The sequence below is a fragment of the Vigna unguiculata genome, chromosome 5 (genome assembly GCF_037176805.1).
Source record: "Vigna unguiculata cultivar grain cowpea cultivar isolate G323 ecotype 2 chromosome 5, ASM3717680v1, whole genome shotgun sequence".
Taxonomy (NCBI): domain Eukaryota; kingdom Viridiplantae; phylum Streptophyta; class Magnoliopsida; order Fabales; family Fabaceae; genus Vigna; species Vigna unguiculata.
Window position 1 is genome coordinate 761,814 of NC_140796.1, and position 70,816 is coordinate 832,629.

Below are 70,816 nucleotides of genomic sequence, written 5' to 3' on the forward strand. Positions count from 1 at the left end.
AAAGGTTCTTGAGAGAATATCTGGAGATCAATTTCGTCGTAGGAAGAGAATTAGGGAAGAAGATGAATAGTGATTGGGGTTTGCGATTTGAGGATTTTAACAGGCTTTATGGCCTCGGTTATTCAAAAAACCGAGGCCTAAAGTGGCTCAATGGCCTCGGTCGTAGGGGACCCGAAGCCAAAGGGGGCGGCGCTGATGAAATTTTTAAATTAGGGTTTCTGGACAGGGTTATAGGCTTCGGTTCTATTTCAACCGAGGCCCAAAGTGGCTCAATGACCTCGGTCGTAGGGGACCCGAAGCCAAAGGGGGCGGCGCTGATGAAATTTTTAAATTAGGGTTTCTGGACAGGGTTATAGGCTTCGGTTCTATTTCAACCGAGGCCTAAAACTGTCCAATATTGCCTCGGTCGAAAAGCAACCGAGACTAAATGTGTTCTCGCTGGCGCCAATTTTAAAATTTTCATTTCTGAGCTGCCTAATAGGCTTCGGTTCTTAAGGAACCGAGGCCTAAAGCTGCTTACGGCACCGATTGTTTGTAGAACCGAAGCAATATAGGTTGCTAAAATTGTAAAATTGTCACCGCTTTCTTATAGGCTTCGATTCCGCCATAACCGAAGCCTATAAGGCGAGATAAAATATCATTATTATTAGCTTTACTTTTTATGAATTATAACTTTCATCGACAAATAGTTGAATATCATTTAAGAAAAAATATTATTTTTAGATTTTAAGTTAAAAATAATGTTAATTCTTTAAGTGTTTCCGGCGCAGTGTTATTTACTACTGTATTAACAAAAGTTCAGGATAATTAATGTGTCCTGTTACACACGGCCGTATTATTTGAGTATAATTTTTACAACTTTTACATTGTTTTTTAAAATTAGTTTATTAACCATTTTATTAATGCTCAATTAAAATCATTATACAAGAAAAGAAATGTATGTTGAGTATTTACAATAATATATAAAGAAATTTTTTTTTGTCTACATTTTAAAGTACTAATTTTATCCTTTGAAATTAATTATTTATTAAATTTTTGAAAATTAACTGTTACTTTTACAAATTTTGTATGACATTGTCTATATCTGCTTCTTTCTTTTTTTTCTGTTTATCAATAGTTATTCTCTCATATTTTCTGATATATTTCACTTTATTTTTAATAAATATAATTTTATTTATATATTAACTTAATAACATTACATTATCATCACTTACTAATATAATATCATATATATTTAAAAAATACGTAAATACATATATGATAGTGCCCACGTTTACCATAGTTTTAAAATAACTAAAATCAAAATATGTTTTAATACCAAATAAAGTCATGTTATGACGTAATTATGAACTTTTGACAAAACACCTACCCTAGTACCCTAAAATCCATCAATAATTTGTCATCACATATTATGAATTACTAAGTAAAAGGGGAGAAAGAAATCTTAATTTCCTTATCATGTCTCAAAACCAATATATTAAATAAAGCATAATAAAAGTTTATATTAATTCATCACAGATGATATAAATTACATCCATTATCAATAGATGTTAATATTTCATTACATCATATTCTTCAAATCGTGGAAGAATATTTCTTTTAATATTCTCCAAAGTAAAATAACAAAAACTTGCATACATGACCAGTAATCAATTGCTAAACAAAAATACCAAAGAAAAATAAATTACTATCGAGGTAAAAATTCACTTACAGAAATTTTATTAATAGACAATGGAGTGGAGTTGTTGATAGGTTGATTAATATTTGATTCCCGAGCAAATGTTGCAGGATTCGTCCTTTCATTTAAGAAAAATGCTGGTTCTTGTGGACTTGGTAAATCATTGAAATAACTACTAAGGTATGATAGAACATTGGTCATTGTAGGTCTAATTTCAGGATTTTGTTGAACGCATAACAAACCAATTTGAATACATTTAGTAACTTCAATTTCTGAATAAGTTTCTTTAATATTAGGATCTAATATGTCTAACCATGTTTGATCTCTCCATTGCCTCCATACCTATAAAATTTTGTCAAATGAAAAATCCAATGACATAACTATTAATGAACATTGAAATATATATATATAATTTAATTGTAAATGAATAATTGATTGAATTATTATACTCACATAACTTAAGAGGCCTTTAGCAACAAGATGTGGTTCGTGAGAACTCAAATTCTTTTTCCCAGTAATAATCTCTAAAACCATGACTCCAAAACTAAAAACATCTGATTTTTCTGAAAATTGTCCAAGCATTGCATATTCTGGAGGCATATATCCACTGTAAAAAAAAATGATTAATTAGAACAAAACATACTCTAAGAGTAAGAAGGTAACAAATAGATTAATCAGAAAAAAATATTTTCACTTACAATGTCCCAACAATTCTATTAGTACCGACTTGGTCTTGATTTATTTCAACAATTCTAGCTAGTCCAAAATCTGAAATTTTTGGAACCATATTTTCATCTAATAAAACATTACTTGGTTTGAGATCGCGATGTATAACTTTGAACCGAGAAAGCTCATGTAAATAAAAAATTCCTCGAGCAATCCCTCTAATAATATCATATCGTTCCATCCAACTTAACAATTTTGATCGCTGAGAATCTACATGTTAAATTCAAAGAAAAATATAAGATTTTGAAATATATTTTGTAGTTTGAGAAAACACAAATATATATATATATATATATATATATATATATATTAATAGTTTAAGGTTGACGAAAATCATACCAAATAAAAAGTAGTCAAGACTCTTGTTCGGTACATATTCATATATAAGAATCTTATTTTGCTCTTCGAGACAAAAACCAACGAATGTCACAAGATTTCTATGTTGAAGTTTAGCTATCACCGAAACTTCGTTTTTAAACTCCTTTGCACCTTGAGAGGAATTTTTTGAGAGCCTTTTTACTGCTATGTGTTGTCCATCAAGAAGAATTCCCTGGAAATTAAATTACTACTTATAAGTAAAATAAAAACTAGAAAGTGATTATACAACATTTTTTCACCTTATAAACTTCTCCAAATCCTCCTTTGCCAATCCTATTCTCATCTGAAAAGTTGTTGGTTGCTGCCTTAAGTGTAGCCAAGTTGAATTGTAGGGGCTCTAAAGTAACACTTTCATTACCAACTGGTTGACACAAACGTTATTGAATTGTAAACGGGTTAAGTTGTTAAACATCTTGAAACCTAAAAACTACATATAATACTTACAATTTTCTCTTAGAAGACTCTTAATGCTCTTTTTCGATTTTCTCTTTATCAGATAGGAGCACAAAAAGATCTTTTTTGGTTTTCTTTTTATGAGATAGTAGCACAAAAAGATGAATGTCATAGAAACAGTTGTAGATACAACAATCAAGATCCATTTTCGCAATGATACTTTTCCTTTTCCTGCAAGATAACAGTCAATAAATCATGACAAGTTATAATATATTAATTATAAAACTAATAAAAAAAATACATTTTTATACGATTTTATTTTGAAAATATTTTCTTAAAAAATATTTAAAAATTTTGTTATGAATAATAATTTGTAAAAAATTATTATCAATTTTTTTATGAAATATTTTTATGAATAATAATAAATAAATATCTCTGTCTCTCGTCTCTTTTCTCTCTCAATATAAAAACAGTGAAGAAATAAATGGACTTTAAACATAAATTACATCTAAAAATATAATTAAGTTGCTATTGACGGGTTTCCCAAATAATACATTAACTATTTAAACCAACCGTTTGAGAAGGAAGATAAGCGATAAGTGTAGTCAAAGAAGGCAACACATATTTTAAAGAGTGGAAAAAGTATACGGGCACCATTTTATTACAAATATTTTATTAATATTTATTATATTTGTTTTTCTCTTTTTTGAAGTCTCAATGGTACTGTGAAATAACATATATGATGACACCTTTAAGAAGAAAATGAGTGAAGTGTAAGAAGTTGATGAAGTAATGGTTGAGGAAGTCACTGAAAAAGCAAAGAATGATGATTTACAGCATAGACCTTGCTCCCTTTCAACCCTATCTTAACAAGAGAAAAGAAAAAACATATAGGTAACACGCTTCTTCAATCAGAAGAAGCCATGCAAGCTATTTTTTTACGAACTAAACTAGAAATGGAAATACATACATACCTGGGCATGTAGCAGAATGGGGTCCATCCTTGCAGAAACATTGGAATCCTCCATCTCCATCAACCCCACACTCACCACCAGAATCACTGCATTTGTTGCAGTCATCGTAATTTCCCACCCAATTCAACTCAAAACCATTCTGTAACGCTTCACTTATTTTGTTGTCAATCACAAGTGAAGCGTTGGTTTCAAATATCGGAATCACCACAACCGTGCAACTCCCCGTGTAGGAAAGTTCAGACTGGGAAGTGTAGTAGACATATCTATCAGCAGCACCACAAATAAGAGGACCAAGTGGATTCGTCGATATAGAGGGGGGTGAATTGGAAGGGCAATAAAAGAGCGTGAGGTTGGCAAGATCATTATATTGATGATCATATCGAAAGTGAGTGTTATCAAAGGTGTTGTTCTTGTACTCACTCACACAGATACCATCCCAATAATCATCTCTGGCAATTGTTACTGTCTGTGTTGTATTATGCCAATCCAGAATACGGTACTTGGCATCGTTGAGGGTTATCTTGGGGACTCCCCTTTCGCATGCGAGCCTCTCTTCACCGCAATAACTATCTCTGTTTTCTCCGAAGAAGGGGTACCTGAGATCCAGATTCGTATTTCCGCATGTAAAAGCGTTACTACAGTTGCTGTATTGAGCATCGTCCTCACAAAGATAGGTTGGAACATTGGTTGAGATGAGCAACAGAAGGAAGATGAAACAAGGCTTAGGTTTCATTGTTGGAGGAGGAGAAGGTGCATGGAAGGAGAGCAAAAGGAAGACCAGGATTGAGTTATGTTATATTGGGAAGTCTCTAACCAGTGGGCATTTCACTTTCAATGCATGTTAAATTTCTAACACTGCTGTTTCTAGGAAGCCCCAGCTAAAGTGAAAGTTTGAATTTTTGAAAAAAGTTGTGGAAGCTAATGGGTCAACGTGACGAAATCATAATCGACATACACAGTTGTTTGAATGTGATGTCCAGTGAGAAATTGTATGTGTAGCTTCTGGGTCTTTTGCCAAAACTTAACGTCAAAATTCACTCTCTTCCTCTGTCGCTGGATTTAAATTTGTCATTTTCGATGTAAAACTTTAAAACTTTTAAGATAATGAATTTATAAATTTTTATCTTTATATAATACTATACTTTTTCATTATTATTCGACGTGACTGATATTCGAATTCCTAACAAAACCAGAGATACATCATACCCTACTCCACAGTCCCTCAAAAAATTAATACTTTAATTACAAACATCAATTTTGGCTTAACTCATTTTAAATTAAAAATAAAATATATAAATTTTAAAAAAGGTTAAATGATATTTTTTATTAATATATATATATATATATATATATATATATTACACATTTGTATATCAAATTGTTAGATTGTGTAATTAAATATTTGATTCACTTTTAAATTTAGAATTATTTATAATTTTGTATTTATTTTAAATTGAACCGAAAAGTTTCGTTTGTAGTCGAACGATTTTTTTTTTTACATAGCGTATAGTTAAACACGGTGATCCATAATTCAGGTACGAGCTAAAACTATTTTAAGTAATTTGTATTTTTTTTATATGCAAAATGTAAATAAGGCCCTTTAATTGCATGCTAGAAACTAAAAATCTCACCTACAGGTTGGATGAAAATTAAAAACATGTTAGGCGTGATAAGTTTTAATTTTCGATGCACTTTTATTTGTTGAAAAATCAATTTCAATTAAATTATTTACAGATTAAAAATTAAATAAAATTTTATACTTGATACCATTAATAAACATAAATAATGTCTTTGGTATCCCGTTATAGTCAAATTAATTTTGCGACTAGTTCATGCACACGCAACGTCTCTTTTTCTACCAAATAATAATAATAATAATAATAATAATAATAATAATAATAATAATAATAATAAAACAGGTGCTCTGCAGGTAATTCCGAAAATGCTTGTGCTCACCAACTTTATGGCTTAGGCATTTTTTTCAACCTGAAAAGGTAAGTTTAAGGCTTACATTTTGTAAAATGTGAGGAGATAATATAAAATTAACTATTCACGTAACAATTTTAGAGACAAATATTATTAAGGATTTTATAAACTTTTAAATAGAAGTAAAAAATTATTATAAAGTATTAATAATAATATAATGTAATAATGTATCTATAAAAAAATAAATTAACATTTCACGGTAACATTGTAATATATATTGTGAGTTACACAAAGTGACTTAAGCAGGAGAAGGATTAGGGTTTGAGTTGTCAAAGATTCATCATTACAGGTTTTATTCGAATAAAAAAAAACTCAAAAACTTTATAATTGAACTAAAGTCAATTCCGTCCACTTAATCACATTTTTAAATGAGTTTCAATAGGGTTAGTTTATTTTACTAATTTAAACACAAAAATATATAAGTAATTTGACATTTTAATGTTTGTGTATCAATTATTTTTTAATGGTTAATTAGTTTTTTTTAATGACGATCTTAAATTATTAAATGATATAATTTAGACCACATTATATAAATTGTGTTCTGTTTTCTATTTGTAACATTTGAATGGCGAATTGTTTAAACTTTTTGAACCAAACGGCGTAATACTTTTTAACTATTACTTATTTGTATTTGAAGGGTTTGAATTATTGAAGACCTGAGAGAAAAATTCCATGCATTGTTGATTTATTTATTTTAATTTTGTTTTAAATTTAGTAAATCATCTCTCTAAAGCTATCAATTAGATTGATTTGGTTTATCTAAAAGTGTATTTTAAAGAAATCAATGAAAAACTAATAAAATATTTATAAAAGGTATTTTATTTTGTTAACTTTCATCTTAAAAGCATTTCAGACAAAAAAAAAAGGTGCATGAGTTGAGTTTTATGGAATTTTAAATATTTTGTTACGACTTCAGAATATGAATATCCAATTTATTCACAGTTAAAGGAAAATTAAGAGAGAAAATCCTTGTCTCTATTTTCATATCCTCGGCAAAGAAACAAATGTTCTCGACACGAGATCACGCGAATTCAACCCCGAAATAAAAAGAGTATTGATAAAGTAGTTATGTTACTTTTCTAACGAAGACACAAAATCAATGAGAAGTAACTTCTATTCTAACAATTTTTTATCTAAATAATCTTTTTATGTTCCTTTACGTGAATATTTATCGGACACGAATATTTTAAGTTACGAGTCCTCTTTATTTGTATTATATTTTACTAATTTTGATATTATTGATACATTTTTTAATAAAAAATCATCTAAAAAATTCAACAGTAATAAAATGTGAAAATGTGAGTTCAATTCACATATAAAAAATTAATACAATTTTTAATATATCATTTCACCTCAAAACTTTATTAAAATAAATTTATATAAAGCGGAGGGTTCAACTTCATCCTTTGAAACTAAAATTAATTTGAAAAGATTGTAATTTCAAAAAATAAATGAGACGATAACCACTAATCTATATTCTTAGGATATATATATATATATATATATATATATATATATATATATATATATATATATATATATATATATATATATATATATATATCAGAAGTTGAAATTAAAAGAAGGGAGAACCATAGTTTCAGAGAGTTTTTCTTGATAAATTTTAACAAACTTTTCTTTTCAAATCACACCAAACTTTTTTTTTTAATTACACCACATCAAATCACATATACATTCTCTAAACTTTGTAAAAAATCCTAGTTAAAATATAATTTTCTTAAAAAGAGATACAGAATAGTAGCTTATAATTTTCTTAAAAGGAGATACAGAATAGTAGGTTTTTATATAAAGAATGAACTTTTATTTCCTCAATCCTGCTCTTGAAATTTTCCCCAAAGCTAGTAGTGGCTTTACAGAAGTGATTGACATTTGACGTATCATCCAAAATACAAGAATTTAACATCAGAATCAAACAAAGGAATAAAAAGACAAGCCTCAATTTCCCATAACAATCATTGGATTTAAAGGACCACATCATCGAACTTGACAGGCAACATAGAAAGAAACAAAAGTTGGTTGAGTTGCATGATCAATTAACGAAAAGGAACAAATTCCTGAAGTGAAACTCATTGAGGAGTGACAAGGCCATGTATCTTTAAGTCCAACACTTCTGAACAAATTTGTCCCATTGTGTGATAGAAAGACAAAAGCTCTGACAACTGTTCCACTGACATTTTCCTCATCACACCTCTTGCCATCTTCTCCCTTTCCTCATTCAGCTTCACTCTCTCTTTGTATGATCTTGCATTCCTAACCGTTGCACCCATTTGCTTTAATCTGTTTTCTTGCTGCACACTCAAGGCCGTGTTCGACTGCAAAATTTATCATCAATCAATACACACAACAAAAACTGATAACTTTCACATTCCTTACACAGACAAACATGATTCACGAATAACAGAGGAAAACAAAATGTATGCATATAATAGGTACTTTGTAATACCTCAAGAAACTCTGCTCCAATTTCAAGTTCGGAGTCTCTGGGGGAAGTGGTTCCACGACCAGCGTTGTAGAGGTTTTTGGCATGTGAGAAACTACGCACTATAATCTTCCTTTTGTTTTCCATTTCCTTGTTAAGCTTAACAGGCTTTTGCACTGTTGTTAAGTTGTTCAACTTCTTCTGATAAGCAACAACGGCCTTTACAAATTCCTGCACTTTCAATGAAATTGCAAATCTTAACTCAACTGTAACCAATATGGACCAATGAAATTAAACAGATATCCCAAAAAAAATTGATATATTTTCAAACCTTATAAGCAAAAGGACATCCTGGGTAATCAAACTCCTCCGAATCAGGCTTCCTCATACGCTCAGGGTGAAATTGCAATCCCATAATGAACTTACCCTCTTCTGGATTATAAGCATCAGGGTCATAAAACCCTTCAATCAAACCATCAGGTGCAAAAGCCATTGGAACAAAACGCTGTGCCAATCTCTTCACCCCTTGATGGTGATAGCTGTTAACCCAAATATCCATTTTTCCATCTTCCAAAGAATCCTTAAACCAGTGATGCAGAGGGGTGTTCTCAACCACTTCCACATCGTGTCTATGCCCATCATAATTGTCATAGTTTATGTGCGTCACCCTTTTATTCTCGGCACACTTCACTGAAAGCTCTTTCCCTATGTCCTGGTAAAGGGTACCCCCACATGCTACATTAAGAATCTGTGAGCCCCTGCAGATTCCCAAATAGGGAATGTTCCTCTCCAGGCATAGCTTCGCGAGGCTCAACTCAATCGAGTCTTTTTCTTTATCAATGGCAGTGTCACTCACATGGAGCCTTCTAATCTCGTCCAATTCCTCTTGTGAAAGACCCGAGGTATCTTCTTCGTACCAAGAGGGATCAATGTCTTCCCCTTCGCACAGAAGCACGCCATGGATTGGCTCAAAGCTATCCAACAACATGTGCACCCCAGAAACACGAGGAACAATCACGGGCACAGCGCCATACCCTACTATAAGATCCAGGTGATATTCACCTGAAAAAGAAAAAAAAAATCATATAAGAACACGTTTTATCAAAAAGGGTTACGTTAATTTCCTTGTGATTGAAAAATAATTAAGGAATTGCACTGAAGTAGTAGATTTAATTGAAAATTAAAGAAAAAGGAGGAAACATATAACATACCGACGAAATCGACGAACTTGTTCTTGCGAACGCTTCGTCTAGAGACAATGAGAACACGAGGGAGAATGACGGAGAGATCGGTGGACATTGGTGTGAGATGGAGATTTGATAAGGGCTACGATGCGTATATTCTGTACGAAAAGGTGAGACTTTTTTGGGCAGAATATTTATAAACGATGGTATAGAGAATGAGAATGGATAAGGATGAGGATTAGGATTAGGGATTGAAATTGATAATTAATGAGCGTTGATGAAACCGTGGATTTCGTGAGATATAGCTGACAGGGCCTGCTGCAAGAGATATATACTGAGAGAAACAACGTTAGAGCGCAGAAAAACAAGCAAACTTTTTCGTGCCTCCGCGTATGATCGACGTTTTAACAGCTTTCGATTTCGTTTTGTTCTTTTCATGTCTTATAAATAGGTCGCTCGCCACCAATTAGGTTTTACACACGTTTTTTTTTAAATAAAAATTCTATCTGTTGACCGTTGACTTAAATTTGGAGGCTGTGCATATAATAGGTTAGAATATATTATTTTAAATGATATTTTTATTAGCTGATAAATGGTTATGGATTGATATGGTAGAATAAAATAATATATCATACTCTGCTTAATGATTTCTTATTTTTTTAACCCTTATATTATCTGTACGTTATATAAAAATATTATTTGTAATCTTGTACAGATGGTGCCTAAATAGATATTACTATAGATATAAGAAAATTTTCTTTCATATTATCAATAAAAGTGTATATTATTCGGTACTCAAGATAATGTGGACCAACAAAAAATAATATCATCTTGGATCAATTGTGTAATTTATATATTTTACATCCTAATTATCAAATCAAACATTAATTAGGAAATAGGAGAAGTTAGACAACTAATTTAAGTCCCATTAAGATAGAATACCCGTTAAAATATTATATATATGTACATTATTCATATTTATTACCTTATTGATAATATTCCTTAAAACATGAAATTGTTTTTGCAGATACACTAGGTCAAATTATCTTTGCAAATATACTTATGATCCTTCAAAGGGGATAACAAGAAGGATACACCTTAAATTATTAAAGTATGAAGGATAAAGTTATTAATATTAATATTAATATCATGGTAAAATAAAGAAGTTGAGGGGCATAACATGCAAGACACTTGGCTACTATTTTAGTAAAAGAAGAGGAACGTGGCACTTTGGTGGGTCAACACATTAAATTGGGGTTATAAGTTATATATAAATAGCATGAGGTGATTATTAATATTAATATTAATATTATGGAGAGATAGATGAGAATTTGTAGAACTTATCAAGTTTGGGTACATTAATTGGAATAAAATGCTCTTTGTAGTCTTTGATTTATTCATAATTATATGCCATTTGAGTGATGTTTTAAGTTCACAGCGTAACAATGTTGACCGTGATGCGTACGTTAGCAATTAGAAGTGCAACTGGGGATACGATACAACTTGCTTCGTCACTGCCTACGCAATAACTTCATCCAATTAGTAATTAATAGCATAATTAAAGACTGTAATTGTTGACAATCATAGTATCGAATAATAAATTTAGATGCTCAAAATAGGATAAGATGATATTTTGAAATGATTTTTAAGTAAAAATTATGAATTATTGATTGATTGACGTAATAGTTAATTTCTCTCGTCATTACTGATCTTAATATTTAGAAAGTATAATTCATTTCTAAATTATTTGTAAATTTAAATATTTTTTATTAATTTCTGATTAAAAAATTGATTATATTAAGTGATGTGAGTTAGAAATATCAGGTAATGTTTAAATATTTGTAATTAATTTTTAATAAAAAAAATCTATTTATGTTTACTTATTGTAATCTTAACTACTATTCAAATCCTTTAGTTAGAAACTAGACTCTTTTTTATCTAATACTTTGTTTCAAATATTAAATAAAATAATATGACTGTTGGTTATTTATTACTATTATTATGTGTGGATGTGTACCCTTCTTAATTACAAAGAAGTTATACTCAATTTTTAATTATTGTTTATTTCTATTTTATTCGGAAATATTCACAATATACTAATTCATTATACTACTATATGACATTTCTCTCTAGAAAAAAGAAAGTCTAATAAAAGAAATAGAAGTAGCATACTAACATTTGATATCTCATACTACAAATTATTTATATTAGTATACATTTTGTTTCATAGAAATAAAACCATTAATATAAACATCGTGAGTTATAATTACAATGTTATATATTAAAATAACATTTAATACAGACCCAAATATATTATTTTCTCATACTTGTTTCATGACAATTTAATAGTTGATATAAATTATTTCAATTAAAAAACGACTAATATTTTATGATTTTTTTTTTTGCGTTTACACTACACGTGATTTTAATCTAAATATGCTAAGTATTTCTAAATATATAAGACAACTAAATTCATGACATAAATTGTTCAAGTTAAAATGTTTTTATGACACAATATTGACATCTGAAAAACATAATAAGTAAATTGTACTCATTATTTTTAAGAAAATAATGATTGCAGAGTAAGGGACACTAAATTTTTTAAATATAATTATAAACTAATTATGAATATAACAAAACAATCAACTCAAGACTTTAAGTCATTTTAGATGAAATCTTAGCTAAAAGAGTGTCAAATGATAACTCTATTGACCAGGAATTAATAGAGTATGAAGCGTGGAAAATCGTTTATCTTGAAATAGAATGAAAGATATGGAAAAAAAAAAAGGCAAAAAGAAATTTAAATAAAACTCTAAAACTAAATAATAAGAAAGATGAATTTTATATATATATATATATATATATATATATATATATATATATATATATATATTGCTTAAAAAGTATAAAGAGATTGATGATAGCAAGTATATAATTACTTTTCCTTATTTATCCTTTCCAACGGGTAGAAAATATTACTATAAATGATTTTTTACTGACTTTAAACAAAAATTACATAAAATTCTGTATATAATAATTTTCTATAATTATTCTTCCACGTAACACTTATTTTATATATTTACAACCCATGTTTAATATGACATTTTTTTTTTCAAATTTGAACTATAATCTTTATATTGATTATAATCTTTATATTGATGCTTTCCTTATGATAGATTGTTTTCAAGTATTCAACTACTATCTCGATCTTTTAAATATTTTTTTTCTGTTTTATTTCTCCCCGTAATAAAATACAAATCTTCTTTCCATTTATCTTATATTATCATATTTTGGCATTTGATATCAATACACTTATGGAATAATGTAATCCTACCAGTCTTTTTCGAATTGAGTTAATTTTCATATATTCTTTATTTTTAATGTTTATTGCTAAAAATATTCAATACACTGTTTTTTTAAATAAAAAATTATAAAAATTTGATCTAAATTGCTAAAATATATTTATTTGTATTATGTCTTCTCTATTTTTATTTTTTTCAAAACATGTCTTTTAATCTTTATGTTTTTAAACTAATGTATTTCTTTTATATTTTTTAAGGATTATATATATATATTTGAACTGAAATCAATTTTATCTTAAATTTTGATATTTTTGTTTTCAAAATAACATTTTTTTTGTCAAAAAGAAATTTATCTCCTAAACGCGATGTGGATTAATATTTAAGTTTAAACATGTTAAATAATGTAAATAAATACAAAAAATTTACATAATTAGATTAAAAAACTATATTTATAATTTGTAAAATTTGAAAACTAAACTACGATATTTTGGATATAAAAATATATTTAACATCTTTTATGAATATGTAAATTTAGTAATTTTCTTTGTACTTATACTTAATGATATTTTTTACCGTCATTATGAGATAATAACTAAAATTTGTATAGTTTTATAAAGTCATAATTCATCAATTTGAAATTATAAAAAACAAACAAAGTTTTGACGAAAAAGATAGGAATTATAAACATATTTTTCTCATAAGAAATCAACTTCGCAATATTTTCTCAGATAATTAAGAAACATTTAGGCATTGTAATAAATAAAAGAAAGAAAAATCTCAAATTATACGAAAGTGGAACGAAATTTCATTCTATTAATTTTTCAGCATACATAAATATCTTATATATTATAATCAATTATACGCTACATCCACGAGAAAATATTTGTTTATTTTATCTTTTTTCGTAGACTGTAATTTTTTTATTTAGGAGAAAAAACTGATTGAAAAATTAGATGAAACTGTCTCTTTCATGATCAAATGCACTATCATCATCATCATTTCTATGCAATCATCACATTTTACATTGTTCATTAATATTTCCATTTTTTTGTTATCATATATTATTAGCATTCTTATTTTTATTAATTATCAGTGTAATAGGTTTTATTAATATTATTTTATCATTTATCATTATTACCATCATTCTTATTTTTTATCATCTACCATTATTCTATTAATATTATTAATGTCATACTAATTATTGTTATTTTCACCGTTGATATAATTACCACCACTACTAATATTAACATTATCTTCATTATAAATAGGTCCACCATGATCTGTTTTTAATCATAATTTTATCATTCTATATATCTCGCTATAACGTTTATTATGCTTTTATAATTGCCACCATAATTAAAAACGTCAAAGTAGAATGTAAAGTTAACAAATATTTATATGTAATAAAGCTAAAGGAAACGAATAATAAAAGTTGAATTTAGGGAGATGGGTTAGTAGTCTAGAAAATGGTAAAACACAGTTTGGATTTCTATCGAAAATTTGTGTTTATGTTTGTTATCTGATTATCTTTAGAGTAAATTATTTCACATAAATGATAAAAATAATCAATACTTTTTTTTTTTTTTATATCAGCAATAGATGACAGTACAAGGTAAAATTCATGATGAATTTCAAATGTTGCATGAAAATGATAATATTAAAAAAAAAATAGTGATTACGATGGTGCAAGTAAAAATTATTTTATTTTATTTATTAAAAGAAAAAATTAAAAACTAATGTCTGAGCCCGGGTTCGAACCGGAGACCTTTAGTGTGTGAGACTAATGTGATAACCAACTACACCACCCAGACAATTTCAAGTTCATGTCTGATAGCCCCATACATTTTTAAACTTTTGTTTTAATCATTGTTTAAATTTTTTAAACAGATATTTTAATCCCATGTTGAAGCTAAAAAAGTTATATCTCTAGTATTAGTTTTTGAAGACTTAAAATTGCTAAAACCTAATTATTTATAACAGTTTTATATCCAGAGACATAACTAAAAAAAAAAACTGAAAAGATCAAATATTGTAAGAGTAATTTGTGAAAATATTATAGGATCAGTTATGAATATGATTTGCTGTTACATAACATTTAATTTCCAACTCCACTCTTCTCCAGAACGCTCGAACAGAAAAATCATCAACAAAGCATCAATTAATTTAACAAACAAAAATATCATTCTGTCGTTTACTGTTTTTAGTATATGAAAACCTTAACCATGAATTTGCTGCTTTATTTATCCGAGTTTTCTCTTTGGTGCATGATGATCGAAAACGATGAAGAAGGAGAGAAGAGAAGAGAAGAGAGCATGAGTATCTCTTTATTTATAGGTGTGAACAGAGACAGACATAGATATGATGATTCCCTGGTGAATACAGGATGTGTATACACCGTACGTACGTATTCAGCTCTAGAAACTCTTACAACACATCCAAAGACACAGCAAAGTATATAATACGATAGAAACGTATTGAAGCTTAATTTATACGCAGTATAAATTAAACTGTGTTATTGAATTTGTTTGTATATGTATTTAGCATTTTGGTTTGGTAACGCCGCAACTACTAAGGACCTTTATGGCACCAGGAGAATTGACGTACTGCCTAAGGGACGGGTTTTTTATGTAACCGCATAAGCATGGCTTTTGCTCCTTCAGCTTGGTACAGCAAGCCCCTGAGGGTGGAGAGCTGCTGCTGATTGCTGCAGCACATGGCGATAATTCGGTTGGGGTGCAAGTTACAGCCTCAGCCACAGGTCCCACATCGATCAGAAACAGTGCCAGAACCACCACTGCACACACAACCGACATCTTCATCTTCATCGTCATCTTCCTAAAACAACAACACAGAGAACAAAGCCTGGTTTCTTAATGCTCAACTCACTAACACTCACACTCATACAATGTGGCAGTGGAAGAGTTATATATATATAAGAAGCGAAGTGAAAAGAGAGTGGGTGTGGTTTCAATTAATAATGATGGAGTGTATCGGTGGGAAGTGAATGGGAATGACCCCACCACATTAATGGGAGGGGCGTTGGGATGATATTATTACTTACAATTATTTTGCATTAACACCACCGAAAATTTCGTGGCATTCACTAGTGGTTTCTGTGTAATCGCACCACTAACATCACCTTAATTTCAATGCAATGGACCCTACGTGTTTCGTAAGTACTATGAAATTCTCGCACCCAGATATCTCTATACTTAATGTAATTCCGAGGTGGGCTTCCTAGGTAATTCTCTTTTGGGGTTATTTATTTCATATGGAAAAAAATTGTTTCACGTCAAAAATAACCATATTACAACTTTTCTTTATGGGTAAACTCATTATAAAAAGAGTGAAATTTTGTATTTGTAAACATATATATATATATATATATATATATATATATATATATATATAAGAACAGAAAATGCTAATGCCAGATAGATGTGAAATGTTGATCGTTGAATTATCTAGAATCGTTAAAGTAGATCAAAATCCGTGGACTAACTCGGTCCACTACAGGTTTGGATTGAGTTGAATTAAAATTCTTTTACAAATTTTAATACAGATTAATACCCGACCTACCAAGAATCCAGCTCATTTGAATTGAATCTGTGGTAAGCTGGGTTGGCCTACCAACTCATATAGTCACACACACTATGTTGGATTTTATAATGTTGAACTATTTTTTTAACCAAACAAGTTGGCAAATGAATTATCATTGTTTGGTATAAAGTTTGATATGTTTCCATTATAGTTTTAATCTTTTAAAAAACGTTTTAGTGGATTTAGTACTTTTATATGATTCAAACTTTGATACTAATTATTAGATTAAGTGTTCATTATTAAATTAAAAAATATAATTGATAATAGATGTTTTTTTTTGTCTTTACTTATTAATATTTTGTTGGTGGGAAAAATTGAATTTATAAATTCTTTTGTTCTCTCTTCTAAACGTACCAAATTAACCTTATAATTTCTAAGTGTTACTAAGATCGTCAAATCCATAATCTTTCATACTCTTTTTTTCAACTTTTATCGCTAACTATTTTGTAACTTTTTATAATTGATAATAATAACTCGAGTTACCTTTTTTTTCCTCTGTGACAAAATAAGTGATGTACTTTACACCATTTTTATCATCGTTTTATAATATTACTCAAAATATAATACTATATTTAGAAACTATAGAAGAAACTTCTCTTTTAGTTTTTAAAGCCACACCTTTAAGACACTAGTCAAATAAAAATGTGTTTATTAAATTACTGGCGATACGAAGAGGAAAAACAATAACTTGTTCAGAAAAGATAAATGATAGCTCTATTAGTTCATTTATTCCTTATTTGAAGATGACACACTAGGAATTTTTTTAGTGAAGAATTTTTCTTAGTTAAACATGCATTGCTATTGAATTTACTTCTCCGAAGTTTAATTATTGATGATAAAAGTAATAATTAATATTATGTATAAAATGAATTTTGAATTTATTAAAAAGGTTATATAATAACATATCCAACATATAGTCGTTTTACTAACTTCAGTTTCTTGAATAAAATATCAAGTGTGTCGTCCGAGTAGAAAAATGTCGGCATCTCATTAAAAAGAAGTGAACATAAATTACCAAAAAAAAAATAGTTATTAATAAAGTTGTGAACATTTTGTTGCTTATAATATATATTATCATATTTCAGAAGTTAAATATATTCTCATTCATTCAGCTGTTGCAGCGATATAATTAAAAACTTGAAAAATAAGCTCGTTTATTGACTTAATTAATACATATTTCTGTTATAAAATAGATTCAATGGAATAAAATAAATATATAAATCAAAAGACCCAGTTTACTAAATTAGCCAAAATAAAATAGGTGTCCATGTTATAGTTTAATAAATATGTGTATTTATGAAGAAGACAGGGAAGTTGTTAGCGGTTAGTTGTTGCTGTTAGTATTAGTTACAGATAACTGTGCTTCCTACTAAGCTATTCAATTTTAATAACCCATAATAATGTATACATGAATACGTGTGCCATGCCATGGGCCTGGTCTGGGCCCCCGGAATTTTTCTAAAAAATTATAAAAATAGGTTATATATTTAATATTCGTTTTCAAGTTGGTATAAATAAATAAGCTAGTAAATTATAAATACACCTAATTATTATAAGACAAAAAACTATATAAAAAATGACTTGTGAATAAATTATAAAATTTTAGAAGTGAATAAAAAGTAAAATAATAATGTGATACAAGTAATTTCCCTTATCTTTTGTTCTTTGTGTTTCTCAGGAAAGTAAAATTGGAAGCATGAGAGAATGTATGAAAGGGATAAAGAATCTTACCCTGCAAAAGGAAAGTTTCAGAGTGAAGAACACTTCTGGAAAAGAAGGAACATAAAGAGTTTTTGAGAAGGAAAGAAGAATGGAAGACACAATTAAATACTTATTTCCAAAGATTCCTTCAGTAATGTTGATGGAGGACACTGTGGAAGAGTTAAGAACAAAAAGCCAAAGACACAATAAAGGGAATGAGAAGAAAAAAAGTTAGAAAAAATGCATTATTTAATAACAATAATATGTGTTGTCGGTGACGGGTGAAAATGAATAATCTGAGGAGAAAAATATTACATGAGGATGAAATTAATTTAATAACCAAAAAGATATGTTGTTTGGTATTCCTCACACTTTAGTGTACAAACTACCTGTGTTTTAAAATTTGTTTTAATATGAATTTTACTTGAATCACTTTTAAATAACTTATATATTCGAATATGTTTTAATAATTAAAAAATATAACAATGATAAAAGTGTTATTTTGGTTTTACTTCTATTATTTTCAAACGGTTTTTTTATTTATAATTACTATGGTAAGATTAAAGCTAAAAAAGAAAAGAAAAATAATAACTAATAATTAAAGTAAAAAGGATTTCAAATTAAAATAATTATAATATAAACACATGATATCATTAAGTAATATATCTTTTATTTGATATAAATAAGGTGATCATATGTATTTTTAAGTCTTTCATATAATTTTCTTTTAATATTGTATTTGTATAAACTAAACTCTTTTTTAATTAGAGCTTATAATTTATTTATTTTTATCTTAATTTTTGATATTATAATATTTAATAATTATAAAATAAATGTTCCATATATCATAAACAAAGATTTTATCTGTAAAGATAAAAATAATAAATGTTTAACTTTTTCAATTAATAATTATCATATATTAAAATTGTATATAATTAAAAAAATACTAGTCTTTCTTTTTATCATTACACAATTCAAAAGTAACACAAAATATTTGATTTGTACATACTATAAATCCTTGTAAGTATTATCCAATCTAAAAACAATACTTATCTTAATTTATAGGCTTATTTTTGTCCCATTTGAAATGCTAAACGTTATTTTCATCTTGTCTTCCTTCTTGGCTGTTTTGGAGGCTAAACCGACACCAAATCCAAACCTAAACGCAATTATCATTAGGATCACATTCGCAATGAGTCACAAGTTCTTCTAACCACAATGTCGTTCAACAAAAAGAAACTAAAGTGAAATTGTTTCTAACCTTGTGTATTAACATCAAACAATAAGGCAAGGGAACCTCTCAAAATGTTCTTTCTCTATCCATATAAGAAATTTAGAGTTCTCTCCCAATCCATAAAATATCAGTAAAAAATCCAACACAAGTCATACGATAATTCATTGAATAATTACAAATCTACCGTGCTCATTCAAATATCTCCTCTCCCTGACACATGGCCTAATAAATTCATAATAGATCATTACACAGCAAAAATACGACAAACCTGCAGTAAAATATTTATCTATATTTTCCTCTTCTATCTAAAGAAAAATCACTGCAAAATTTTTGTTTTGTTCTTTTATATAAAATGACTATAATATTTGGGAAACAACAGTGGCCAATCTTACCTATTGAGACAAATCTTCGTTGTGTTTGTAAATATGGGAAACCACAGTGAACTTCACCAGATGTACCTGAACCAGCAAAAATATTACCATGCAGAAATACATCTTATTGATTGTGACCTTCCTCTGGGGCTTTTGCCTTGCCACGAAGCATCTCGCTGAAATTTCCCATCATGATCCGCCTGAATCTAGTGTCTTCTACTGGCGATGGTGAAGCTGCTTTGGGGGACACGGTAGCTTCTGATGATTGCTCGGCGGTTTCTTTCTTTCCGAGTAACCCACCCTCACCAAAGAAGCTGGTGACTGATGATGGAAGGCCAATATGAGCCCCCATCACCTTACTAATAGTCTCAAAAGTTCCTCCTGATCTTTCCTTCATAATAATTTCAAGGGCTTCTTTGTGTGCTGGATCCAGTGCATCTGGGTCTTTCAAGAGATTCTGTATAGCAGGCAGGAAGGAATCCCGAACACCGTTTGCAGGAAGATCTACAAGAGAAGCAATGACATGTAACGAAACAGTAAAACAATCTTTCCATGGAAAATTAAAAGTCGTATGCTAGCTCAATGGTGTAAATGAGTCCGCTTCTAAGGAGTTTGGGTTTGACTTGTAGAAAACAAGGTTGCTTAAGCTTTTGACTAATTTACTTAAAGTCAAATTTAAAGGTCTCGGCTAAAAGAATTAACAAATGGAATTAATATTTTATATTTCGTAAAAAATATTATGCAATTAATTATATTTCTCGTATCCAATTAAAATAGAACAAGTTTTATTTTTATAAATTGTCAAACAAAACAAGACAAATGGAATAAAAGAAAAATATCTATCTAGTAATCTTGAAATAAGTAGACTATGTTAGAGATTATCTTTATACCTTAAACACTATGTCAACAATAAAAATAGCTAAATAGTGTTTGTGGACACAAGATTAGTAGAATTTTTAAATGAAACCTGTGGCATCGAGAGCTCGGATTGCCTCACAAAATGCATTGGCTCGGTCCCGTCGACGCATCAAATCAGTTGCTGAGTTTGGCGTAGCTGTAAGTTGGGAAATCTTGGACAAAAGATGTATGTCAAGTTAAAGAGAAACAGCAAAAATTCAGAGATCTTGGAAGCCAACAAAATACGAGAAATTAGGTAAATGAGACTATGGTTGACATCAAGCAATTTTTCCAAGCATAATTTATTTATAAACAAGGTTAAGGATATAATCTCTAAGTCTTTCAGTTGTATGTGGTACCGCAACCACCAATGCGCGAATAACAGCAATAGTAGCTTCATGGGAACCATCTTCAAGAAATGCATCCATTTGAACGCGTATCTTGTCAACGATCTGGAAGATATTTTATTGGATCAGCAATTTGAAACGAGGAGCATAACATCATAATTTAATCAGAAAACAGGGAGAAATGTTAATGATGATTACCATGTCATTTTTGAAGTGTTGAGCCACGGCACCAAATACATCTATGCTAGCATACTTAACATTCAGGTTTTGGTCAGATCCAAGAGTAACTAGGGCAGGCAAAACATGAGTTGAAGCAACCTTTGCATCAATGTATGGCACCTACGAATGAATACTGCTGCGTTAGTTTTGGCAATTGTATGAGATGCAACCAGGTGTTAAGGAAGCATAAGCTTACAATAACTTTCAGAAGCTTAGCAGCATTTATTTTCATGCTCGCATTTGAGCTGACAACCATCTCCCATAGTATATTAACTATCATACCATGGTTTACTTCATATATGCTGCATTACGGAGGATGCTCATTATGAGTATTGGAAAACAATACAATAAATTTTAAGAATGTTTATGGTGCTAAAATCATACCAAATGAAGCGGATAGCATTAATAATCTCAGGAATGTGCTTGGTTGATGGATTCTGCACGGAATTATCTTCAAGTAGCAGCTTCCTCAAATATTTAGCTAATTGTTCATGTTTTCCAGGAGCACCCAAAACCCCAGCCAATAGAAGCGGAAGGACACACATTGTAGAGAGCCTAGCGGCGACAGCAGATCTTGGTCTCAAACCTGCAAGTGAAAAGTCAAATACATAGTAATTATGTCAAAAAAATCACAAATCTATTGAATTATCGGATACCTTTAATTTTTGAATGGATGGAAGTGGGTAAAAATGCCAAATCAGCATCATCTCCAACCGCTATTAAGAATACTGGTAGCATTATGCATGTATTATAGGAATCCCCAAAACTTTCAGAAACAACTATCAGAAACTGCATTCAAATGAGTAATGTAAGTGAAAGCTCAGAAATAACTATAATCAAACTTTGTTCAGAAGTTCTACAAAATAACTAATTATAAAACTTCAAAAGAGAGGTAAGTGACCTTTGAAATTCGACTTCTTAAATTATCTTCTTTCTGAGGTAACAGGCAAGCTAGTTGTATCAAATTAGGAAAACATTCAACATGCATCCATTCAAAGGCATCCCATTCAACTTCCCCTCTAACAAAAATGGAAATCATTCAGGATCAGTAACAGTTTAGACAGTGCAGTCATACAAAGTTTATCCTCAGCAGTGTATGGAAATGTGCTAGGCATGTCCGGAAGAATGCATAATCGCATAAAGATTTCAACGTGAATCACTCAGATGGTAGGATGTGACATAAAGACTATAGGTCATTGGCATAAGCCATTCTTGCTAAGCTTACCTAGCATACAATTCAAGCAAAGCAGTAGGTAGCACAGTTTGGATCGTTTCTGGAGTGGATGAAAAGGGGCATGTCTCAATTACTTTCTTGTGCACCAAAGCAAGCAATTCTGTCAGCATTCTCAACAGAATATCTATATTCCAGCGTTCTCTTTCACCCAAAACACGAAGATTTGACTCAACAGATCCTTCAACCCCAGAAAGAGGTGGGCAACGCTGCAGATTGGGGCAATGATTTCCACTTTATAAAAATAGTACTAATCAAGAATGAAATTCTTAGTAACAAGGGTGCAATGACATTACAAAGTCAAACAAATACCAGGGCAGAGTTTATAATATGAGAAAGCAAAACTCTCAAAACATGATCTAGTTTGTTTCCCCACTTCAAAACTGCAGGAACCAATTCCGTGAGAGCCGCTTCCACCACCACTCCTGATGGGTCGCACACCAATTGAAACATCATATCCTCCACCTATACAGAAAAAATACAGACTTGGAGCAACTTTTAATCTTTATTATAATTATTATTCTTTTTCTTTTTAGAAATTACTGTCATATTATGGTAATGGTAAAAGGCTCCATTCCCTAGACCATGTCTTGTCAACCTGTTCTAGAGCTTACATTGTAGCCAAGTCTCAAGTCAGAAACCTTCTCCATGATTGCCTCGAAGCAAATATAGTGAGGCTGACCTTGAAATATTTATCTATGTTTGGGAAAAGTGGAAGAAGCATGGCCAGATTATGAGCAGCAGCCTCGCGAACTACACTAGCAGAATCTTCTATTAGTTGCTGTACAATGGATAAAATAAGAGAATCTCGAATCTCTGGTCGTACAAAATCTGCAAGCTCTCCACATGATTGAGCAACAAGCAGTCTACGCTCCTCATATGTGTGACTGATCTAAAAATCATAACAATTAAAAAATGAAAACCTTGTTCCAAATTCAGAATGGCAAAGAGTAAGTTGAAAATTGAGGCTACAATATACTTGTTCCCAACACTGCGGAAGCAATTCTGTTTCTGTTCTCATCTCTCCAACATTTTTTGCAAGGCTGACACATGCCTGAAACAACAACAGTGAAATTCAAAGTTGCACTCAATCATGCATTGGAACAAGTTAAGAAAAAATCACAACATACATCCATTATTATTCGTCTTTGTTGTTCATCAGGACGCTTTATTAAATTAAACAATGTGTGGGTCAAAGAATCTCGAGTGCTGCTATCTGGGTGACGCTCAATTGCGCACATTATTAGGGGAAGGAGCTCCTGCAACCAAAGAAAACTGATGCAGCCAATATTGTACAGTGAACAAGTTAAATAAATGTATGGAGAAGCAAACCTCTCTATGGTTGATCAAGACATAAGGAACAATTTTAGGCAAAGCATCTGCAAGTATCTGAATGGTTCCTAACCCCTGTTAAAATTCAAATATATATATATAAGAAAAAAAATAATGAATACATAATAACATAGACAAAGACCTCTTTCGGTAAAAATTTAGTCAATTCTGACTCTTCCTTTTTTTTTTTATATAAAGAGGGATAGATTTTTATCTTAATAATTTTCAGAGTTACTATAGAACTCGCAATGGAGACCAGCAAAAGTATTCCTAGTTCACCCTTTTTAACATGAACAAGTCCTAAGTCCTGACCAAAACTTAACATCATTTCTTCAGGCTCACTTATTCAAAAAGGTAAGCAATATGAAACCAATTAATGATGTTTAAGGATTTCCCCAAAACAAGAGTACAATGAACTTACTGTCCTTTCAGATATTGCTTCATCATTCACACTGTCTGATTTTACAAGTAAGCTGCTATCCACTGCTTGTAGCCCAACATTTTGTTCAGAGACGTTTTTTATATTTTCAACAACACTGTTTGTATCTGCAGGATGAAATAGCTCAGGCAATGTATCCTCATGTTTATCGTCATACTGATTAAGAGGCTGAACAACTGGTGATTGAGCATTTCCGTTGTGTTCAACACCCAAATCCACATCAACACTGTTAGAGACTTCACCTCGGTCATCACGAATCTCAACTGCTTTATCATCAGTCTGCAAATTTCCATTTTCAGAACCAACAAAATTTTCAGATTCAGGACCTTTTATATTTTTTTCCTTCAACCATTCATTTTCCTTCTGCAATTTCTTAATTTCTTCCTTGTACTTCTCCAGAGATTCAGATTGAACATTGTCAGTGTCACTGACAACTAGATTATTTCCCAATTGAGACCCTTCCATATGCATTTTCAGGGAAGTGATCTCAGCTCTGCAATCACTGAGTTCCTTTCTTTGGTGCTCCAAGGATTGCTTCAAAACGTGCACCTGAAAAGTTAAATTATTATAACAATATCTTTATTTGAAAATATAGACATTGTTTGTAAGCTTCTTTTAATATAAGAAGGCATTACCTGGTTCTCTTTGTCTTTAAGATCTTTCTGCATTGCATCCAAGGACTTAGTTAACGTTACTACTAGAGCTTCTGCCAAATCTTTGTTCTTCGACAAGTTCTCATTTTCTTGATTTAGACTCTTATTTGCATTCCGCAATGTTTCATTTTCTCTAAGTAGGGAAAATTTTTCCTGCATTAGCATCCATGTTTGATTCAGCAGAAACAGTGACTTGCAACGAACATTATAGGATTAATTTGGTAAAAATATTTACCTAAATCTTCAAAAGAACAAATAAAAGTCAATTCAAAATAACCAATGCCTAAAAAATATAGAGAATTAATTCCACCTACTAAAAGCAGGAATTCTTAAATTAAATTGCAAAGGAAATACTTCCTCTAAAAAACTTGTCTCCACAGAACTATTTTTTTAGAGAAAAGAGACTACAAAAAGGGAGACAGATTGTCAAGCCTCAGAAGTCATAAGTATCAAAACAAATCTGCTAGACATTCCTATTCAGGTGAGGGCTAAAAATGGATTTATTTTAGCTATATCAAACTTGCAGATGTGGGAACTGGTGCAAGAAGCATGTTGGTAAAGTTGGTGGCTGTGGGTGATAAGGGAAGATGGGAGAAATGGGAAAGGGGAAGTTTTCCTGCTGATTTTTGTTTTCTTTGTCAATTGCTACACTTTCTTCATATTGGCCTCGTAATCAGAGTGCTGCTCTGAGGTTTTCTCTATTAATCCACAGTAACCTCAGTTCCTATCAACATCACCGAAAGATCTGTAGATAATGGCATACAACATTTTCAAATATTTTCGGCCACAATTTTAAAATCCATGCAGACTGATCAGTTGAACTTGAAAATCAATCATCTAGTTAGCTGAGAAGTTACTCCAACCATTGTACCTTTGAAAACCTAACAGCATTTGGGATAGTTGGTCGATGACAGATAACATATAGAATTCATGTATTAAAGAAAACCCTGTGATGTTTGCAACCACAAGTTTAAAAGGTTGGATTATAGTTTCAAAACTCTGACAGATCATAAAAATAAGTACACGAGTTGTAAACACATGCCCCACTCATACTAATTTTAACCATAAACTAATAATACCAACCCTATCACTTAAACATCAATCATCAGCAAAAACTAACATAATGATAGAAGAAGGAAAAGGCACACATAAACCTACAAATTCACGGTACATGATATAAAACCCACCAAACGAAAGATTAAAAAGTCAAGCGGAGCATAGCCATAAAATATGTCAGACAATTTCTCAGCACTATTCTTTCTTGATTAAAATCTCAGCACTAGTTAGCATGCAATGAGAAACATTCTGATACAATAAAGATAAAAAGAAAAATTACCTCAGCAGCCTCTGATGTTGATGAAAGATAGTGATAATAATAATGGCGTAAGGCATCAGGTACAGATGCCGGTGTGTTGTGCCAATTGTCCAAATCCTGGTCTGTAACCTACAGCAACAGTTACAGCAGATCAAATTAGTGCTCAAGTTAGGCCAAAGAATTGCCCAGGCAAACAAAATGTGGCATACTGACTTTTCAAAAACATATCCACCACATATAATTAGAAATTCTCGTTCCGACTACTCTATAAAACATCTTCTTTCTTTCTCCTTCTTCTCTCTCTAAAATCAACAAGATCTTTGACACATATCACACACAATATCAATCCTATATTATTATTCAGAATCTCTCCTTTCCTTTGCCATTAAGCTAAAGGAGATTAATATCTTTTTTTATGTTTGTTCAAGATGTGTCCAACAATGTGTTATCATATATTCCTGTACGATAACACATTTGGTACATCTTGAACAAACATAAAAAAAAAGAACATTAATCTCCTTTAGCTTCCGTTTTAGTTTCTTGGGGGAAACAGCACAGATATAGCAGGACATTCAATGAAAAATAGATAAAATGACAAAAATATTCCATCATAAAGTAAAAGAAAATAAAACCGAAAGAACTAGAAATACGAAACAGGACCCATAAATCTCAATGAAATTGCAACCTCATCTAGCTAGTTGCTTAAGTTCTTTGGGTTTTTTATTCCCTTATATAGCATATGGATAAGACTGCTCCCCTCTGATTTTTATACACGTTGGTTAAGTTTAATGGGAAAAATTAAGTGTAGAACCATCATTTTAATTCATGATGTGACTGAGACTAATTCCTCATGCCTCATGGTCCATAACAAAGCAACTACAGCTGCTGCCAGTGTCACCACTTTAATTCCCAATTGCAAACCAAAAAAGGTAAAGGACAAAAGTATCCAAAACTGAAATCCTACGAAAGGAAAACAAGAAAAAACATATTGGGGGGAATCATAAAGTCACAGAAAGGGGGGATACAGCCAATACAGAAGTACCAACCTCTTCATAAAATGTCATTGCAGTAAGACGGTATCCGGCTAAAAGCAAATACTCCTTTACAGCACAGTTAAGATCTTGACGTTCTGTTTCTTTTAATGACCCCAAATCGGTGGAAAAAAATTTCTTCTTTTGTTCAATTTTCTGCCCATCGTTTACTGAAACATCTCCACTTAATTTTTCAGCTGCTTCAAAAAAGAAAAGCATTGAAGAATAAATTAAGAGAAATATCAAGTATTCCAAGCTGTACTACATTTTAACAAAAAAGAAGAATTTACGAAAGAGGAGAAATAAAGAAGAGCTGGATGGAGCATGTAAGATATCTCCTACAAAGCCAAATTGCATCATAAGACAAAATGTAGTGGGTGTCAACAAACTATAAATGGGTTTGCTTCTGCAAAATATTGATTTTGGGAATATATTAACCAAGATTAAACTAGAACTGATAACTCAGCAATGTAGCAGTATTATTTACAACAGATTTATATGTAGGTAACTGCAAGTCACTCAGTCTTGTGATTACTTCATTTGTTCATCGAAAACTTGCACCAGCCCACTATTCTTTGTTCCACACGTCATCATCTACAACCTTTTGAATGCAGACTACAATCTCTTACACAATTTTGAACACAGTTTTAAGTAACTTCTTTGAATACTCTCTCCATGCCAAATCGTGTTATTAGTGGCAGAAAGTGAAAAATCAAAAAACTGTCATAACTAAAGGCAACCAACACAATCATATATATTTTAATGTGAAATGTATGACATTGAAGGCTAATTCAATAACAAAACTTAAAAATAATCAATATCTTGAAAAGAAGAGAAAAGAAAAGATACCATTTAGTTCATTAAGGTTTTCTGCCTTCTTCTGCAACTCACTCTTGAGTTTTAAGATGTCTTCTTGAGCCAAACGCAATTCATAATCACTGATAGCTAACTTTTCTACTGCTGCTTCTTTCTCTTCCAACAAAGTTTGAGCATCAGCCACTGCATTGCAAGAATGAAAATCAAGAAGACAGTACATCATAGCTCATAAGTTATGGATAGAATATATATGCTTTACGGAGCTCAACTCCCCGTAGATTGCACAACAGACAAAATCAAAGTCCGCATTAACGAAATCAAAAGTGTATTTCCCATAAAATGAACCAGTAAATTTGATATATCACGTTAATCCATACCTAAATATCACATGTACTTGAGAATGACTTAATGTATGATTCTAATCTCCCACAAAAAAGACCGCAATCATTCTTAACTTCTACTTCTGTTTCCTCCATTCCAAATTGAAACTCTCTTCTAATCAACCACGCATATCATCGTTTTCGGTTTTAAAGATCTATTCTAACTCAAAAAATTTCATAAGCACAAAATACATATCATTCACTAGTATAAGCATAATAATCAATTCATACATGCATACACACACGTGCATACATACATACATACATCCATTCCTATAGTTTACCAGCACCAGAACGAGCCGGCAATCAGAAAACGTAAATTGCAGCAGTGAAGGTGTGTGCCTCACAGAATTCATTTAGAGGAAATTGAAAAGAGCGAAAAACGACCTCGGAGAGTGCTGAGGCGAGAGATGAGATCGGGAGGGAAGAGAGAGGGATCGGAGAAGTACTGTTTGAGGCGAATGGCCTGGTCGTCGCGGCCGTCGTCGAGAAGCTCGTGAAGAAGCTCGAATGCGGTGAGAACGTAATTCTCCTCCAACAGAAAGTTCACCACGCAATTGCACAGCGACGATCTTTCCACGTCCATTTTCTTCTTCTTACCAAATCCTCAGATCAAAACCCTCTCTCAATCGCTCACTCTCTGATCTGAGGCCATTCAATCGAACACCACACTGTGACTCAGATCGTGTCGTGCTTTCAACTTCCAACACTGTGCTACCGCGCCGAAATCTCACGTGTTTATTTTTTCTTTATATTTTGCTCACACCACAATCGTGAACTGATTAAAAGGAAAAAAAAAAAACAAATAATGTTAACTATGTCTCAAATGATTAACTTTCACCCTCGCGTGGAATTTATGTTTTAGTTTCATTTCTACTCTTCAAAAGTTTCACTTCAATGTGTTAAAAGTGATTTTATGTAGATTGCTCCTTTCTCTTACGTTTTTTTGCACAAATAAAAATTAGCACTGTAATTCTTTTATCACTGCAATTATATATATTTTGATTGAAAATTTTTCTCTGCTTGTTTATGATATGTAGTTACACACTTAATTTCTCTGGAAAAATCGTTAGCTCTGCTAAGATTTTTTGAGTTCTAACGAATGAGGTTATGAACTTGTTGAAAACGCGTGGACCAAGATGTGAAACAAAAACAAGAAAAACATTTCCTCAAAACACAAGTCTTAAAGAAACCTCTGGTTCACATTTTATCTGTCTCGTGATTATTACGTAACATTTTAAGAAAATAAATTTATTGATATTTCCAATTTCAACGTTAAAGAAACCTATAGTACATGCTTAACCTTTCTAGATAAAATATTGAATTAATTTCTCAGGAATAATTATTAACCAAACATATATTCTATACGAAAATAACAATCTATTAATATTATACAGATTAAAAGTTCAGAACCATAACAAAGATGGCTTTTATTTCTCACAGAATATTTTGTCGGTGTCAATATACTGCAGTTAAAAAGAAAGACAAACATGTCGATCTTAACAACAAGTGGTCATTATCTAAACTAAGGTTACTAAATTACTATAAATAATTTTATGATACCCAATTTATTTCCAACAGGTGTTGTGTTGGATGGGACATGCCACCTTAAAATATTAATATCTCGACCAAGTTTGATGGTGTTGCATTTGAAGATGTGGAGAATACTTGGCCAATGATTTATTGTGGCAAGGCTTATACACTCTTGTTTAGTATATAGTAAGGAACAACTTTAGAAAGAGTGGGTGTGATTGATTGCTACAAGGACATTCCAAAGCTATGACAAAAAGTAAAACTGTTTTGTTGCAGAGTTTTGTTTTGTTCAGATTCAATGCTGTTTAATGGTTTTGACGGCATTCATTTAAATCTCACCTTCATTTTCTGCATCCCCTTTATAATTTTTCAGGGATCTTAGTAAAAAGCTTAAACAAAACTCTATTAAGGCACAATTTTCCATTTTTTTTACTAGCAGAAACTCTGCTACCACTATGATATAAGAGACAAACGAGTGAAGATGAAAAGTTCGTGGTCCCAATGCATGTTTGAAAAACAAAAAATTGGGACCTGAAAATGTAACCAGAAAAAATCTATAAAGAAACAAGAAAGGGACAAGAAGCGATGTGTCCAATTCCAATACCAGCCAGTCATCGATATACTCCCTCCATCTTCTTGTTACTTACGTTCTTTGTTTTGGCCATTTGAGCACAGAATTCTCAGCCACAACATTTGCCTTAACTTTTTAGTTTTTCATCAAACCAACCAACAAGCACAGCCTCAGGTATGCACTTGCTTCCTTTGTCATATTTTTTTTTTCTGTATCACTGTTTACATGTCACACAGTGGCTCCTAGTTTTGGTAACAGAAAGAATTTGTTTTATGTTGGTGTTTCTTAAATTTAAGCAAAAATTGCTGATACCTTGGCTATAGCAGATGGATGGTAGCAGAAGTGTTGGATCAGTTAAAGCTACTGTTAACTTCTATGATGATAAGGTATATTCAGCTCCAAAGAACATTCTTCTATTAAATCTTAATTTATTTTATTTCATTTTTCATTCACATGATTCTCAGAGGCCATCTTCAAGAACAAGGGAACTCCAGAGAGCAAGATGGGATATTGGGAGGTACAAAGAGAGTAAATGGAGTGCAGAGTCTGCAAAAGCACATGCGGAATCTGAGCTTTCGAATGCAAAAAAGACAGTGAAACATCTTTCTTCTAAGATTGAGGAGTCAAGTTTCAATGCAAAAACGCAAAGGAGAGATGTAGAGGCACTAGAGAAGAAGGGGAAGGAACAGCATGGGGCAATGGTTGTTGCAAAGAGGAACGAGAAGAATGAGTATGAACAGGTCATGAGAGAGTTGGAATATCTCAAAAAGGAATTGTTCAAGCTTAAGCTTGATGTGGCTTCGATACTGGAAGAAAAATCGCGTGCAGAGAAGGAAATCGAAGCGTCAAACTCGAAGATGCTCTCGTGTTTAACAACTGCAGAAGAACTCAGGAAGGAGATTGAGGAGGCCAATGAGGAACAAGTACTTGCTGAACTGGCGAGGATTGAGGCTTTGAAAGAACTTGCAGATATTGAAGCCCGGAGAGAACAGGAAGCAAATGAATTTTCAATCAAATTGGAAAGCGCAAGGAAAAAGTTGAGGGATGCCAGAGAAGAGATTGATGAGTCAAAGGAGCTTGAAATTAAATTGGCTATAACATTATCAGATGTTGATCTCTTGCTGAATGAGTATAAGTCAGCTAAAGAAATTGAGAAAAGGGTTGAAGGAGATGGGAGTGTGAAGCACTTGGAAGAAAGTTTCAGGGAAGGGGAGGAATCAGAAGACGCTATATTGTTGAAGACTATAACAGAAGAATTAGAAGCAGCGAGGAAAGAATTAGCTTTGGTTAAAGAAGAAGGTTTTCAGTTTATGGCTTCCATGGATGTCATCAGAAACGAGCTTAAGCATGTCTCTGCTGAAACAGATAGATTAAGGAAGAACGAAGGGAAAGTGGATTCAACAGTTCAAGTTCTCAATTCAAAGATATTGAGAGCGAATTCTAAATTAGAAGCTGTGTCTGCTGCAGAAGTCAAGGCCAGATCCATAGTCACGAGTCTGTCTCATACTCTTGAAAAACTCAAGACAGAAACAGAAGAAGCAAGAAAGGAAAATGAGCATGTAAGCAAAGAGGTCACAGCTACCAAGGAAGAGATTCAAAAAGTTGAGTTTGAAATAGACATGACAGAGGAAAGATTGCAAGGTGTGATGCAAGAGCTAGAAGTAGCCAAAGCTTCTGAAGTTGTAGCGCTAGAGAAGCTCAAAACTCTCACTGAAACTACCATGAGAGAAAGAGCTTTGAAAGCACAGCATAGTTCCTTGATTACCATCTCAAAATTTGAGTATGAGTATCTGAAAAATCATGCAGCTTCAGCAGAAGAAGTTGCGGATAAAAAAGTAGCAGCAGCTGAGGCATGGATTGAAGCTCTGAAGGCCAGTGAGAAGGAAATACTGATAGAAACAAAAATAGTTCAGAGAGAACTGAAAGAAACAAAACTGGAGCAGGAGCTGAAGGTTTACACCAAAGAGAGGTTGGTTTCAAGAAGAGTGAGTAGTGAGGAGTTTGAGAATTGGCCAAGAAAACGAGAGAAGAGTTCATCCAAGAACTTCCCGAGAGCCATGTCTAGAAAAAGCATCAAACTCAATGGCACTATTACTCCTGCAAGAGGAACAAAGTTTCAGAAGAATGCTTCACCTGTAGTTAGACTTATCAGTCCTTTTACCATTAAGAAGAGAAAGAAGGTAATACCAAATTTGACAAAGCTTTTCAGAGGCAAGAGAAACTCTAGGAATACATAGTGAATCAAAATAGACAAATTCATAATCTCTGCTACAATTTAGAAGCAGAGAAGAGTGTTTGTGTCTATTAGTGACTGCTATGTGTAATTCACATCACAGTGTTCATTTTCTCACTGTGTTCTTTCTTCTCTTTTCACAGTATCATTCCCAGATGGTTCAAGTGTTTCTCATCATTGTTCTATCCATATCCATATCAAGGATAAAGGATTCTACTACCAAAAGACTTTTTGATTTTGAAATTGTAGAAAATATTTGATGATTGATGCATGTGTGATGATATTTGGAATACTTGACTCTTTAATCACAAGAATATTAGAAATAATCAAATCACACTCATGTGAAGTTGAAGATTTGAAATCCAAATTTGATTTGAAAATAGTTCTAGCAACGAAATTAGTAGAAGAACAAATGGGGTATAAAATGTTGAAAGTTATGATTGTAAAGTGTTTGTTTTTTCTATTGGAGATTCTACACTTAAAAATGCTACTAAAGTATACAAATACATAAATAAATTAAATTTTATCTTATAAACTATTTTTTATAAAGTTAAATTTATAACTCTTTTTAAGAATGATAATATTAAAACTCACTTGTTGTATTGAATAGTGATGATAATATTAAAACTATTCATTTTTTTTCTTTTTTTTTTCTTAGTAGTATTAAATGTTATATTTTTAGTTTATTCCAAATCTTTAAAATTTTAGTGACCCACAACCAATGTGTTTTCTCTGGTCCCCAAAATTTTAATAAAGGCTTTTTCATCTATCCTTCAAAAAGTTTGTATTTATTATTGTGAATGAAGGGTAGGTGAAGAAATGTACAAGAGATTTCACTGAAAAAAGTTAGCTTTTAATAAATTTAACAATCTGTTTTGTTCATATCTAAATGTATGTAATTTATTATTAAAATTAATTTTTAGGATAAGGAATATCACATATAAAAAATCGCGACGCAATAAACTTAATTTCATTATATAATTTTGTTGGTTGTAACGAATAAAATAGTATATCTAAAAACCTAAATTTATATAAACTCTAATAATAAAAAATCATAAAAATGTTATAATTTAATTAACTCTAAAAACCAATGTTTGAGATAATTTATTCTCCTTTCTTCTGTAACTTTCACTGATAAGGTTACTTTTTTAGGATAAGAAGAAACTCCTTAAAAAGTATGTACTATGGTGAGTAGTAGTATCTTTAAGACGAATAAAAACATCAAATTACAATGTTTCACAGTGACAAAGAAGAATAACCAGACAATTACATGTTTCAATCTCCAAAAGGAGGATTAATTAACGTTATTGGCGATTTGTACAAGTTTAATTAAACACAAAAAATGCAATAATTTAGGAGCCACAATAACTTCTCACTGCCTTCGTTTTCTTGTCTTTTCCATCACACAGTTTAGTGTATACCAGTAATTTGCATAATCAGTGTGAATGAGAATGACCTAACCCAGTTTCTCTCACACTGCATCTTTTGCCGTGTGGACACTAATTGAAATTGAAATTGAAATTCCCCACTTTTTTTCCATATTGCATATGCTATTATTCTCTGCAACCCCTTCACTTTTTTCTTCTTTTTAAGCTCTTATTTGTAACTGCCAATCTTGCTGTCTATTTCTTTGAATGGTTTTTCGTTGCTTCACAAAATGGCTTCTTGGTGGGATTTAAGACGCCTCTTTGGTTTTCAGTCTATTAGGACCCGCTTTCAGGTCAGCGCTTTATAATTTTTTTTCAACTCTGTTCTTCTTCCCTGCCATACACACGCTGATTCTATTGTATGTTGAACGTTGTTTCAAACTTTAAAATTAAGCTTTTGAAGCTTTGTTAATGGTGTTTAAGTAATGAATGGATGGATGGATGGATCTGTGTGATAATCGATGTTCTGTACCATTTAATTGATGCCCCCAGATTAAGGTAATGTTCATCTTTGTGAAGCTTTTATCCTCCCTTCTCGAGCAGAAATCGAGTTATATGTACACATTCTTCTTGTTCTATACTACCAGGTTAAGACGTCGCATAATGTTTTCTTCCAAAGCAGAACATTTATTGATTTTTATATATTTATTTATCTACTATTTATATGTACTATTTGTGGTTATAACCATGTCCATGCCCATCTTTTGTATTAATGTTTGTTTGCTTGTTTTTGGAAATTTTTTGCGGTGTTTAGTGCTGGACATATGGGCTGATAGTTCATAGCAGACTTGGTAAAAAAACGTCATATTTTTTGTCAAACATCTTTTTTAATCATGTCGTTCTTCTAATTTATTGCGGCTGATTTCATAAGTGAATTCTTGGTTTCAGCTCTTAACTCTTGAACTTATCTATTTCTTTCATGTAAACCAATTGTTTAGTTTCAGTGTGCTTTCTGGTTCGTTTATGTTTAAGCAAGCTGTATAATCTGTTTTTTAGTGGTCGGCTTGTCTTTGAAGGTTACATTACTTTGTACATTAAATTCATTTTTTTTGTGCTGATTTTCTAGAATCCTAAACTTCTGGTTCTTTGTGTTTGATTGATATTTACATTCTTGTGATTCAAACGCTTTTGCATATATGTAGCCAGAGATGTTGGCATTTCTGCTGAATAGATTTAAAATTTCAGTTATATTTAAGATGTTTATTTGTTACTCGTAGGATTCTCTAGGTTCCTAATTTGGATATTTTGCAGCTTTGTTTAACTTTAATGTATATCCCTTCTGTCTATGAAATCACAATAAAAAGAGAGGCCAAAAGTTTCAAGAGAAACGAAGCAAATCAGGGTATTTTCATGGTATTTTGTCCCTGATAATGCTTTCCTTGGAGTTACCTAGGATTTATCAAGCAGGAGGCTGGGAATCTCTGCTGTTTCTGGTGCTCACTTTTCATCCATTAATTTTCCATTGATAGACAAAAAGAATGAAGAGGTATACAATTTAATAACATTTTTCTTGAATAACTAAAGGAGGGTTTTTGGGCTAGACCAGTTGAGGTGGAGGGATTGACAAACAATTTAGTGATCATTTGAGAATAGGAATACTGGTTCTCATATATCTGTATATCTGGCATTTAACAACCTCTTCTGGGTACATCATTCTGTCTGCAGTTTAAAACTGCTGCAAATGACCAGCTTGTAGTTGAATCAGGTTGTTCATGATGCTTTTTGAGCTCCTTGCTATAGAGATATAAGTTCAGCAAAATGCTTATTGATTTTATTAGAGAAGGAGTTCCCCCATCTAATTACATCATATATTTATACTGTAATTTCTTGAGGGACTAGCATGCTTTGCTGATGAACTGATTGACCTCTGTCTTTTCTTTAAATGCTCTAATTCACTTTCATTATCAGTATATGAAGATACACAGAATGTAAATTTACTAGGGATGACTCTTGCTAAAATTGATTGATTGCTTTCTTATATTAAATGTGAAGAATTGAACATCACCTTTTCTGATCACTCCTTAATTCAATTCTGGTTTTTGTGAGCTATAGGATTTTAGAACGAGGGAAGTTCAACTTGGTTCACATACTGTGAGCTCTCATGGATATGCAGTTGCGAGAACACACAAACATGATTGGCTCATTCTCTTGCTCCTCGTGTTGGTTGCTATCGGCCTGTACGTTGTCCATCCGTTCCATCGCTTTGTTGGGAAGGATATGATGACTGATCTCAGATATCCCCTGAAGAGTAATACGGTTCCTGTTTGGTCCATTCCCGTAAGTTAATTGCTTCAGATATATAACGTGAATTTTTATCCTTCAATAACAGCATTAACAAGATTATCTTGTCATGGTTAGATATATGCAGTTTTATTGCCTATAGTGATCTTTCTTGTTGTCTATATCCGAAGGAGAGATGTCTATGATCTTCATCATGCTGTGCTGGGTATTATTACTCTTTAAATACCCCTCCTTCATTCAATTACTGACAAGCATATTCTGTTTGCTAAGGAGATTTTTTGCTGGAACAGGTCTATTGTTCTCTCTTTTAATAACAGCAGTAATTACTGAGGCAATAAAAAATGGAGTAGGTCGACCTCGACCAGACTTCTTCTGGCGATGTTTTCCAGATGGAAAGGATGTATGTTTTCTCTTAATGTTAGGTTTTCAATTCATATTTATCAATTATGTTTACTCTAAATTATACCTTTTTATTAGGTTTATGATAAATTGGGAGATGTCATCTGTCATGGTGAAAAAGGGGTCGTAAAGGAAGGATACAAGAGTTTTCCAAGCGGCCATACTTCATGTATGTAACATTTATTTAATGTGCTGTTTTGCATAGGTTTACACTAAGACTGGTTTTTCCATGATCATAGCTTTTATGGTTTAATAGAAATGAATGGTGGAATTAGTTTATCTCATTCAAAGCATGTGTTCTCAAATTTCTGTAGTTCTTTGCTTTAAATAGTTTCAATTTATTTGCAGGGTCATTTTCTGGTCTGGGATTTTTATCACTGTACTTATCTGGGAAAATAAAAGCATTTGATCGCAGAGGTCATGTTGCAAAACTCTGCATTGTTTTTCTGCCACTACTTTTTGCATCACTTGTTGGCATTTCTCGAGTCGATGACTACTGGCACCACTGGCAGGATGTGTTTGCCGGAGGCCTTTTAGGTTGGTCCACCCTTACAGTTAGTTCTAAACTAAGCCTCGAAAACTACTCAACTGTTTCTGGCACTTTACTCACTAAATAATATTTCTTCTTTCAGGGCTTACAGTGTCTACATTTTGCTATTTGCAGTTTTTTCCGCCTCCTTATCATTCTGAAGGTTTGCTTCAATGCAGATTCTATTGCAGAATAAAGAATTTCCTGTTAAAAATTAGCCCAAGTTCATATATTTGTTTCCTTCTGTCAAACTTTTTGATGTTCTAGATATATTGTTTTCCTCTGCAGGTTGGGGTCCTTATGCATATTTTAGGATGTTGGAAGAATCACGACAAATGACCCAAGTTCCTAATGTTCCAAATTCTGGTCATGCACAGTTAACAGAGGTTCAGGCTGAGGGTGAGGAGGGACAAGGTTGCCATGGGTGCATGGGGCTATCTTTATCACGGGATCGTAATGCAACACTGAATGACATTGAATCTGGAAGAGGATAAAGTGTACATCTAAATCTAATAATCCTACTCTTTGTAAATTAGATGCCTGTTCATATCCTAGAATTTTAACCAGGATCTAGAACTACCACATTTTGCTGAAACAAGTCTTTTACTGTTCGTAAGAATCATGTTTTGGACAAGTCATCTGTTCTTTCTTTATTTGTGAATATGTTGACATAAGAAAATACGAAATTTCTTCACGTGTCTCTCCTGGAATGCCAATTCATTCGATCATAATTTACATAAAAATAAATAAATTCATAGCAGTATATATATGAGCTCTGTATTCCAAATTTGACTTTGATGATGTGATTACTACTCCATGGACTAAACCAAATCAAATAAAGCATCTGATATTATGAATGCGTGAGAATCAATGAAAAAGGTGTCAATTTCCAAGGATGATCAATAAACATAGAAGGGAAAAAAATCATATAATCAAATCTGGATAACAATTGTTTTGTGGGGATCTGAAAATCTTTTGTCGGACTTTCTAGACTTACGAGTCCGGAAATTAAAATCGTATCCAATGCCTTGGCCGAAGCCGAAGCCAACACCAACTCCACAACCCATTCCCAGGCCGAAAACCAGGCGGAGGTGGTTGAACGGCGACCAGCCTTCGAACCCCAACCCACCAACCAAACCCAAACCTATTCCGGCGCCGCATCCGATGCCAGCTCCGAAGCCAGGACCCAACACTGATGTTCGAGCTTTGGGGGGTTTGTTGTTGTTTCCTAGGAACTTCGTAACAGAGAATTGCTTTTGGTCGGCGTTCTTGTCGGCATTCCAAGTCCAGAAAGATTCAGCATTAGCTTTGGTTTCCATTTCTTTGCTTTCCTTCAGTGTTCCCTTGCCGCGGCTGCTGTTGGATAGGATTTTCTAACTCGTAGGTTTGGGTATGAACTCTTGTTTTCTACACCACGGGCCCAACATGTCTAAAACTCACTTTTTTATTTATTTATTTATTCATAAATCATTTTCATTTTGGTTTTAATAAAAGAAAAAAATGTCCTTCATCTAACAAAATATAAAACTATTATTTTTTGTAAAATTAATAAATTTTTACTTGATCAAAATTAATTACATGGAATGAAGTTCATAGGAAGGCACTAAGGTCTTAGAAATCTCAAAAAGAATTCTTGCCTCAAATTCATCACATGCATATTTCTTAGACACGTGACGAGGGTTTGGAATCCGTTTAGCACCAAAAATCTTATCACTATTTATAGCACGTGTCTTCCCTGCCATCTTCAGCATCAAGTTCATATAAACATTCTTCAGCTTTGCCAGCATCTTCAATGGCGATCTCATCAACCATCTAAACCTTCCACTCGTTCTCAACCTCCAATGCCTACGTGGACCTCTCAATTGGATTATCGCCATTTTCCTCCTTCCGGTGGCCGCGCCACCGTGGAGCCGCCGGTAGCGCTGCCGTCTCAGGTTCCTCTTTATGCCACCGAACGTTGCCCTAGGAAATAGTATCTCCATTTTCTTGCTTTCAATAGCTTCAATTTGAAGATGAGAGTGTGTTAGATTGTGTTTGAACTTGTCTTCGCAATTCGGCAAATATATAAGTGAGAAATTCACACTCTAAAAATGTATCGTTTCATATAAAAGAAATCATGGTTGGTGGAAAAAACAAACACACGTGTCTATATGTTGAATCGATTAAGATTGGTAAAATCATAAACTATATAAACCATGATATCAGCACCTACGATATTTTGTTTTTTCTTCATATTATATATATGGCTGCTTTTGAGAAATAATGAAAAAAAAAAAAAAAGCAATGATCTTTGACCAGAAATGGTACTGTGATGTGTGTGAGACAACAATCATGACCAACACAGTGTTTAGCTTTGTATCTTCCTCGGAATATTACGTAGGAAAATTGCTTTTTAATACTTCCAAAGGAGGGGAAAAAAAAAGGCAGAGTCATTTTCATTCTCATTGTGGTCACTTTCAGTTTCTGTTTAATTTTTTGAATATTTGATGCTTAAATGTTGTTAGAGATGAAATTCAAGTCAAGTGCACTTAATTATATTCAGATGGCTGCCGTATTTGAACAGTGCTTAGATTTATTTATTTTTAGTTCATTTAGGAATATGTGATTGGAGATCGAAAAATCGACATGTTTAATTCAAATTCAATTGTAGATTGAATTTAGAACCTTTAAGTCAATAATAATATTTTATAATATTACTTAATAGCAAATCGTAATTAAGAAGTAATGCATTTTTTTATGATAGTGGTAAATTAAAATATATCTAAAAAAAACACAGTACTACTAAATACTAATAGCATACTGGAACTACAGTATATATTTACTTAAATAGTCATTACGTAAACCTATAACAGATGTTAGGTTATGCATTTATTGCTAAAAAATCACAACTAGTACAACTAACATCATCTATTGCTAATTAAATTTATTTTAATTTATGTTGTATTACACCACTATCGGACCATATAATACTTAATAAACAAATATAAATAATTAATCTTTGATTTATTATGAAACTTCAGTTTTCTATTTAAAGAACTAGCAAACACACTTTTTTTCTTTAAAAGAAATATGTGATTCAAATACCATTTAGAAAAAGGTTTTTAGATAATCATTTAATTTAATATAAATCGAGAAACATGAGGGAAATACTTCTCAACCTACCGATATATTGCAGGAATTCATCTCAATTGTATAATTCAATGAGTAAGTAAATTTCAACGGAACGAAATACTGATGAAGACGAGTGAAAGATAAGTAGTAAAAGAAAAGTTTTCAAATAAAACAAAGTAAATAACAAAAACCAGCAGTAATTTTTTTTTAAATTACCAATAAATTAAAAATATTTTAATAAATTGAAAAAATAAATATTAGATACATTACTATGTCATATTTAATCAATGTAATAATTTCTCATCAAAACTTAAAATGTTTACTTGGAGATTGGGACTAATTTATTTATTAATTAGTATTAAGTATTTCACCTAAAACTCTATAATTTGTTGTTAAATGAGAAAAGACATGTACTTATTCAACTACAAATGATAAAAGACATGTACTTATTCAACTACATACTAAAAAATTAATTGCGATTAGAGATTTATATGTTGATATGTTGTGTAATTTCTTAGTCTGCTAGATTTTAAAGCCTTTCACTTACTTTACTCTAATAGAATTTTATTTTTTTTATAAAGATTATCAGTTTTATAATTTTTTATAATTATTGATTTAATATAGCATCATTACAAGAAAATAATAAATTAGAGTCGGTCAAGAGTGGACTCTAAAAGTGAAAACAAACACTATGGTGTTGCACTATAGCGTCATACCATAACGTCACCCAAATGTCTCAACAGATTGCAACGCAAAACCCAAAAAAGTTATGGAATCGGCCGTATGTAGACACTATAATGTCATCCATATGTAAACATTATAGCATCACCCTATGTAGACGTTATAGCATGGGGCTAGACGTCTATAGATGCGACGTTATAGTGTGGTTCTAGCCGTCACAAATCTCACATAAATTTTAAATTAATCATGAGGTAGAGTGGGTCAAGCAAACACTATGGCCGACACAAGCCACTTGGTCTACACCAAACCAATTTGTTTGATGAATTTGCATGCTCTACATTATACCTAATAAACATACATATATACAATCAATCATAATTTTTCCCAATTTCAATTAGAATTACACTCAATTTCACAAGTGAGAATTGAACACCAAATTATAATAACATTGAAGTTGGAAATATATCAATAAAGGAAGAAAATATTTGTCCAAGAAGTGGTTACATTAGTTCTAATACAATGTTCACCATCATACTACTAAAGTACTAAATATAATAATCCAACTTGAGTTCAAAGTCTAAGTGACATAAAGTTAGAAATCAGGGTCCAATTAATCATAATTAAATGAAGACCTGTAAAATAAAAATTTAAGATATATAAATATGTGAAGCTTAAAAATAGTATATACCATATAATTGGAAATTTGGTGAAGAGGATATACCGAGAAGTCATGTTCTAGTTACGGGTTGATCATCCAATTCTTTGTCATAATGAGGATGTACTTGACTCGTACCAATGGAAGTGTGTGCAGCATGCTTTTCCAATACCAAGGCTAATTGTTATTGGATGAGCTTTATTTCTTCTTGCATCATGGTATACTTTCTATTTGTTTCAGCCAACACCATATTGGCATGTCTTACCTCTTCCAGAAGTCTTTCGTTGTGACGTGCATGTTCATCCTTTGTACAGGATAATAAGGAAGGTTGACGAGTGAGGGATGTGACACCATGTTGAATGTTGGCACCCATGTCATTAGTGTCATAAACTCGACCTCGACTCTTCCCTCCAACAACTTCTTTCCAGCATTGAATTCTTGTTGATGTTGTGGATCCTGTAGAACTATCTGATTCCATTTCTTCCACACGTTGATGATATGCTTCCTATTCAATCACAATGTTTGAAAGTATTAGAAATGTAGCCTAAAAATATAATTAAGATGATAATAAATTCAATAACATACATAGGTTTGATGTGCACGTGTATCTACCCATGCACCATCCTTCTTCTTATAAGTGGCAAGAAATAACTCATCTGGATCCACAGAACGACCATGTTTTTGTTCCTGACATAAGGTATATAATTAGTACAATTATAGGTAAGATCACATAAAATTCACAAAAGTAAGAAAATTTTTTGATGTCTTAAACAAAATTTACTAATCCAATGCAATGTCGAGGTGGGATTTGCTGCCTGTAGTGCGAAGTGCTCCACCTCTTGCTGAGGATTTGTTGATTTTATTTTGAGACAATTTTGATTTGAACTTTTCATTAGTGGATACATAACCTAAGTTTGAAAATTTGATCCTTCTTCTCCGTGATTCACCCAAACGTAATAATTTGGCATAAATCCAAATTTTAACAAGTGAGCTCTCACATACGCTGGTTTGAGGATTTTCATACATTTGCACTTGATGCACGGACACCTTATCTCTCCATCTAAAATAAAACAAGGTTGATCCATTGTTTTCGATGCAAAGTCTCTCACTCCATTGATGAATTCTTGTGTGAGTCTCCTAGAAGAATCAAGCATGTTATACATCCAGCTACGATCCATTTCTCCTACATGTCCAACACCAAAGTATTAGTAAGTATCAGACACAATTAAAAAAAAAAAAAACACACTCATTATTCTCCTTAAAAGAGCAATTTTCATTACCTTCAAATTGAGGTGATTCCTCTTCTTTAAAAAATAAAGTGATTCACAATGCGATCACTTTCAATTCCTAAACAAGACTCACTCCATCATGTGAAAAGAAAGTTGAACATCTGGTGCCCCACATCAGAAGATCATGCTTACAACTTGATGCAGATTAATAATACACTAATATCTGTGTAGTTATTAAAATGAACTACTTTAAGGGTGTTGAAAGACACTCCACAGTGATTAAGGGCAACAAGTTTTAGGAGTTTAAGCTTTTAGCCGTCATTGTTAAAAAAAGAAATGGAAATAAAGAAGAAAATAGACAGAAAAGCTAAAAGATTTGCAAACTACAGTGATGCTCATGCTCAAACTATACTCTTCAAGTACAACCACCCTCTTCTCAAATGCTTCTATTACTTACAATAACAAAAGTAACCAATCCTTTTGTTTGATTCTACCTTTTCCCTTTTTCTAACACTCCTTGGTGGGGCGTTGATGTGTAGAAAATGAGTGAATGCAGTTGTGAGCTGCGTCTTAACTTTCTTAATTACTGTCAGGTTAATTATTTTAGAAGAATCATGTCACATTGAATTTTTTTTCATCTTCAGCATGTGGAGATAATGGACTCAATTAACAATGCATGTTCCTAAACACTACCCTGAAAATAGTTTCCATGAAAATGTAATTTATGTTATCTGGCTTCATTGCAGTACATAACAAAGTTTGCAATTCTTTCTACCAAGCTACACCATATATAGCCATTCAATTTTTTTCTGCCTCCACCTAATTAGGAGCAAAAGTAACAGTAAACCCTAATCTCACTATGTGGGGTTAGGTGCATGGAAACAACACATTCTAAACATATATCATTCATAAGCCTTACAAACAAAAGTATATCCAGAACTGACCAACCAACTATTTTCAATCTCAAATCCATTTCAAAATCAAATAACAAGTTCAATTTTAGACTTTAGGAAATTAGTAATCTCACTCTCAAAACTCAGCTCCACCACCAAGAACCTCAATCACCTTCACAAGAAGCTCAATCACCATGGACTTCAACATTGGGGACGCCACTAGCCATTGTTTGTCAATGCAAAATAATCAACAAAACAAAAAAGGGTTTCGATCCTTACCTCACAACACCCGCTGAAATGGCTGAAATCGAGCTCCCCAAGTTGATTCGCCTCAAGCTCCACGAACGCTGCAATGGCTGCGAGAAGACAGGAAGGGCGCTGCAACGAGAAGAGAGGGGAAATGCAATTTCAAAGTTTTGCAAAAATGAGAAGAGAGGGAAACTGAATTTTTCACTTTACCAATTTCAATTCCTGCAGGAGCCTCTCTTTTTTTTCACTTACTTTGAGTCGGCGTTGCGTCGAAATGAGGACGACGCTACCTCCAATTAGTTTGATCGATTTAAATTATTATTTTATTCTGTAGTTGTGATTTTTGTAAGTTTATATTTCATTTCATTTTTATTTTATTCAGGTTGCGTCGGCCAGGACGTCGCGAGGCTAATTTCATAATGAAATTATAAACATAGCCGACGCTTTTTATTTTTCTCTCAATTAGCGTTGTTATAGCCGACGCAAATAATGTAGTGCCTCAAAAGATATCTTAATTCTATTTTATTTTTTCGACAAGTTTACTGGTGAACAATAATGATGCTATTGTTCTAAGGAAGAGACAAACCTATATATAATTGTTTTTGGGGAAATTTTCATATAGAACAACGAATCTTTCAATTTAATACGTTGAACTTTATCTATTCCTTTATCTATACAGTATATTAAATCTACAAAAACACTATAATAAAACTTCTCTTATTCATGCAACTATTTTAAGAATATATATATATATATATATATATATATATATATATATATATATATATAATGACAGTGTTTCAACTGATGCTTTTATGGAACTTTATAAAATTTACTAAAAAGTATACGGAAATTTTGCTTCCTATGAATTACTGTAAGAAAATTGAAAAGAAAAAAAAAACTCACACAATATAAAAATTATAGTAGTAAAGAATTTATAAAAGTAAACAATTCTTCGATTATGCTAGACTTATTTATATTCGATGTTACAATAATAAATAAAAAAAATCTAACATTCACGACTTTTTAAATCAAATTTGAAACATTTTTACATTAAAATGATAAAAAAAAATATCTTTGATCTTTTTTTTCGCTTACCGTAGTGTAAATGAGATTTGTGTACAACTTATGCATGACGTAAGTAAAAGAAAATCTTACTTCTGAAAATCGTGCTACTGCTGCAATAATTTGTATAGTATGAATGAACCAATGAAAAAAATACATTTGTATAATATGAATGAACTAATGAAAAAAATGGCGGCTTTTCAAGTTTTCAACAAAAGAAAAAGTTATTAAAAAATGTGTATTAATTAAGTAACCAGATATTCATATCCAAACTTCTAGATGCACCATTTTTTTATTTTATTTTAAAGTATAGCATCCATACTTTTCTTAATTTGATTCCATTTCCACGTGATTACGATCCCTGTGTTGCACGCTACACGAACCATGAATCAAAAATAAATTCATGCATTAATAAATACTATTATTTTCTTTTTCTTTCACTATACTCAATTCTATATTTGTTACACCAATTAATATTATATATATTTGGTTTTGAAATAATAAACACAGCTTAATCAAATAATCCATAACATCATTTTTTTCCTATACGTACAATTTTCTTTCTAAGGTCATATAATTAAATATTTATAGTTAGAAATAATAATTATGATTTTAATGTTAATATGGTTATATATTACAGCTTTTATCTAAAAAATATATAAAAGGATTTTCTGTGTTCACAATTCAAAATTTCAATTTTATCCTTTAATATATAATTATTTATTAAATTTTTTAAGATTGACTGTTATTTTTACAAATTCTTTATCAAATCGTTTTTTTTTCTCTTTTTTTTTATTTATCATCTGTTATTTTTTTATCTTTTCTGATATATTTTATTTTATTTTTAATAAATATAATTTTATTTTATATATTAACTTAATAATATTACAATATCATCATCTACTAATATAATATCATATATACGTAAAAAATATATAACCACAATTGCGATAGTAGTGTTGATTATGTCTTAAGACAATTTCATAAAGGTAGAAGGAGAAATCATTTGTTGGAAGAAAAAAAAACAATATTAGAACGAGATTATATGTTGTTCAATGTTCATGTTGACTTCCATAATCAAACCCACCATTTCTGGTCAAATTGTAGTTTCTTGACTTTTTCTTTGAAAACCCAATTAATCCTTTAAATACCGGAACAAGGTGCAGTTTCCAACACAAATCCAAAAAATCACTTTGGTAAGAGAAGTTATCATCATCATCTTCTTCTTCAACCTCTGCAACACTCACACATGGAAACAGATTCACTATTGCCTAAGCCAACATACGGTGGCATAAAGAGGTACTTCAGAAGACGGCGGTACCAACGCCTCGACAGCGGTGGCGCCGCCACCTTCACCGGTGAAAGGAAAACGAAGATGATTAGGTTAAGAAGAAGCCCACACCGGCAATGGAGGATGAAGGCAGTTCCAAAGCTGACATGGATGGTTAGGTCACCTTTGAAGATGTTTGCAAAGCTCAAAAATGCTTACATGAAGTTCATGTTGAAATCTATGAACACCGACAACATGTTTGGAAACAAAAACACTCTGAAGATTGATCGACAAACTTCTAAGGTTCGCAAGAATGATGCGTTCGAGGCGAGGCTCATTTTCGAGATTTCCAAGGCCTTGGTTGCGTCTCATGAATTATATCCCATGAAATAATCCTTTATTTTCTTTTTGCTTTTTAGATTTTTTTTTTTCTTCCTAAATTTCTTGTGTGATTACAGAAAATGTTGAAGAATCACCAAAAATTTGTATTTTATTTCTTGTTATTTTGACTCTCCGTCGATTGTTAATATTCATTAGTTATATACTAATGACTATCAAAGTTAAAAGTAGTTTTATGTGAATTATCAAACTTATATTTATTTATAGAAGCTAGTTTGATTTAATAGTTTTTACTTATGCAAATGGTTAAATTCCGGTTTTAATAATAATCGTAAACCAAATTATCAGATATAGTTTTTTTTTTTTGTATACTTTTCCTGAGCATGATATGGTTGATTTCATTTACTCTTGGTTTTGAAATATACATTTCAGAATTGTCAAATGCAATTTCATTTGACCAGAACATTAAAAAAAAATCCATTAAAAAAATAGTTACCCTTTGATAGATTATTCTAGAAAAAATAATTAAAATCTTTATGATAAAGAAATTGAGAAATAAATATTGCTAAAGTTTTGAATTTCGTGCCGTCACACGTATACAACCACACCCATGCAACATTTAGGTCAATTGTCTTTGTTGACTTTCTACCTCTGAGCAAATTCCTTTGAAATTTAAACGGTGTTATTTAGCTTTTACTTCATCGTGAATAAATGGAGATATATTAATTGATTTTGAGTCTAAGTAGGAATAACAAATTGAGTACAATATAATAAAAAAACATTTACAAATTTATTATTTTAAGATTTTAGATATCATATCAAATTGTAATTTATATATATATATATATATATATATAAGTACGATTATATAGATATTCTCTCCTCTCAAACATTTCAACAAAGATATCAAAATCAATGTGTATCTTATTAAGATAAACAACAACATTGTTATTAAATTATTAAAAAAAATTAACAAAATCATGTCCTTTAAATAAGAAAATTTGTAAGATCATGCTTTTATTATCTCAAATTAAATGCTGAATTAAATTATTTAAAAAATGGAAAGTTAAATATTTTATCCTTCATTATTTATAAATATTTTATTATTATTATTATATGAAATTATTATTATTTTAAGACTTCTTTACTTCTCTTCGTTTTATCTTTAAGTTTTGATGAAGATTTTCTCTCTTTTTTTATTTGAACACTACAATAAAATGTCTCATTAACAATCAATTTTAGTGATCTAAAATTATTAGTCATTATAATAACTAATTTAGATATTAATTTAAAAAATAAAAATTTATTGATTACTAAAATAGTTATTACTATGAATAAATAATTATAATTGATTTCTAAATATAGCTAACAACGTTCGAGCTACCAAAGAAAATTAGTCACGTTAGCTATCAAGGTTTTTCTATTAAAGAAAATTGTTTATAAATTAGTGTCTAATTAATTAGTAATCAATTATAATTTTTTATTCATAATAGTGTTATTTTAGTAACTAATAATTTTTTTATTGTGTAAATTGATATCCAAATTGGTTGTTATAGTGACTAACAACATTTGATTATTAGAATTGATCATTAATGAGACATTTTCTTGTAGTGAAACTTCACTTTATAAGAAGTGATGAAGTTTTTATATCATTTCTATTTGATTATAATCTTAATTTGAATTAGTTTTTTTATTATAAAATTAATTAATTTATTTGGCTCATGTAAAGGTTTTAAAATTTGCATGTCGAAGTTGAGGAATATGAAAAATATGTTAATCTAAATCCATAGTTTGCTTTTTAAGTTAAGACATCTTACGACCATCTAGAAAATTTTGAAGTATTTTCGACTCATTTTCTTTTCTAGAGTACATTCCATGTAAAGCTAGGTTAATTATTATTTTAAAAGTATAAAAGTAATTGATTGGATGAAAGAAGTGAAATTCATGTGAGATTCAAACTTGGGTTATAATAAATATTGAGTTGAGTAGCGTTGAGTTTAATTTGAAATGTGTTTGGATTGAAAACTCGTTTAAAACTGAAGTTATATGAATAAACTTTATTTATACAGATAATTTTTTTTTTAAAATTATCTAAAACACCCTTTTAACATTAACCCACTTAAAAATCTATACTCCTAAAATGAAGGATACCGAATATCTAAATTTGATTAAAGAAATTACAGAATCAAATATGGACACCCAAAAAAAAAAAAAATATATATATATATATATATATATATATATATATATATATATATATATATATATTTCAGATGTCGAAATTCAATTATATAATTTTCTTAATCGGATTTTTACATCTGATACTTTTAGTTTTAAGCATGAAGATTTCTAAACGGGTAAAGTTAAAATTGTATTTTTGATATTTTTTGAAAAATTTTGGGTGTCGAAGAAATTGGGGGAGGTGCATGGAGAAATAGCCTTGATTGGTTCAACTGAAAAATTGACCGGATTCTCGTATTGGAAAGCCTGTAAAAGAATTAAAAAGATGTAAGTTTAGTCAAAATTAATAAATTTGACAGTAAGAGATATACTCTTGATTTAATTTTTTCTAAAAATTACATTTAATGCTCATTCATTATATAAAAAATGTCAGAGCATGTTCCTGAGATAAATTAGTATGAAGTTTTTCCATGTTAACCACTGAATTTGAACTTGAGCTTCTTGAATATGTAATTTAACAAGAGAAAAAATAGTTTTATTATATTGTTCTTACTGTTTCAAATAAATTATTTCACATACATTATGTCACTTCAAAGTAGACCCTACTTTGTAGTTCCACATGATACTGTAATCATATATAAAAGAATTATTATTTAACTTTTAATTAATGATTTTATATGAAACATATATAGTATGATTTTTTTATGTTAATTTTTATCTAATTGACTACTTGAATTTTTATTTATTTTAACGTGTTATTTAATACACTGTCTTATATAATATTAAAACATTTATTCAATTATCAGTTATTTGACCGTAATTAAACTGGTAAACAGTAATAATTACATCATGTATTAACGACTGATTTAATTTTCAAAATATTAATTTTTGTAATTAATAATTGTGTGGACTAACTCAAGTTTCTAAAGATACGAAGTCTCATTCTCTCACTCCATTCACACTACTAAAATATCAATTTATAATTAAGGAAAACTATTTCCTTCTTCCATTCATACTAATCACAATTTTAATATTCTAAAAATAAATAAATTTATTGTTATTGGTTTTATTTGGCAAAGATTTTCACCTATTTTTAAATTTTTTTACTAGCTAAAAAACTTGTTTGATCTTATTCATTTGTTAAATAAATATTTTGTAATAGTTTCTAATGTATTTTTTTAAACAATACTTACTAAATTCTACTGCAGATAAGTTATTTGTTTCCTTTTTTCTATTATTTTTAGCATTTTCATTTTTTGTATTGTACAGTTTATTTTAACTATCATATTATTTATAACATTTATTTTATTGATTCAGTTTTGTATTTAAAAAAAAGTATATTTTTATTTCATTTTATAGAATGGTTTTATGTTTTAATCACCACACTAATTAATATAACCAAAATATTATATCTACTTAAACTTGATTCAAAGTACAGTAAGACATAATATAAAATTAATAATACAATATATATAAAAAATATAATAATGGAAACTAAAAAAATTGTTATTGAATAATTCATCCACACACACACACAAAATCAAGAGTTAAAAAACTTTTTGAAAACAAGATTATAAACAGTTCAAAAGGTACTTTAAAGATTAAAAAAATATATATGTGGAAAAATATCATATTTTGTATATTTTTTATTTTTTATTTTCAATTACTCAAACCAAACTTGTTCTAAACACTTATAATTCAATATATTAGTTTAATAACAGTTGGCTGCCTACTATTTTTTTCAAGTTATAGGTAACTTTTTTTAGCTAGTTTTGCGAAACAAAACTATTATAGTTTATAAAAAGTCATTAACTTATTTTCCTTCTAATTTATTCTTAAATTAATTACTCTCCGCGTCTTAAATAAAATAATGTATTTATTTAAAAATGTTAAAATATTTTAATGCATGTGAAGCAACTTCAAATATAGACATTAATCCTTTAAATGAATCACTGTTGGCAAACTTCTGTACACCTGCCAATAATATTAGATGTGCTTACACATTCACACTTAGGAAAATAAATATCATTAATTAATGTTTTATCAAATAATAAATGTTTAATCAAGACAATACAATTTACATGCATTTAATATTTATGTCCTTTTTTAAACCCAAGACTTATATTCACCTTTGCTTCTTCTTTTTTCTTCACTTTACGTACTTTTTTTTTTCTTTTTCAAAATTATAATTCACAATTTTATTTAAAGAATTTATAAGTGATTTTCACTCCACAAATGAATTTCACCAGTAATTCAGCTTCACCAAACATGTTACCCAATTCTGTGTTGAGACCTTCTTGTTCAATGTCTCGGTATCTTCAAGAAGATAGAGAGGTTAAGTGATTCCATTATATACTCTTGTGACGTGTTTGTATGTATATATCAAACGCGCTTATTTTATTGAGAAGTGATTTTTCCGTTTACGTTGATGATTATGAATTAAACAGGTAAGCAATTTCAATCTGCAACCATTGGATTGCAATAACAATTCAGTTCCATCAAATTCCATGTCCATGAACCCTTATATGATGTCTCAATTTCGTCAAGACAGAGAGGTTAAGTGATTCCATTCATAATCTATTTTCTGGTTCCAAACACGTTCTTATTCCCTAAAAAATCACTTTTCTTGGTCGCAAAATTAAGCAGAGAAGCAGCAGCAGCAATTTAGTTCCATCAAGTTTGCTAACAAATTCCATTCAGAATCCCATTTATCCAATGTTTGAGTACTGTCAACAAGATAGAGAGGTGAAGTGATTATAATTAAATGCTTTAGTCACCCATTTTATTTTCTCAAAAAAGAAAATAAATTATTTTAACAAATTTCTCAGGCAAACAATTTGATTCTACCATTGGATTTCAATAATAATTTAGCTTCATCGAATATGGTATCAAATTTCATGTCAAATCCCTTTCATTCAATGCCTCAATATAACGAAGAACATAGACAGGTAAAGTCATTTCTTCTAAACCCCAATTATTCACTTTTCACTTGATTTTCACTATGTTCATAACCCCCTTTGCTTTCAACAAAAATTTATAGTTTTTTCGTAAGTGAAGAGAAAAATTTCATATATTGAATCCATAAAAAACTTCAAAATTGTGTCCTAAGATTGTAAGTATTCATGGCCTTAATCTTTTCAAAGTTTTTTGTTTTGATTTTTTAGAATATTTGTCGGGTGGAAAATGTGCACATATTATAAATCAAGACGCTTGAATTTATTTATTTATTTTAAATGGATTAGTTATTGCTTAACTCAATTTTACGACACTTTATTAATTGTTGATAATACTTAAAAATAGAAAAAAAAACATATAAATTTCATAAATGTTGAAGATACATAATGTTGATTAAATGTATAAAAATAATGTATGTATATGTATTATTATTCATTTTAAAAATGAGAAAAATGTGTTCATGCTAATTTAACGAATTGTCTCTTGATAAAACAGGGAAGTAACTGCAATCAAGCAATGGATTTCCTTAATAATTCAGTTTCATCAAATTCTATGTTAATGCCCTCTTGTCCTATTCTTCATTATCATCAAGAAAAAGATAGAGAGGTAAAGTAATTTAGTTTAAACTCCAATTGCTTTAATTTCTTAGAAAATGACTTCTTCTTTTTTTATTTATCTTGACAAATTTAGCGGAGAAACACTTTCCCTCTGCCATTGGATTTCAACAGTAATTCAGCTTCAACAAATGTGTTACCGAATTCCATTTCAATACCCCCATATCCAATGCCTCAATATTATCCACAAAACATACAGGTAAAGTTATTAACTTTTTTCTACTTCAATCACCACACTTATTTGTTTTGAAGTATTATGATAAATTGATTTTAAATGTGCATCCTATTTAATCAGGACTCTGTTTCTTTTTTTTTTTTTAATTGAGAAGGGTAAATTTTGATTTCGAAAAGGGTTAATCACTGACTGCTAGGTTTCCTTTTTTTCGTGTAAGAGCAGGAGGGGAAACTCAGATCCTTCTGGGAGAAGCAGTTGTTGGATATTGAAGCTGCTGAAGGTTTTTTAATGACATTTCTTTTAAACTATCATATTATTGATGTAATGGAATAAACTAATAATGATATACTATATTTCTTTGTTCCATTGCATTCAATTGACAACTTGATTTGTATTTTGCTACGATGTAATTGGCAGCATTTAAGAGCCAGCACAAGTTGCCGCTAGCTCGAATCAGAAGGATAATGAAAACAGACGCAGATGTGCAGGTTTATAGTTCTGATTCAAAAAACCACATTCTCTGTTACTTCCGAAAAGTGATGTGTTTATAGATGTTATGTTACTGTTTCAAACAACGTTGTTGTGATTGCATTATGGATGATGGAATGTTTGTGTGGTGAAAGCAGATGGTGAGTGCTGAAACTCCCATGCTGATGTCAAAAGCATGTGAGATTTTCATCCAGGAACTCACTTTTCGTGCCTGGATGCGTGCTGAAGAGAGCAACAAGAGTACTGTGCAGCCATGTGATGTTGCCAAGGTTATTATGCAGAATAATGCCATGCAATTCCTCACTGAAATTGTCCCAGATAACCTCCAAAATTTCTGTGCTTATGGTGCTCAGGTATCTCCATTCTTTTCTTCTTTCATTTCCTTTTTAGTTACACTTTCCATTTATATTCATTCAATCACTTCCTTAGTAAACTTACTCGAATATAAAAAGATGATTGTTTAGAGATAGATTACTCTGAGGTAAACAAGCACATAGGTTGTTTATTCAGTTTTTGAAAATGTATAATTGAGTTGTGGTATGCTTGTTATAGCAGGAGGAGCGTGCTGCTGGAAACATTGCAGAAGGAATGCATTCAAGCCAAGCTGCCCTGCCTGCTACACCTGCTTTTATGGGAAATCCTATGAATGTGATGAATATGGGCAGAGTAAGTATCAAATAAATTGGATTTATAACTTCTGTCGAGTTGTTGAAAATAATACATCTTGAAAAGTTTTACATCATTTTGGATAAACAATTAGGTGTATGACATTGACTATGTAATGAATTTTAAGTTCATGTTTCTAGTCCTGTTAGTCAAAAATACTTTAAGTTTATGTTTGACATTTCTTATTCTCTTTTAGTAAAATGTTTGAGATTTGATTAAATATTTGTTTTGAAGAGTGTAGATGTACTTAAAGTCAAAGGACATGAAAGAGTTATCTATATGTTATAGAAATGTTCGCATAATGTCATCTGATTGTCATGATCGTGGTTTTTCTCCGGTTTTAGAGTTTTTACCTTATACTCTTATGTTGATTGTTGATCTTATTTATCTATTAATAGGATAATTCTTGAAAATAAAGAAGTTGATATTCTTCTTGATGATGTGTTTTTTCCCATCAACTTTCTGTTATCTGTTAAACTCAAACCAACGTGAGAAAACTCTTATTCTTACTCGTGAATGTGTTGATGTGTTTAGTTTAATTAATGGCATTTCCTGCTGTATACTTCATAGGGCTTGGAAGCAGGAAACCAATTGATTCCTCAACCCAACAACATGATCCAGCCTCCCTTTGTTATGCCTTCAGATCAATTGCCTTACAATTTTCATCCCAAGGTAAGAGGGACATTGTTAGTACTACATCATGAACATTTCACACCAATGCAAAATAATCTTTTATTTTCCTTCTTTCACATGTTTATGTCGATGTTAAGATCAATGTCTTGTCATAATGCAGTGAACTTCGGAATGCACTACAGGGTGATGAATGAAGTCATGGTGTGCTTCAGAACCTTGTGTTCTCTGGAGGAACTAGAACAACAATTTTACATTATTAATTCTCCTCAAATAATTCCTCCAACTTTTTTCTGTTTTGGGAAACATTATCCTATTAAAGCACTTGGACATCTCCATGTTTGAACATCCGATAGATTATCTTCTGAGACTATCAATGACCCTTTTGGAAATTCTGCTTCTGAAAATTTGGTTATTGTTGATGAACTTTGAATTACTTGGTCCGTTTTATACAGCAGAGTTACAAAGTGAATATTTGTGGTGGTGGTAACAAAATGTGTTCGCACTCAACGTTTTAAAAGCAGTTCCATGATTTCAATCAAAATCAAATTTATGATGCACTAAAAAAGTGGAGAAATTAGGTACATTGGACAGCCTAAAATAACATGGAAAAGAAAAATAAAAAGCAAGATAGAAGACAGCAAAAAGAAAAGAATCACTTTATGGTTGAAGTGGAGAAATTGGGGAACCACACACGTTTTAAATGCAAACGCAAGTATCCCCAATTGGTTCCCCAGAAAAGTGATTTCCTATTCTTGTTCTTCACTTCCTTTGATTGGCACCCGTTCACCAGACATTTGAACAAATTCCTCAACTTTGCATCATATTTTTTAGTATGACAATAACAAAGTGTTGATACTCGTAAATAATCACTCCATTACATCCTTAGGCCTATAAAAGAAAATTTCACTCATTACAACACTAATGAGAATTACAACACTAATGAGACCTGAGTCTAACCACATAAGACATTGACACCACTCTCAACCCAAAATCTTAAGATAATGAGTTTATGGGTCTTTATTTTTATATAGTGCTCTACTTTCTCATTTCTAGCCAATATATATTTTCGACTCACACTTTCCTAACATACATGATAACAGTATATATGAAAATAAAATGCACAGTATATGTTTGATGGTAAGTTTGAGGTCACTAATTTTGCAACCCCACTTTAACCTAGATGCCTTATACCAACCATGCTTTTGTGTTGAGGGAATCTTGAAGCTTTAAGCCTTTAGCTTTACGCAAAGTGGTGTTTTGCAGAACGTGACTTAAGGGGTGAGGGTTGTTATATAAAGGAGTTAGGGTAAGTGATGAATGAGTTGTAAGATAAAATTGAGAAAGAGCTGGGAATGGAAGATTGAAGCAATCAGAAATTGTGGGAATGGGCTGATTGGGAAGCAATGAAATCATCTCAAGTGATTGTGCGTAATTTTCTTCCCAATTCCGCCCATTCCTATGATTTCTGATACTTCTTCCCTTTCCTCTGATTTGCTTTTTCCAGTGTCCTTCATCATGAACTATACTTAACACTTTTATCTGATTCTGTTATTGATGTTAGATTCTGGTTCAACACATGAAATTCTTAGTTTTGAGTTCCATGTTTGTTCATATTGTTTATACAGATACTGATAGATTACTTCTGCAAATATTAGCTATTTTGTACAATTTGATCATTGATTTTCTGGGTTTCATAACTGTGTTTTTGTTTGTTTGTGCCCAGTGAGAAGTAATTAGATTAGACTGTAAAAATTTTGGAGAAGGTTGGTTTGTTTGGTGTTATTTTCAATACACTTTTTACTGTTAAATTACATCTATTAAAATCAAATACAGAAGATATATTAAAAATTATAAATTTTTCACAATTTATTTATTGAGTTTTTCTTTTGATGATATGTTTTAAATCAATTTTAATCAATAATAAATGTTAGAAAAAACATATCAAAAATTGTGACTCTAACACTTCTCTTATTATTATGATTTACTATTTATAACCATATTTTTTTATGAAGATGAAAAAAATGTCTATTAATTTTGGAAAAATATTACGTCACAAAATATTTTCATTGTCTTTTATCAGACATGAAATACTTTTATTTTTAAAATAATAATTAAGCATTTATAAAAGTGACAATAGATCTATTAGATTTAATAAATGTTATATATATATATATATATATATATATATATATATATATATATTTGAAAAGTTTAATAACTATGTCTGTTTTTATATAAAATATCTATTTCTTTTATGTATATAGTGCCTACTTTAAATTAACTTTTTTTATAAAGTATTAATTATTGTATTTGTTAAAGTAGTCAAGTAGTGAAGTTTTTCGCAATAATAAATAAAGTATTAAATAAATTTTAATCAAGAATAAGTGTATTAATATTTGTATGGTTAATCAAATATATATTTAAAACTAATAATATTACCAAATATTATATTTATTAAATAGAAAGTACTTATCAAAGATATGTTATTCTATATATATAAATACAAAAACAAATACTGAAAATTTTAATACATCTTGATAGTTTTTTTTGGCTTAGGAAAGTTACTAAAATAATATAACGTCATTAATATTGTGTATCTATTATTTATTAATTATATTTTTAATATCATTAGATTGATGAAAATTTGATTAAGCGATGTGTCACTATTAGGGAGCATGCATGAGATTTTTGGTTCTATCTTTGTTGTAGCCTATAATATATTAATTATATTTACTAAATGTAGAAATATTCAAATAATATGATATGAATGTGAATATATTCAAATTATAAATGTATATATAACTACTAAAAAATTAGTGTCTTTATACATGAAATATATATATATATATATATATATATATATATATATATATATATATATATATATATATATATATATTAACATTAATAATATTGCTAATTATATTTCTTAAGTATAATGTATTATTTTATTTTCACTCTGAATATTGTTTTCTAGCAAAAGTTAATAAATAATTTAATGCTATTAATATAGTGTGTGCCTGTGTATGTAGTATTTGTTAATTACAATAATGATTAAGTTTTAATAATATCATCCAATTGTTTAAACGTAATATATTTATTAAATTTAATGATTTTTTTAACGTCCCATTTAATTTAATGCGTAAAATTAAAGGAAATGTCACACAGAGATAACAATATAAAGTAGTTCTGGGGTTCTAAACACGACCCTTACAAAAACCGGGCACACAACGATGCCAAGGAAAACTGAAAACCATCCTAACAAATAATGTAAAGTAGAAATACATGAAACGATACATGGGCCTTAGTCCTAAAGAAAGTATGAAGAGAACTCCAACCCAGATGGCTAAGCAGCGGAATCACCATTCCCTTGTTGGTCACGAGAACCTCGCCCATATGCTCCCATCAATCAAATTGATGATCATCGCAAGAAAGAAGAACCACATACAAGACAATCATACAACAAACAGGGTAAGCTAGAGCCAATAACATATTCTTCATACAGTCAACTATATTTTCCACCATCCAATATTCATACCACAACCAAGCATGTTACGACCTTCCAAACAATACACTACGACACGACTCAACTCATCCGGATACGTATAACTTAGTCGGATTCAGCGGATGCCTGCACTTGTGGTGGATACCTCTGCTCGACCCTGAGCTGCTCATCTCCGAGCTATGTGTTACAAGTGTTACGATAGATCAATTTTCCCTCACCACAAGGTTAGCCCTTAATGAATTTCAGGCCTCCTGCTACTCTCACCACAGGAGTCATTCTGCTCTAAGTGAGACTAACTGGCTCCTTAGAGCGTCAGGATGCAACCTTAACTTGAATCCTTACCTAGTTATACAGATGGGCACCACCATGGACACCCACTAATAGGGGCCATGGAATTACGTCCCGACCACTGAAGCGCGACCTCGGAGGTCTCACTTAGAGACCCCAAGGAATTTACACGCTGACACGGACCAACATTCATAACTCAGCAATAAGAGAACATTAAATCATATTTACATTTCCATACCAACCCCTGAGATTAATCCCTCATACGCATCATATTTCGAGTCCATACCTCTGATCATCACCACCCCATGAATCTAGGGCCTCATCTCATATCAATAACATGTTCCTTTAGTTCCAAACCACTCATTCATTTCACATGCCAAGATCATACCCAACCCGTCATACGCAATTCATAATTCATGCCAAGCATACATAATCCTCCATTATATACATGTTTTCTCATCATACAATTCACACCTAAACCAATATCAATCATCCAAGAATAAACAAGCACCCATACAACGTACTGCCTCGCCCAACTCCTCGCTCAGGCTGAAGGGTTTCGCTCAGGCGAGACGTGCTCGCTCAGGCGAGCCCCCCCTTCGCCTAGGCGAGGGTTCGATGAAGCACCCAGGGAACATCACGGGATCTCGCTTAGGCGAGACCCCTCTCGCCTGGGCGAGGTGTTCACTCGCTTAATAGTCGAGCTGGTCGCCTGGGCGACCTTTTGCGCAAAAATGATCCAGGCGAGTCCCTGTTCATCTCACCTAGGCGACACTGGCTCGCTTGGGCGAGAGTAACAGGCTTCGCCACTGTTCTTCTGCAACAGTCGTTCTCACCACACCAAAGCAACATACCAAACACATTTTAAGCACACATAGCCTCAAATCAGTCAAAGATCCTCAGTACAACAGTGAAACAACAGTAGAAGTGAAATACACGAGTGGGTTCTAGCTTCCCTACCTGGAATGGGTTCGTACAGAACGTTCGACGCGCAACCAAGGAGCACAGCAGCTCTAGAACGCACTAAGGAGCTGAAAACAAAAGGTACACGGGACACGGGCAGATTAATACTAAACCCTGACTGCGAAAATACAAGGGAAAAGCAAAAAGGGAACTCCGATGATCTAGAGGGGTACTTACGTGGAGTAGAAACTGATTCGGAGCTAGCTCGAGAGGCTTGGGGAGGAACCCTAGCAGAGCGTCCTGTGAGTGCAAGGGGAAGAAACGACTGGTTTTCTGAAAGTGAAAGCAAAATGTTCAATTAGAACAACGTAGCAAGATTTTATGTACTGGACCAACCCTTAGACTCACTTATAGGGGCAGCCCTTTTAATTTAGGGCAAGCAGAAAGAGACTAATTTGGATGGGCCTTACAATTTTCATATATATATTTATTAAATCACGACTTTCGAACTTTTCATATGAATTCATACATATTAAAACATATATTATTAAATGAAAAATAATTATAAAATAAGTACAATTATTTATCCAGTAAATATTTAGCATTGTTTAAAAAATTAGTTTTATAATATCTACTATAAAATATAACGAAAATGCACTTATTAAAGACCTTATATTTCAAAATAACGTGCGTATTACTTAATTATTTGTTAACAAAATTTATAGAAGTTTTGAATTTCTACCATAAAACCTAATTCAACAAACAGAGCATACCACTGTAGACTTAAAACAGTAGACAAAGAAAACAATTAGAAAGAGAAAAGAACTAAACAGGCTAATAAAGGAAAAGAAAACATATATACAAGACTTAGAAGTGTTACATCTCATGTTCATATTATAATACAACTCTAGCAATACTATAAATAAAAATGGTATTTTTCAATTTGAAAAAAAAAATAATTACAGGAATAAAAATCAAAATTCATCCATTTTACAAGAATTAAAAATATATTTAAGTAAATGAAAAAATATTTAATGAATCCATTGCATTAGTCGAACTCATGGCATTATTTAATGAACCCATTACAAATTGAGTCAAAAATAGGTCAAATTAACTATTTTACCACCCCTAATTATATGTATTTCTTCATGCGAAATAATCTAAGTCACGTTATTTTTTATAAATAAAACAAGTGAAATAAGTAGATTATCCACTTAACTTCGGTATTTCTTATTTAATATAAGTATTAATCTATTTTTAATTAATAGAAATAAATAAAAATGTAAAAAGAAATCATGCATCACCAACCATTTGCTGTGAAGAAAAAAGTGTAAGAAGTCCAGTTGTTGGGCCTTGTGATCCAGCAGCAAAAAATAAAGGTTTTTTTATCCTACTTTTTTTCTTCCTACACCAAAGTAAAATCATAAACTCATTTTTTCTTCCTACACCCCAATAAAATCATAAACTCACTTTTTTTCCACGACGGTCTCATCCTTCGCTAACGGCCGTTGGATTTCTTTGGTGACGTGCATGTACACGACGATCTTATCTTTGTTGAAAGTGAGAATATATATATATATATGAATATATATATATATATATATATATATATATATATATATAAATAATATGTGCTTATTTCTTGCATGAAAAACAAGATTGTTGAATAATTGAATTGTAGTTGTTATCACATAAGATTTTAGTCGACTTCTTTTTCTTCTAACTCAAGATGTATTAGAATTTTTCTTAGTCAAATGCATTAGCATGCACAAAATGTTGTAATAATATATTCAATCTCAATCATAGATAAACTTATTATAAACTGATTTTTGAAATTACATGATACAACTACGATTCCCATCACATATACTAACTCATAGGTGCTTCTTATATCATTTAAGTGTCTCACATAGTTGTTGTCACTATAGGATATGAGACCAATTTTTTTTTCCTTTTTCACAAAAAAGATCGTGCTTAATGGTACCTTTTAGATATCTGAACATTTGTTTTGTTATAACCTAACGTGTTCTTAAATTAATCATGTATTTACTAATCAAACTTATTCAAAATATGAAATTTGGTGGTGTAACTACCAAGTACACGAGACTACTAATAACTTATTTAAACTTTGTAGTATTTATTAGATCCCTTCATCATCCTTTGACAATATAGTTCTTGATACAATGAGATTCAAACACATTTATGAATTTGGACGTATAATCCAAATATATTTTTCAAACTTTAATATGACTGTATAATCCAAAATATATTTCTAAATTCGAAAAATCTTCCGATCACACAACAAAAAATGCATTTAAAAAATAGGAGTACAAAAGTAATTTTCACCTTTTTATTATAATTTTAGTAAAAGATAATTCAGGATTTATTTATTCTATGGAGGTGCAAGAAAAAAAAAAAAGAGGTGAAGGAAGTAACAGCGAAAAATAAATCCTATTTTTAACTCTAATTAGGGTATGTCACACGGGACATTTATAGCCTAATCTTTATTTTAAGTATTAATATAAAAAGTTGAATTCAATTTCCCTTTTTAACAAACTTAAACAACTTATATACTTTACCTTTTGAAAAAGTTATAACTCAACAAAGTTTAGAGTCTTTAATTTTTTTTTTCGGAGTGCTGTTTATATATAGACCATGCTAGGAATCGTCTACAACTTTTTTAAATTTTAAGAAAAATTCAGATTTAAAGATATTTAACAACTGTATTTTAACACCTTAGCTTATTTAAATAAATAAATAGGAATAATATAACTATTATTGTCATATTATAATATATTATAATGTTATCATACGCTATATAGACTGCAGCTATGAAACTGAAAACCAATTATTTTAGAATTATGTAGAGGAGAAAATTGGAATTTAGAGTATAAAAAGGAAAAAGTAAAAAGTTATTTTTAATTTAGTGATAGAAAAAAGAAGGGGGGGTTGGGGGGGAGAAGGGGAAGTGGAAGAGTTTAAAAGGATACAATCTATTGAATAAACATAGTTCGAATAAAATAGTTGGAAGTATTTAAACGTATATTTTGCACGGTATATACTACAATACTGTGCAATAGATATTTTTGAATTGACAAAATATTACATTTTAAATTTTATTATTTTTTTTTTGGGTGTAGGAACCAAACACCTACTAAGAACCACTTTAATTTTACTCCTTTTTTCTCTAAGTCTCCTCTCTCCACAATCTGCGATAACTTCCTTACCAAGAAATCTTCCTCCTCGTTCGATCGGTTGAACAGACGATCGAGGGTAGCTGTCTAAAAGACTTTGATGCTTAAGTCAGGTGATGGACCGATGGGTGTATATGTATAACTGCAGTAATAAATGCGAAATAAAAATCCTCACCAACCTACATTTGGGTCCTATTTATAGTTTCCGGTGTGGGCCTATAATTAGGGTTCCTTAATCACGGCCCAATGATCCTCTAATCAAGATTATTGACTTGTTTAATGTTAATCAATCCAGTTGACTAGATCAGGTTTTCTGTTTGACCGATTGACCGATGACCACTTGACTAGGCGGGTTATCTTCTGTGAATTTAACAATCTTAAGTGAATATTTAATCTTTATGACCGATCGATTGATAATCATATGTAAGACACTACGCGAATCACCTATGGGGTCGATCGACCGATGGATCTCCATGAGTTGATGCATGATCGACCTGGGGACCGATCAACCGATGGTCATTTACGAGGTAACGCGTGATTCGTCTGTAGGACCGATCGACCGATGGTCCCTTACGAGGTAACACATGATTCATCTGTGGGACTGATCGACCGATGGTCCCTTATGAGGTTCGTCTGTGGGGTCGTTCGACCGATGGTCCTGTTTTACGGGCAAGCCCTTCTAGCCTTGTTCGATGGACCGGAGGACTGTGCGTTGTCGATCGTCTGATGGGACATACAGTACAATTTTATTTTTTAAAATATTAAAATTTAAGCTATAAACAAAGATAAAAAGAAATACATGGAAAGAGATAAACAATTACGAAAAAAAATCTACGTAAATAATAACTACTAAAAACGTTTGCATCGAAATAAAATAAAAACAATTAAATATATATATTTAGTTCCAAGATTAAGGTGAAGAAATTGGTTTCCGATCTAATGATATTAAAATTTTCGAACGAGTTAAATAATATTTTAAACTAATATTAAGAAATAATTCAAATTAAAGTGTTTGACATGTTAAAAGTATTTAACTTAAAAATTATATTTATTAATCTTTTAAATTTAAAAATTAAATTCTACAACAAAAAATTCTTTCATTTAAAAATTTAAGAACTAAAAATATGTTTAACATTTAAAAAAAGAAAATCTTATATAACACCTTGTTGAAAAATAGATATTGAAAATACTTTCATTTCTTTTTTAATTTTTATATGAAGAAGCAGAGGATGAATGAATTTTACAAACCACTACTATAATTAATGTTTGTACGATTTGTTTAACTTTAAAGAGGATCGATTAATATGTTTTTGTTCTTTTACAATTTTTAGGAAATTAGGACCCTGTATTTTTCAATGTTAAATACTACTTTATTTCATTTTAAAAACCATGAAATGTTAGATAAGATGGGAGCAATGAAATAAAGTTGTATTATTCTTGTGGAAAAAAAATGAAAATTGGGAAATAAAATAATTTAAAGGTTTTGGGAATAATTGGTTCATGCATTATTATCTGTCAGCAACATGGCAGACAATACCTAGAATTTTCCCATTTTGGAGAATACCTTTTATGCATTCCATATTTGGGAAGAAAGACCAAGAGGACACTAGAACACCCTTCAAAATTCTCTTTAATTTTCTAAAGCATCCATCAAATATTTGATTATATATATTAATAAAAAAAATCTTAGTAAAATGTGTTTAGTTTTCTTACTGTAATTAAAATAATTTACAGAATGATAATCTCTAATCTTGTATATTTTAGTTATATATATATATATATATATAAATTTACAACAAACAGTTTTTTTTTTTTATTTCCTTAGATTAAATTTAACTTTTTTTAATTGCTAAATATACTTTTGCACCTCCACACAATACTGGCTAGTTTTCTCAAAAACATCATGAACAATAGGGGTTGAAAAATTGAAATGGGGGCAAAAATATAAATGCATTGCTCAAATTAAAAAACTTTAGTATTTATATAATTATTGTACAAAACTAGTGTAAAAGAATATCTTTTAGATCTATGGTATTATACCCAATATAAAAAGTGATCATATCCCAGTATTATAATGTATAGAATAAGACTTTTTAAATTGGAAGTGAAGGTTTATTAATTAATGCTCAAATATTCAATTATATTTTTTAGAAAGCATTTTATATATATAATTAAGTTATTTTTTCTGCTACTATTTAAAATTTTTCATATATGAAAATAAAATCGAAAAAAGATGACAGGATTTTAGAGAGTTCACTTATAATTAATGCTCTACTTTTGAACATTATCAGCAAATTATTCATTTATATTAATATTATTCTTTTCTAATAATCAACTTTATCATTATTTAATACAATATATTTTTGCTTTATCTTGTGATGTGATGATGTGACCCTGCCCATATTGCATGGTATGACAGTATAGAAAAATAATGATATAGATCTTGATATATCATTAATAAATATACATAACTTGGATGATAAAAATACAAATATTATTGTTAATATTTATACATTTTTTCTTTTTCTGATGCGACCCTGCCAATAGCATGGCATGACAGTATAAAGAAAAGTAAGAAAATTAAACAAAAACAATGAATACATAAGAGAGTGGGATATGAGTGTGATCAAATAATAAAATAAAAGAGTAGCAGAAGAAGTTGAACAAGTTGAGAATGAAAAAGAGATAGGAAAAATGATGAAGATGAAGATGATAGATATGGCAGAGGAAAGTGAAGCAATGGGGTGCTGACACGTTACTCATTCACCACTCACATCTCACATGGCACATGTCACATGTCACCGCCCCATACTTCAGATCAAAAAGATCACATCTTTCTATTCTTCTCTCTTCATGCATCTCGCCAACTTGCATGAATCCTTCACCCTCTCTCTCTCTCTCTCACTCATTCTTTCTCCATTTTCAATTTACACCAGCTGTTGCTGTTACACATTATTACAAATTCATCTGCTTTTTAAATATTTCATACACAGACACACAGATATACTTAAAACATGTTATTGTATGATATTACTCATCTGCAGAATTTGATGAAAATAATTGGGTGAGAGAACATAGAGAGCAAGAGAATTCTTTATTCTTTCAACCATTAAAGTTTAGCTGAGAATTTTCTCAATGACTTGAACTAAAGTACAAGTGGGGTGCAATATATATTCTTTGATGCTTATACCAATAATGGCAAAGAACCGAGAGTGAAGAAAATCAATCAATAGATTCCCCCGTGCTATGTCATTCATAAACTGTTCAACAGAATACAATCATAACTCCTACATTGACCACATTTTTATTCTTTACCAAATTGTGACTTTGAACTATTTAAATGTTCTAGACCAATGTAATAAAAAACCAGTGCCAAGATATTGCAGCAATATGCCATATGCTAGGGGTGTTGCAGAACTGGAATGTGAATATCAGAATTAAAGATATGGATCAAAACTATAATGACTGATCAGAAAAAGATATAAGTCAAAAAGGGAATTTCATAAAATCTTATAAAAAATACTTTAATCATATTCTCCCATTGGACGTAAGATCATAAAGACTCTGGTTTTGCATGGGTGAGTACATTCCATAAGGATATATAACACTGTTTGTCCTCTACCATTTGTCCTTTTCTTTGTGTATATCAAGCTAACACAGTGATTTACAGATCCATTTGACATGACCCCAAAGGTGATAATATACATGGTTTTATTATTAATATCCATTTAGTTCTTGTAGGAAAGAACGGTTATAAATAGAGCCATCTGAGATGTTGGAACTGTCTAACACTACAGGTCACGCACACACACAATATTATAGTTATTGCAACTATAAAAGAAACAAACAACTCTTTGATTAATTTCAACACTCCCTCTTAATCAAAGAGTCCAAACACCTTACACCCAAGAACTCTCTCAATCTTTCAAACCTCGTCTGTTTGAAAGATTTTGTGAAAATATCAGCAACCTGTTCTTCAGTACCACAATGCACCAGTTCAATTCTACCTTTGCTGACTTGATCTCTCAAAAAATGAAATTTGGTCTCAATATGTTTACTTCTGCCATGGAAAACTGGATTCTTGGAAAGACATATTGCAGATTTGTTATCTACAAACAACTGCACAGGTCTTGCACACTTCACCTTAAGTTCATCCAGTAAATTTTCCAACCACAAGCACTGACTAGCAGCCTCTGCAGCTGCTATATATTCAGCCTCACAGGATGACAAAGCCACCACGTTTTGCTTCCTAGAGCACCAAGAGATTGGTGCATTTGCATATCTGAACAAATAACCATAGGTGCTCTTTCTCTCAACCTTATCTCCACACCAATCAGAGTCAGAAAAAGCTTCCAGATTAACTAAAGTGCTTTTATCCCCTTTAGGAAACAGTAGACCATATCCCATTGTACCCTTTAAATACCTTAGTATATGTTTAGCTACAGCCATATGTGGCACTCTCGGATTGTGCATGAATCTGCTAACAAGACCAACTCCATAATTGATATCCGGTCTACTGTTGCATAGGAATCGAAGAGATCCCACAATTTGCTTGAATAGAGTTACATCTACTGGTTTTGCACCTCGCTCCTCAGTCAGCTTCAAGCCTGCCATGACTGGTGTGCATGTAGGGTTACAATCCTCCATGCCAAACCTTTTTAGAATCTCACAAGTGTATCTCTTCTGGTGCAAAAATATCCCTTCACGACAGTGTACAAATTCAAGACCGAGAAAATAATTCAGAGTGCCTAGATCTGTCATTTCAAACTGTGATTTCATGTCTCTCTTGAAATTTTCAATGTCTGCCACCAAATTCCCAGTAACAACCAAATCATCTACATAGAGGCAAACCAGTAAAAGATTTTGTAGTTGCGTTACCTTCACATAGACTCCAAATTCCACTGTGCACTTGGTAAAACCTTCCTTGAATAGAAAAGAATCAATTAGTTTGTTCCAAGCTCTAGGGGCTTGCTTAAGACCGTATAATGCTTTCCTTAGCCTGTAAACTTGTGATTCATGACCCTTTATTTCAAATCCAGGTGGCTGCTTGATGTAGACTTCCTCCTCCAAAGGGCCATTAAGAAAGGCTGATTTCACGTCAAGTTGACATACTCTCCAGTTGTTAAGGCTAGCCATAGCAATCACCAAGCGTACAGTCTCCATTCTAGCTACTGGTGCGTACACATCAGTGTAGTCAATACCAGGCCTTTGAAGGAACCCCTTTGCAACAAGTCTAGCCTTGTGTTTGGCTATAGATCCATCTGGCATAAATTTAACTTTAAACACCCATTTAACATCAATAGGATGTTTGTTGAGAGGTAAGTTTGAAAGCTCCCAGGTTTTGTTTCTCTCGATAGCTTCAATTTCTTCAAGCATCGCACTCCTCCATTCTTTGATGTTAATAGCCTGCTTCCAATCCAATGGTTCAGCACCCGCCATAAAAGCAAAATGGGCCATTTCTCCATTATCTGCTATCTCAGAATCATTGTAGACTTCATAATCAGAAAGTCTGGATGAAGGAAATCGTGTTCGATGGGATCTTCTAGTGTCATCAGCTACAATATCACCACTAATAAAATCACCAGCAGTATTAGGTTCTAAAGTCACCACTTTGTCTTCCAGAACACAAGGAATGTGTAGGACTGCATCAGTTTCCCAACTCCAAGCTGCTGCCTCGTCCACAACTACGTCCCTGCTTATCACTACCTGTTGTTTCCTTGGGTCATATAACTTGTAGGCTCCTGTTGGGTGATAGCCAATCAAGATAAGAGACTCACTCTTGTCATCTAATTTCTTCCTCCTTTCATCCGGAATGTGCCTGTAACAGATTGACCCAAAGACCTTCAAGTGTTGGACAGATGGCTTGATTCCAGACCATGCTCCCTCTGGTGTCATAGTTTTCATTTTCTTCGTGGGACACCTGTTCAAGAGATAGGCAGCGGTGCTTACTGCCTCACCCCAGTAGCAGTGTGGGAGTTTTTTTGCTTTTAGCATGCATCTAGTCATGTCTAGTAGGGTCCTATTTCTTCTCTCTGCCAGACCATTATGTTGTGGTGTGTAGGGTGCAGTTATCTCATGTACTATTCCCTTTTCTGTACAAAAGTCACAAAAATCCTTGGAGTTGTATTCACCTCCACCGTCTGTCCTAAGGATCTTTAATTTCTTTTCTGCCTGTCTTTCAACCAGTGAACAAAATTTTACAAAAATTTGGAACACTTCACGTTTTTCTCTTATCACATATAACCAGATCTTCCTTGTGAATTCATCAACAAAGGTGACAAAATATCTGCTACCACTGAACGAAGGTGTATCCAAGGGCCCACATACATCAGAATAAACCACTTCAAGTGGTTGTCGTGATCGGTGTTGAGCAACAGTTTTAAAATTCTTCCTTGGTTGTTTACCTACTAAACATCCCTCACACGGTTTCGTGGGAGAACGTAATGATGGCATACCACACACCATCTGACTGTTGCTTAACTTGTTCAGACTTTTGAAATTAAGGTGGCCAAACCTATAATGCCACAACCAACTCTCCTCCTCAACATTAGTGGCAGCCAAACATTGAATTGCTGTAGCATTGAGGTGCACTTTAAACGTTCTATTTCGGGACAATGGTGCCTTGATCACCAGTCTCTGCTTAGAATCATAAATATCTATATGATTTTGCTGCATGTTCATCACATACCCCTTTTCCAGCAATTGTCCTAAACTAATAAGATTATTCTTCATGTTTGGGACATATAACACGTCACTCATATACGCTGTTTTCCCATCATTCCGAGTAATCACAACCTTGCCAATCCCTTCAGCAATTATAGTGCTGTTGTCTGCAAACCGAACACTATTTTTCACATGTGGATTAAGATCAATTAACCAGTCACGATTCCCAGTCATATGATTGGAGCATCCTGTATCAAGATACCAGGATGTGCAATCTTCATCATTGTCTGTGGTTGCCATTAGCAAGACTGGATCTGAATCAGACCCTTCTTCCTCTTGCACCAAATTTGCCTCTTCAGTCTTCTTCCCTTTCTTGTTATCATTATCTTGCCAACACTCAAAAGAGTAGTGACCCCATTTCTCACAATTGTAGCACTGGATTCTCCTCTTGTCTACAATCTTCTTGTTATCTCTTCCTCTTCCTCTATATTGAGTGCCTCCTCTCCTGTCACTGCTAATGTGAGAGGAACGGGAAGTAGAATCATGATTTCTGTCTCCACTTCTGCCTCCTCTCGATCTCCATCGACCTCTTCGAGTCCAACCACCACGACCTCTGGTATTTTGGCCAATTTTGGCCTGTAACGCCTGTTCGACTACTTTCTCATTATTCTTCCTGTCAACAACTCTGTGTTCGTGTGCTTCCAATGAGTTTTGTAATTCTTCAATCGACATTGCCTCTAGATCCTTGGATTCTTCGATGGCCACAATAATGTGATCAAACCTTGGGGTTAGAGTTCGGAGAACCTTCTCTATGAGTTGAATGTCCGTTACATTGTCATCGCAAACACGCATAGAATTCACAATGGTTTGGATCTTGTTGAAATATTCCGCAATTGAGTCTTGATCAGTCATAGAAAGGAGTTCAAACTGTCTTCGCAACGATTGCAAACGCACCTTCTTAGTTTTCCCTGCGTTGCCATATGCTTGTTTCAACACATCCCAAATCTGCTTTGCTGTGGTGGCCTTGGAGATTTTCTGGAAAATGTTCATGGAAACGCATTGATGTAAGAGAACTCTCGCTTTGCAGTCCAACTTCTTGTTCATTTTGTATGCGTATGTTTGATCGTCCGTTGCATTTTTAGGGAGTTCTTGAAAGCCCTCTTTTACAATCTCCTCAACTTCTTGAAAGCCAAAAATCGCTTCCATTTTCACACACCAATCTTCATATCCCTGCCCATCAAACACAGGCAAGTTCCCTGGTATGATACCTGCAGTGGTCATGGCTGCACACTCTAACAATTATGCGCCCTTCTCTTCTTTCACAACAAGGTTCGTAATAACCGTGCTCTGATACCACTATGTTGGAACTGTCTAACACTACAGGTCACGCACACACACAATATTATAGTTATTGCAACTATAAAAGAAACAAACAACTCTTTGATTAATTTCAACATGAGACACATATTTCCATGTCAAATAGCTTCGAGGAACGAAC

At 31.5% G+C, this 70,816-nt stretch overlaps 9 protein-coding genes, 1 long non-coding RNA gene and 1 other non-coding gene across 19 annotated transcripts; 4 read left to right on the plus strand and 7 right to left on the minus strand.

The window, feature by feature from the left end:
* Positions 1-1,577: 1,577 nt before the first annotated feature.
* LOC114185231 (cysteine-rich receptor-like protein kinase 19) lies at positions 1,578-4,899 on the minus strand. The gene is made up of 7 exons (XM_028072844.2): positions 4,150-4,899; positions 3,227-3,406; positions 3,022-3,143; positions 2,744-2,954; positions 2,377-2,614; positions 2,132-2,285; positions 1,578-2,020 (listed from the first exon to the last, which is right to left on the minus strand). The coding sequence occupies exons 1-7, from the start codon at positions 4,880-4,882 to the stop codon at positions 1,688-1,690; spliced, it is 1,971 nt and encodes a 656-aa protein (XP_027928645.2). The 5' UTR covers positions 4,883-4,899; the 3' UTR covers positions 1,578-1,687.
* Positions 4,900-7,934: 3,035 nt separating this feature from the next.
* Positions 7,935-10,139, minus strand: LOC114185232 (putative glutamine amidotransferase GAT1_2.1). The gene is made up of 4 exons (XM_028072845.2): positions 9,787-10,139; positions 8,907-9,637; positions 8,600-8,806; positions 7,935-8,468 (listed from the first exon to the last, which is right to left on the minus strand). Exons 1-4 carry the CDS (start codon positions 9,872-9,874, stop codon positions 8,223-8,225), a joined length of 1,272 nt encoding a protein of 423 aa, XP_027928646.1. The 5' UTR covers positions 9,875-10,139; the 3' UTR covers positions 7,935-8,222.
* Positions 10,140-14,798: 4,659 nt separating this feature from the next.
* On the minus strand, positions 14,799-14,872 carry TRNAV-CAC (transfer RNA valine (anticodon CAC)). Its single transcript has one exon. It is a non-coding gene; the product is annotated as a tRNA-Val (tRNA).
* Positions 14,873-15,359: 487 nt separating this feature from the next.
* LOC114183238 (putative non-specific lipid-transfer protein AKCS9) lies at positions 15,360-15,975 on the minus strand. Its single transcript, XM_028070173.2, has one exon. It carries the CDS (start codon positions 15,890-15,892, stop codon positions 15,599-15,601), a length of 294 nt encoding a protein of 97 aa, XP_027925974.1. The 5' UTR covers positions 15,893-15,975; the 3' UTR covers positions 15,360-15,598.
* Positions 15,976-19,687: 3,712 nt separating this feature from the next.
* Positions 19,688-29,412, minus strand: LOC114184912 (HEAT repeat-containing protein). Of its 2 annotated transcripts, none has more exons than XM_085673879.1 (20): positions 29,015-29,412; positions 28,281-28,430; positions 27,447-27,631; positions 26,422-26,529; positions 25,068-25,238; positions 24,415-24,981; positions 23,994-24,068; positions 23,792-23,920; positions 23,641-23,715; positions 23,344-23,553; positions 22,974-23,126; positions 22,656-22,870; positions 22,332-22,449; positions 22,087-22,219; positions 21,815-22,016; positions 21,627-21,732; positions 21,410-21,550; positions 21,191-21,316; positions 20,935-21,049; positions 19,688-20,471 (listed from the first exon to the last, which is right to left on the minus strand). In XM_085673879.1, exons 1-20 carry the CDS (start codon positions 29,211-29,213, stop codon positions 20,092-20,094), a joined length of 3,558 nt encoding a protein of 1,185 aa, XP_085530005.1. In that variant the 5' UTR covers positions 29,214-29,412; the 3' UTR covers positions 19,688-20,091. The 2 variants fall into 2 exon arrangements, with proteins under 2 accessions (XP_085530005.1, XP_085530006.1); XM_085673880.1 differs by having other exon boundaries at positions 27,447-27,628; positions 29,015-29,411.
* Positions 29,413-30,727: 1,315 nt separating this feature from the next.
* LOC114183303 (protein PLASTID MOVEMENT IMPAIRED 2) lies at positions 30,728-33,229 on the plus strand. 6 transcript variants are annotated; one of them, XM_028070274.2, is made up of 3 exons: positions 30,732-30,905; positions 31,055-31,117; positions 31,196-33,229. In XM_028070274.2, the coding sequence occupies exons 2-3, from the start codon at positions 31,058-31,060 to the stop codon at positions 32,966-32,968; spliced, it is 1,833 nt and encodes a 610-aa protein (XP_027926075.1). In that variant the 5' UTR covers positions 30,732-30,905; positions 31,055-31,057; the 3' UTR covers positions 32,969-33,229. The 6 variants fall into 6 exon arrangements, with proteins under 6 accessions (XP_085529337.1, XP_085529336.1, XP_085529335.1 ...); XM_028070275.2 differs by having other exon boundaries at positions 30,739-30,905; positions 31,028-31,117; XM_028070273.2 differs by having other exon boundaries at positions 30,740-30,905; positions 31,058-31,117.
* A 1,096-nt stretch (positions 33,230-34,325) lies between these two features.
* Positions 34,326-38,254, plus strand: LOC114183304 (lipid phosphate phosphatase 2). Of its 2 annotated transcripts, XM_028070276.2 has the most exons (9): positions 34,326-34,684; positions 35,785-35,877; positions 36,444-36,668; positions 36,750-36,837; positions 36,923-37,032; positions 37,110-37,200; positions 37,380-37,568; positions 37,664-37,723; positions 37,849-38,254. In XM_028070276.2, the coding sequence occupies exons 1-9, from the start codon at positions 34,622-34,624 to the stop codon at positions 38,052-38,054; spliced, it is 1,125 nt and encodes a 374-aa protein (XP_027926077.1). In that variant the 5' UTR covers positions 34,326-34,621; the 3' UTR covers positions 38,055-38,254. The 2 variants fall into 2 exon arrangements, with proteins under 2 accessions (XP_027926077.1, XP_027926078.1); XM_028070277.2 differs by lacking the exon at positions 35,785-35,877 and having other exon boundaries at positions 34,332-34,684.
* Positions 38,255-38,427: 173 nt separating this feature from the next.
* LOC114183305 (uncharacterized) lies at positions 38,428-39,783 on the minus strand. The gene has a single exon (XM_028070278.2). It carries the CDS (start codon positions 39,540-39,542, stop codon positions 39,135-39,137), a length of 408 nt encoding a protein of 135 aa, XP_027926079.1. The 5' UTR covers positions 39,543-39,783; the 3' UTR covers positions 38,428-39,134.
* A 2,039-nt stretch (positions 39,784-41,822) lies between these two features.
* Positions 41,823-44,657, minus strand: LOC114186036 (uncharacterized). Its single transcript, XR_014994747.1, has 4 exons — positions 43,288-44,657; positions 42,593-43,190; positions 42,074-42,512; positions 41,823-41,984 (listed from the first exon to the last, which is right to left on the minus strand). It is a non-coding gene; the product is annotated as an uncharacterized LOC114186036 (long non-coding RNA).
* A 1,946-nt stretch (positions 44,658-46,603) lies between these two features.
* LOC114185876 (uncharacterized) lies at positions 46,604-47,294 on the plus strand. The gene has a single exon (XM_028073817.2). It carries the CDS (start codon positions 46,693-46,695, stop codon positions 47,104-47,106), a length of 414 nt encoding a protein of 137 aa, XP_027929618.1. The 5' UTR covers positions 46,604-46,692; the 3' UTR covers positions 47,107-47,294.
* Positions 47,295-51,460: 4,166 nt separating this feature from the next.
* LOC114186092 (uncharacterized) lies at positions 51,461-55,234 on the plus strand. 2 transcript variants are annotated; one of them, XM_028074110.2, is made up of 12 exons: positions 51,461-51,567; positions 51,681-51,788; positions 51,880-51,978; positions 52,062-52,181; positions 52,684-52,794; positions 52,879-53,001; positions 53,200-53,257; positions 53,395-53,465; positions 53,604-53,819; positions 54,019-54,132; positions 54,703-54,804; positions 54,926-55,234. In XM_028074110.2, the coding sequence occupies exons 1-12, from the start codon at positions 51,469-51,471 to the stop codon at positions 54,926-54,928; spliced, it is 1,224 nt and encodes a 407-aa protein (XP_027929911.1). In that variant the 5' UTR covers positions 51,461-51,468; the 3' UTR covers positions 54,929-55,234. The 2 variants fall into 2 exon arrangements, with proteins under 2 accessions (XP_027929911.1, XP_027929912.1); XM_028074111.2 differs by having other exon boundaries at positions 54,022-54,132.
* Positions 55,235-70,816: the final 15,582 nt, after the last annotated feature.

Coding starts and splice junctions, on each gene's coding strand:
- LOC114185231 (XM_028072844.2), bottom strand. CDS start 4,882: ATGAAACCTAAGCCTTGTTTCATCTTCCTTCTGTTGCTCATCTCAACC. Junction 3,407..4,149: donor CCATTCTGCTACATGCCCAG/GTATGTATGTAT, acceptor GTTATCTTGCAG/GAAAAGGAAAAGTATCATTG. Junction 2,955..3,021: donor GATTTGGAGAAGTTTATAAG/GTGAAAAAATGT, acceptor TTTAATTTCCAG/GGAATTCTTCTTGATGGACA.
- LOC114185232 (XM_028072845.2), bottom strand. CDS start 9,874: ATGTCCACCGATCTCTCCGTCATTCTCCCTCGTGTTCTCATTGTCTCT. Junction 8,807..8,906: donor GATGTCCTTTTGCTTATAAG/GTTTGAAAATAT, acceptor TTGAAAGTGCAG/GAATTTGTAAAGGCCGTTGT. Junction 8,469..8,599: donor TTGGAGCAGAGTTTCTTGAG/GTATTACAAAGT, acceptor TAAATTTTGCAG/TCGAACACGGCCTTGAGTGT.
- LOC114183238 (XM_028070173.2), bottom strand. CDS start 15,892: ATGACGATGAAGATGAAGATGTCGGTTGTGTGTGCAGTGGTGGTTCTG.
- LOC114184912 (XM_085673879.1), bottom strand. CDS start 29,213: ATGGACGTGGAAAGATCGTCGCTGTGCAATTGCGTGGTGAACTTTCTG. Junction 24,982..25,067: donor TTAAAGACAAAGAGAACCAG/GTAATGCCTTCT, acceptor TTAACTTTTCAG/GTGCACGTTTTGAAGCAATC. Junction 23,716..23,791: donor AAAGACGAATAATAATGGAT/GTATGTTGTGAT, acceptor TTGTTGTTTCAG/GCATGTGTCAGCCTTGCAAA.
- LOC114183303 (XM_085673211.1), top strand. CDS start 31,058: ATGGATGGTAGCAGAAGTGTTGGATCAGTTAAAGCTACTGTTAACTTC.
- LOC114183304 (XM_028070276.2), top strand. CDS start 34,622: ATGGCTTCTTGGTGGGATTTAAGACGCCTCTTTGGTTTTCAGTCTATT. Junction 36,838..36,922: donor TCTTCATCATGCTGTGCTGG/GTATTATTACTC, acceptor TTGCTGGAACAG/GTCTATTGTTCTCTCTTTTA. Junction 37,569..37,663: donor GTTTGCCGGAGGCCTTTTAG/GTTGGTCCACCC, acceptor TTCTTCTTTCAG/GGCTTACAGTGTCTACATTT.
- LOC114183305 (XM_028070278.2), bottom strand. CDS start 39,542: ATGGAGATACTATTTCCTAGGGCAACGTTCGGTGGCATAAAGAGGAAC.
- LOC114185876 (XM_028073817.2), top strand. CDS start 46,693: ATGGAAACAGATTCACTATTGCCTAAGCCAACATACGGTGGCATAAAG.
- LOC114186092 (XM_028074110.2), top strand. CDS start 51,469: ATGAATTTCACCAGTAATTCAGCTTCACCAAACATGTTACCCAATTCT. Junction 52,795..52,878: donor ATCAAGAAAAAGATAGAGAG/GTAAAGTAATTT, acceptor TGACAAATTTAG/CGGAGAAACACTTTCCCTCT. Junction 53,820..54,018: donor TCTGTGCTTATGGTGCTCAG/GTATCTCCATTC, acceptor TGCTTGTTATAG/CAGGAGGAGCGTGCTGCTGG.